At 47.0% G+C, this 69,936-nt stretch overlaps 4 protein-coding genes and 1 long non-coding RNA gene across 11 annotated transcripts in view; 1 reads left to right on the forward strand and 4 right to left on the reverse strand.

Moving 5' to 3' along the window:
• Positions 1–4,606: 4,606 nt before the first annotated feature.
• acss2 (acyl-CoA synthetase short chain family member 2) lies at positions 4,607–26,035 on the reverse strand. Of its 2 annotated transcripts, XM_004567576.4 has the most exons (19): positions 25,345–26,035; positions 22,682–22,877; positions 16,890–16,981; positions 16,652–16,755; positions 16,506–16,578; positions 15,062–15,137; positions 14,003–14,111; positions 13,483–13,530; positions 10,375–10,512; positions 9,443–9,613; positions 9,124–9,257; positions 8,923–9,055; positions 8,667–8,723; positions 7,529–7,609; positions 7,324–7,432; positions 6,947–7,015; positions 6,435–6,611; positions 6,256–6,330; positions 4,607–6,108 (listed from the first exon to the last, which is right to left on the reverse strand). In XM_004567576.4, exons 1-19 carry the CDS (start codon positions 25,466–25,468, stop codon positions 5,981–5,983), a joined length of 2,094 nt encoding a protein of 697 aa, XP_004567633.1. In that variant the 5' UTR covers positions 25,469–26,035; the 3' UTR covers positions 4,607–5,980. The 2 variants fall into 2 exon arrangements, with proteins under 2 accessions (XP_004567633.1, XP_004567635.1); XM_004567578.4 differs by lacking the exon at positions 13,483–13,530.
• A 2,204-nt stretch (positions 26,036–28,239) lies between these two features.
• Positions 28,240–36,802, reverse strand: mapre1b (microtubule-associated protein, RP/EB family, member 1b). Of its 2 annotated transcripts, none has more exons than XM_004567580.5 (7): positions 36,650–36,802; positions 34,700–34,830; positions 34,160–34,305; positions 32,227–32,428; positions 32,007–32,116; positions 31,773–31,925; positions 28,240–31,225 (listed from the first exon to the last, which is right to left on the reverse strand). In XM_004567580.5, exons 2-7 carry the CDS (start codon positions 34,818–34,820, stop codon positions 31,181–31,183), a joined length of 777 nt encoding a protein of 258 aa, XP_004567637.1. In that variant the 5' UTR covers positions 34,821–34,830; positions 36,650–36,802; the 3' UTR covers positions 28,240–31,180. The 2 variants fall into 2 exon arrangements, with proteins under 2 accessions (XP_004567637.1, XP_004567636.1); XM_004567579.6 differs by having other exon boundaries at positions 36,566–36,743.
• Positions 34,840–35,981, forward strand: LOC143414244 (uncharacterized). The gene is made up of 3 exons (XR_013094744.1): positions 34,840–35,416; positions 35,509–35,616; positions 35,723–35,981. It is a non-coding gene; the product is annotated as an uncharacterized LOC143414244 (long non-coding RNA).
• A 6,363-nt stretch (positions 36,803–43,165) lies between the features above and the next one.
• Positions 43,166–66,561, reverse strand: LOC101473965 (uncharacterized). Of its 5 annotated transcripts, none has more exons than XM_076878570.1 (26): positions 65,937–66,561; positions 60,019–60,146; positions 59,125–59,270; positions 58,834–58,987; positions 54,860–56,241; positions 54,197–54,343; positions 53,993–54,091; positions 53,639–53,900; positions 53,482–53,544; positions 53,285–53,388; positions 52,699–52,827; positions 51,699–51,806; positions 51,373–51,514; positions 50,702–51,181; positions 50,554–50,598; positions 50,400–50,479; positions 50,021–50,133; positions 49,760–49,943; positions 48,041–48,125; positions 47,806–47,951; positions 47,467–47,557; positions 47,232–47,380; positions 47,035–47,120; positions 44,946–45,015; positions 44,745–44,866; positions 43,166–44,588 (listed from the first exon to the last, which is right to left on the reverse strand). In XM_076878570.1, exons 1-26 carry the CDS (start codon positions 66,008–66,010, stop codon positions 44,357–44,359), a joined length of 4,821 nt encoding a protein of 1,606 aa, XP_076734685.1. In that variant the 5' UTR covers positions 66,011–66,561; the 3' UTR covers positions 43,166–44,356. The 5 variants fall into 5 exon arrangements, with proteins under 5 accessions (XP_076734685.1, XP_076734687.1, XP_076734689.1 ...); XM_076878572.1 differs by lacking the exon at positions 65,937–66,561 and adding an exon at positions 65,505–65,637; XM_076878574.1 differs by lacking the exon at positions 65,937–66,561 and adding an exon at positions 62,718–62,831.
• Positions 66,562–69,235: 2,674 nt separating this feature from the next.
• Positions 69,236–69,936, reverse strand: part of dnmt3bb.1 (DNA (cytosine-5-)-methyltransferase 3 beta, duplicate b.1) — a 42,176-nt gene continuing 41,475 nt past the window's right edge. Inside the window, exon 22 of the mRNA XM_012923683.4 lies at positions 69,236–69,936. This exon is cut by the window's right edge and continues 1,974 nt beyond it. The gene's annotated coding sequence lies outside the window, so the exon portion shown is untranslated.

The raw sequence follows: 69,936 nt of genomic DNA on the forward strand, positions 1-69,936 counted from the left end.
ACAATGATCATTCCACGCACTGTTATACACACACAGTATGAAAGAAAAGGTACAATTCAACACAATAATTGCAATAATCCAGGTCTAAGGATTCAATTTCAGACTCAGATGCTGCAGTCAGATCCATTAAAATTAGACGATGACAGTTGTTGTAGTTTTACCTCTGTACACCACCACAGTAAATGTGACATCAAACAAAAAAGTTAAAGTGCAGTTTTTTACTTCTAAAATGAGTAATTCTGTACAAAAATGACACATATTTATAAACAGTTAATCCAAAACTTTTGTTACGTTTGTTGAATTCAACCTGAGAACTGTAATCACATCATCACTGTCTGATTAAAACCTTGAGGTTGATTTAACGAGTTTGAGTTAGTGACCTGTAACTGGGTGTCATTACTGCCGACGTGAATTATGATTTTACTGTATTTACGTTTACCCTTAGCCAGCAGTTTTAAATTTCCCTCAGTGTCGCCTGCTCTGGCCCCTGGAAGACACTTGACTATGCTTGCCGGTGTCTCTAGCTTCACATGTCTGAGAACAGAATCACCAATTACCAGAGTTTGGGGAAAACAGTTAGACACATGAACAGGTTGGTGGTGTACATGCTAATGGATACCCGCCATAACTACGCAGTTACTGCGGTGACACTCACATTAGCTGTAGAGGAAATGGATGAGCTCACGCCTCTCCCTGTTACACCTTTTAAATCACCAGCTCCGAAGAAGGTGATGTACGAACTAGGGCCGGGTATCGTCACTGATTTCTAGAATCGATTCGATCCACGATTCGTTTCGATTTGAATCGGGGAAATTTTGCCTCAGACAGTCAGAAATATTATAACTTTGATCACTTATCAGTACATATCTATATTTTTATATCTATAAAAAGAAAGCTGACACTTGCCAGACTTAATCAAAGGTGTGAGCAGCACAGCAGACGCCTTTGTGTCAAAGTAACTGAGGATAAAACAGAAAAACATGAAGGTGATTTTCCTGGTCTGTGTTTTTATAGCAGATGACCTTAAAAATATTGTCAAAAACGAAGTGAAGCAGAGCAAAGTTACAGAGGTTTGATTAGAGACAAAGCTCAGCGTTTTGCAGTTTTGCAAAATTTAAAAAGTTTCAATTTGTTCAGTATCGAACAGCAGAAATGAGGCTTTCTGTCGGAAGTAAGTAAAAAACAAAAAAAACAGCAGCCAACAATGTGGACTGGTGGGTAATAAGCAGTGTTGGCCAAGTTACTTTGAAAAAGTAATTAATTATAGTTACTAGTTACTTCTTCAAAAAAGTAACTGAGTTAGTAACTGAGTTACAAGATTCAAAAAGTAATTAATTACTTGAAAAGTAACTATTGCGTTACTTTAAAAAACATTTTAACCCTCTGGGGTCCAGGGTGTAATCGGCCATTTTTAACTACTTCTGATGTTTCCTCCACATTTCACCTTTAAAAACGATTTACTTTGTCTTGTTTGGTCTCATCAGCACAACCTCACGTGTCTGAATCTGCAGTCATGCTTTCATTTTGACTACTGTAGTAACACAACTGATCTAAAATCAGACAAAAAACATAAAATCAGAGTAGATAATGTTATATTTTTACTGTAACAACCACAAACATGTTTATTGAATCATATGTCATAACCTTAAATGTAAATATAAATTGTCAATTTTAAAATCCTATGCACAAGTTTTGCAAACAACAAGTTATTTGCAGCCATTTACCTTTGACCTTGATCTTTTAAATAACCATTTCAAACTGTTTACACAACAATCAGCTGTTCTTCAATAAGATGCCACAAATTATTTGTGCCACTGCAAATATTTCTGTCCACTATAAAGGAAACATCACAGCCTGATACCTGCAGGTCTGACAGCAGCAGGTGTGTCACTCCTGTTTCTACCTGGAGACAGCAGTCGCCTCATTGTTCTGACACACAACACAACACTATCCACAACACTACACACTAACTACACAACACATTAACTACACACTCCAAACACGCTGAACGTCACAAATCTCTCACATCTCAAAACTCCACAGCTCCTGAAACTTCCACTGTTTTAGGAGCTGTGTTGTTGTTTTTGCTCATAAGCAGAGAGCGTCGCTGCTGTCCTTAGACAGACGTGACGAAACTATTGAGGAAGAACACGCGTATATCTTGTTTATCATCACTCTGGTTTTACTGGCCTATCAGTTTATAAACTGGTATATGTCACCTTGTTGCTTTGTCTGTAAGTGGTCATGTGATTGACCACGACTACTTTACTCTTCCTCAGTCAAACAGCAGCACTCGTGCGATTGTTTTGCCCCCTGAGCTCCAGCTGTTGTGGCAGACAGAGATCGTCATCACCGTCGGCGGGAGCACAGCTGCTCAAATCTCCTGCCTCCGTTTTTACTGCTTGCTTTCATAGAGAGTATCGAGAATAACACCCTCCATCCTGCTCTTACTCAAGGTCTCATAACACTTATTCCAAAACCAACCAAAGACTTACTTTTGTGATAATTGGAGACCCATCTGTCTGCTCAATAATGAGTATAAGATTATGCCTTTAATATTTGCTAACAGAACTAAAGAGGTCCCGGACACAATTATCGATGAGACACAGTCAGACTTTATGAGAAACAGACACCTTTCTAATAACATTACACTGATTAACCCTTGGTAGCACCTAAAAAACGTACCCCTTATGAGGTCCTAGAGCCAAAAATCGACCACGCCATAAAAAGTGCTATAAAAAGATTATACATTAATATTTTATTCCACTTTAAATTAGCCAATCTTTCAGACCTACTTCTCCTTGAAATATTCATGTCAAGTTTTAATTACATTTCGCGGATTTTAACCCTTTATATCCCGGTTTTGTCACATGAGCGCACGGCCGTTTTTGGCGAAAAAAATGAAAAAATGAAATATTTTCCATAAAATACATTTGAAAGTTATATTTTATTGTACTTTTAATTAGGCCTTTGGGTGGACCAAAGATTGATACCAACAGTCATTTCGATCGCCTTTTATTTTTTTTGCAGGAGCGCATTTCATAAAATGCACACACTATCGGTCCCAATCGACCACGCCCAAAAAAGTGCTATAAAAAATTTATATATTAATATTTTATTCCACTTTAAATTAGCCAATCTTTTAGACCTACTTCTCCTTGAAATATTCATGTCAAGTTTTAATTACATTTCGCGGATTTTAACCCTTTATATCCCGGTTTCGTCACATGAGCGCACTGCTTTTTTGCCCCAAAAAACATAAAACTTGAATATTTTCCAAAAAAAACATTTGAGGTAATATTCAATTGTTATTATAATTAGGCCTTTAGATGGACTAAAGATCAGCACCAAAATTAATTTCGATCAACTTACAATTTTCTTTTCCGAAGCGAATTATGTCCTCCAGGCGGTCCCTCGTCGTTGTCTAACCCGGGATCCATGCCTCCTCCCGGGTAACGTGCAGACGATTTCTCCGGTCATGTTTCGTCGGACGCCTTTCACCAGCACACACGTCGATACCACGTGACAACAAATACGTCATTTCCGGTTGAGTCAAAAAAAAAATTCCCGCTTGAGTGACCCTGGGACTGAGACATCGCTCCAGACGATCGGCGGGGGAATCCTGTTTTCCAAGCCGCGATCGAATCCTGATTTCCGGGTAGTGTTTTACGGCGGCTCGCTGATTTCGAGCCCCGGGTCAAATGTGAAGCAAGGGAGCCACCCGGTGGCCAAATAAAAAAATTACAATTCTAAGGCCTTGAGTCCAGAATGAAAACGAAACCTAAGCCATCACACAGATATTAACGGTAATAATTGTGCAGTGAAAAATAGCGAAAAATAGCGTTTATAAAGGGTTTCAATGGGGCGATTTATGGCTCTAGGACCTCATGTGGATGGCGGTTTTTAGCTTAGCCACCTTAAGCTAATCGAATAAACGGAGACGGCAATTCTAAAGAAAAATGAAAAAAAAAAGGGTTGGAAGGTTTGGCTATATTCTATTCAACACAGTGAAAATGGCCTAATATTAAAAAACGCTGTGGATGATAAATGGCCGTAGGTACTACCAAGGGTTAATTAATAATAGTAAAGATCAATCAAGTGGACCAATAATGATCCACTTGGAAAAATAAATCCACTGGACAATAACTCTGCCTGCAACAGTGGCGAAGGCGAAGAAGAAGAACTTTTCATTTGTGTGCATTTTGTGCCAAATACATTTCCTTCTGTACGATGAGGTCAGCGCACAATGTTTTGTCCTCTTGGCTCATGTGTCGTCTGATGAAAATATCATGGATGTTTAAACACGCGACACCTGGAATAACAGAAGCAATAATACTTGAAGCTGACTTTACTACCAACTTAAAAATTATAAAGACAAATAATTTATCGAATGAAGGAGTGATGTGGCTGAAGATAAACGGCATCACGTGGAAACTGCACAGAATCAGCTGATAAACAGCAGCTTTGATTGGTCCTTATGGGCTAAAATGGTGCATCAACGATTTGTTGTTGTTGAGTCTGAACTTTAACTGGTGTCATCAGAGTTATCCTTGATTTTGCAGTATGAAACATTTGTGCAGGAACAAAGAGGTGAGAGGAGCAGAGGCAGTAGTCATGTTCATTTACTGTCATTGCAAACACTTTGACACAAACAGGGAAACAAACAAAACGCCAAACTGCAAATCAGCTGCGTTCTTTCCTCCACCCGAGTCAGACAGACAGGAAGAGCTTCTCGAGTTTGTAACCCAGCTCACTGCTGCACATGTGGTTGGCACACTGATACAAACAACAGAATTAAAAAATAAAGGACAATAAAAGCTGAAATCGAACCGGCCTTTAAATCACAATCAGACGTCTGTCGAGCACACAGAGAAAGCTTTCAGGGCTCCAACAACCTGCTTCAAAGTGTTCTCACTTTAATCCACAGACCTAGTGTTCATGTTTTCACTCCCACCTCAAATTAAACCACATCGTTCACAATTCAGGTTTTTAGTCTGAACCCCAAACAGAGCACAAACTCTGCTGGTTCGGTCTTTTTATAGAGTAAAGTCAGCAGGTCGATGAGTTATGAGTCACTGAAGGTTTTCTCTGGTTCCTCCAGACTGACACACGAGCCGATCGCTGCTCAGCTGTTACAAACAAAACAAAAACAGCAGGACAGAAGACCCGAGGTGCGATCGCAAAAGTCTGAGAAGAAATCATGTTCAGAGGCGGCTCGTCCCCGTGCGCCTCTTCCAGCATCGCTCTGGTTTATAGACCGCTCCTCAGGAAGTCCCGCTCTCCGTCGTGTTGACTTCCTGCAGCAGCGCTGAGAGGTCCGGAGGTACCCGAGGAGACGGACTGAAGGGGAGATCGAACGCTCAATCCCGGATCATTGGTGGATGCAGATTCCTGGAAGCTTTGATCATAAATCAGAAGCATGCAGACACACAAACCTAAAAGATTCCTACATAAAAAAGGGACTACGTTAAAAGTAAAGCCGAGCGTTTTCATGGTTAGCTAATCGTCAGCATACAAAACGGTACTGTGGCACGACGGGAGGGGAGGAGTCAGCGTGGGAGAGGGGTAGCGCTTCACATCGGCCTTAAACCAGGAGACCGACACCCGACATCGGTCAGGTGCCTCTTAGCTCATCTTTGGCTAAAAAACTGGGAGAAGACCAACATGAAGTGTTACCCTGATCCTCAACCGCTCAGCTCGACTGCAGGGCGGTTAGAGCAGCAGCGTCAACATCTGGAAACATCTGCAGGTGGACGTGCAGACAGATGTGACGGTTTGAGGAGTTACTGCACATGTGGACACGCCTACGATCTACCTGCAGCCAAGCCTTCTCACATCATCACCATCAGGAGCTAAAGGTTGTTTGCTGTACAAGTTTATGGGCTCCTTCCTCCTCCTCCTCCTCCTCCTCGGCTGGTTCGCAGCAGCTGTTCCTGCGTGTGGCTGCAGTCGGCGTCTCCCTCCGAGGATCCCGGAGGCGTCACACCGCCGTGCAGCATCTGTTCTGGAAGAGCTGCTCGACCACCGTGGAGTCCGCCAGCGTGGAGACGTCGCCCAGCTCCCGCTCGTCACAGGCGATCTTACGGAGCAGCCGCCTCATGATCTTCCCTGCAGACGGAGAGAAGGCAGAGCTCGGCTTCAGCAGAGCGACTACAGGTGCGACCGCGTCAGCCGCAGGTAAAAACGACACACCTGAGCGTCGAGGAGGAACCCTCACACGTCTCTAACGTGAAACAGAGCAGCTAGCTTCGTTACCAGATCTGGTTTTGGGCAGTCCGGGCGCGTTCTGGATGTAGTCGGGTGTGGCGATGGCGCCGATCTTCTCCCTCACTGTGAACACGAAGTATAACTCGCGTCAGATGATGAGAGCTCACAGATCAACAAGCCTGACAGGAACGAAGCTTCGGAGGAGACTTACAGTCCCCTTCACCCACCTTGCTTTTTTAGCTCCGCCTCCAACTCGCTGTTGTACATCACGCCATCATTGAGCGTTACGAAGCAGTAGAGGCTCTCTCCTTTGACCGGATGAGGTCTGCCCACCACGGCGGCCTCGGCGACGGCCTCGTGCTCCACCAGAGACGACTCCACCTCAGCTGTGCTCAACAAGTGACCTGGAGGGCAGACGGGTCACCGTTACACCAGAAATCACCCTCGGGTGTCAGACACGAAGACGAGCGCATAAAACACGCAGGAACGCGCTGAGACGTAAAAAAGCTCAGAACAGACGAGAAGGTGCAAAACAAAATCTATTAAAAGTTTTTAAAAATGATCATTTAATAAAAGAAACTTAATAAAATCAAATAAGAATTAGTTTTGGATTTTATACACTTACAGATCAGAATCCCTGCGTATGAAACAAGTTTACAGAGCAACAGCTCCCTCTGCTGGTCAGACAGGTGTTTAACAGCTGGGTTTCACAGGCAGTCACTGGGTGGTCGCGTCTTACCTGAGACGTTCAACATGTCGTCTATCCTTCCTGTGACCCAGAAGTACCCGTCCTTGTCTCTACGGCAACCTGCGAGAAAATGAAGGGGCGGGATTAAAAAGTTTAGTGCAGCCGAGACGCCGAGTCGTGTTTTAGATCCACAGCAGCTGTGAAAGCCACACAGACCTGTGGCCACGCCCCTTTAGAAACGCCTGGTTAATAATAAATATTACAGGTTACTTCATAAATGAGAAACTTCTGATGTGCTAAGGTTTCAAACGGTCGCTGCAGAGGCCTCAGTCTGACGCAAATACGAGCGAACACGTGAAAAGTTTGTGTAAAAGTCGCCGAGTTCTTTGACGCTTGCAGAGTCGAGTCAAACATGACGCGCTGCTCACCGTCTCCTGTGACGTAGTATCCTGGAAACTTCTTGAAGTAGGTGCTTTCAAACCTCTCGTGGCTTCCGTAAACGGTGCGCATCACGCCGGGCCACGGCTGCTTGAACACCTGTGTGAGAGGGCGGAGACAAACGGCAGGTGTGACGCGCTCGCAGACGCGCATGAAGCACGAAGACAAATAAAGGCTCATTTACTCAAGGCTGACCAGGTATCCTTCGCTGGGCCCCTCCAGCTCCTCCCCAGACTCGTTCAGGATGGCCGGCACCACGCCGAAGAACGGGAGCGTCTGTGGGGACACGCGGGGGAGGGGGGAACCGAAAGCAACGAAATGAAAAAGAAAACATTTTTAAAAAGACGATAAATGGTGAGAAAACCTGATTGACTTGTTTCTGCGTTTAATGTCTTTTTACTTCACTTCTATCACCAGCTTTCCTCGCTTCCCTTTTTCCTTCATGAATTTATCTTTAAATGTTTTTGTTTTCAGATTTACAGGTTTCCTTTGTCTTGTTTGTGGTGACAGAAGCATAAAGGCGGGTCTCACCTGGACCCAAACGCATCGTCAGCACTTTCTTAGATGTAAAGTTTTGAACCTTTTAAACCCAAAGTCTGCCAGAGCTCCTCTTCATGCCCATAGTAACTACACAAGCTGTGGAATAAACTACAAACAATAGAAAATCATTTGTGATTCTGTTTTTGTTTGTTTTCAAACACATTTCAGAGGTTTATCCCTCAAAACTGTAAATGCAAAAAAAAATTGCAAATATCCAAGCACGGGAAATTTTTGAGCATCTTCATAGTTTCATTTTTGAGATGCAATAATTTTTATAAACTGCAGGAAAAACAAAATAAATATCATTGTGCACAGTTTTCAAAGAAAACAGCATAAACCTGTTTTCTTTCGAGCCTCTCAGGAACCACACAGGAGTCAAACGTGACGTTCAAACACAGCAGGAAACCTCTGAAAGGCCCTGCAGGGAAAAAACTACGTTTCCACCAAAAATGACGTCACAGATCAGCAACGCTCGTGTCTGGATTATGATGATTTTGTTGTTGTCAGTGCTTTTACAGCATTTTTGCAAGAAGCCGTTTGTGGAAGGAAACTGTGAGCGGAGACTAGATATAAGCAAGGACGACTCGTCCAGTTTCACATGCAAAGAAAATGATTGTGCTAGCCTACGTGGGTGTAATTCTACTGGAATTTAAAAACAGTTGTGCACAGCTGCAAAGGGCTTAAAAGGGTTAAAAGCCTCGATCACTGTTTTATCTTATTGTCTTCATTTAACCTTTTAACGTTTCTCCCAAACACACGTTTGAACCTAAACGTCATGTTCAGCCTTACTCACAGCAGATCCAGGCTTCATGGGCGTGGCCGCGGGCAGAGGAGTCAGGACATGTCCTCCCTGAAAACAGAAAGCAACTTTAATCTCAGGCAGCCGCCCAGCAGGGGGCAGCACAGCCCACAGTCTGAGGTAAAAGCTCAGCAGAGAAACAGCAGGTGCACAAAGAAGCAGAAAGGCAGGTTGGAAATGGAGACCGATCTGTTCTACATAAAGACGTTTGGAAGCGGCGGTGCTGAAGCTGCAGGAAACCATCACTCACCGTTTCCGTCTGCCAGAAGGTGTCGACTATCGGGCACCTCTTCTCGCCGACCACGTTGTAGTACCACTGCCAGGCCTCGGGGTTGATGGGCTCTCCGACCGTCCCCAGAACCTTCAGAGAGCTTCGCTTGTACCTGCACACAAAGGCACAGGTGAGTTACCCCGCAGGCTCCTCGTGGAGGGAGGAGGGGCCTCGGCTCACCTCTGCACCGGCTCGTTTCCAAACTTCATCAGCAGCCTGATGGCGGTGGGAGCCGTGTAGAACTTGGTGACGTTATATTTGTCCACGATCTCCCACATACGGCTCACGTCGGGGTAGGTGGGCAGACCCTCGAACTGACGCACACAAAAGATTCATGTACAAAAATAACTGCAGGAAGTTTGGAGGAAGTTCCAGCCTCTGATCATCAGACAGCTTTGGACTCATCTATCCGGGTTAAACCGTCGCAGACACATCAGTGTTACATCACACGTCAGCCCACACCTGTAAACAGGAAGTCTGAGCGCGCTCGCACACTCACCAGGACGCTGGTGGCCCCGTTGGCCAGCGGGCCGTAAGTGATGTAAGAGTGCCCGGTGATCCACCCGATGTCCGCCGTGCACCAGTACACGTCGTCGGGCTGGTGGTCGAACACCACTTTGAAGGTGGTGGCGGTGTAGAGCATGTAGCCGCTGACGGTGTGGAGAACTCCCTGCAGGCGAGACGAGAGGAGCGAGGAGGAGCGTTCATATGCAGAAATGTGAGCAGGCTCAACGTGATCAAAACAGGAAGTCATCAAATGACCCCACAGTTATTCCACTTCCTGTTACTCCAAATATGAGCTGCAGTGTGGGTACCACCCGTTTCCAGCAGATCTTAGTAGTTAAATGTGTGGAAGAAGCAGCTGGTGGAGGTGGGTGGAGGTGACGCTCGATGAAAGTTAGGGACAAATGCAATCGCATCTGTTATGTAAATTTGTAATTTATTTTATTTTTGGAAAGTGATTGGTTTATGAGCTTATGGACCCTCCCATTAATCAAGGGCTTGCGAGCACCCTGGAGGCGTGTGGTAAAGATGTTTGTTTGTCAGATGATTTGGCAAACAATGATTTTTTGACCACTTTTTGAACTTGTTAAAGCAGATTAACTTTCGTTTCATTTTAAGCTGTAAGAAGTTATTTGGTTGATTTCTGTTCATAATTTTCCACGAAATAAACATCATTTAGTTTTAAACGATGAAGTCAGAAGTTCTAAAACAAACCTGTCACCACCCACGTTTGGAAAATAAAGGCCGTGACAGTTATAACATTCATGTCTCACTCTCCGGCTCACAGACACCCTGAACGAGTTACTGAAGCTCCGCCTGCTGCGGTGAGCAGGTGATGATGAAGGTGGGCTTTCCTCAGACACAGAGTATCTGAGCAGGACGCCTCATTAAGTGAGACGCAGGTGACCCACAGGTGTGTTTCCTCACCTTCGGCTTGCCGGTCGAGCCGCTGGTGTAGAGGATGAAGAGTGGGTCTTCAGAGTCGCACCACTCTGGTTCACACTCGTCTGAGACGCCACGCAGCAGAGCGTGCCAACACAGGTCCACCTCGGGGTTCCACGGCACCTGAACACGCGCATGCACGCGCACACACACACACACACACACACACACACACACACGTGAAACTGCCAAAGTCGTGCCTGAAACCCGGTCGATCGGCCTGTAAACATTCAGACCTGTAAAATCTAAGACACCAAACAGTTAGTCTGACACTCACACCTTCAAACTACTGAAGACAGTGAAGAAGAAGCAGCAGCTGTGAATCTGAGAGAACAGAGCCACAGAGAGTTAGAGAGGCCACGCCCACTGGTTTCCTGCGTGTCCATCAGACCCCGGGCGACGCCAGCGTTTTTAAAAACCACACAAAGGAACCTGAAGCCGAGATATTAAAATATGTCCAACGATGAATTTAATGTCAGCGGCACGTTTCAGACGAATCATCTGGGAGATTATCCGATAACTAACGAGGATCCGGAATAAAACGCTCCTCCCACGGAGGAGCAAAGGCTGCAGCTGTCTGGGGCAGGGGCGCGCTCCACCCGGGCACACGCGGCGGTTCAAACTACAGGGTCTCCATCTGGGAATGCCGAAGAAGAAAGCCGTGAACACCGAGCGGGTGGATTTTACATACGTACCAATGTTTGATTCTCAAAGTTACATTTACAAAATAAATAAATATAAATTTTATTGTGTACGTTTCGTAAACTCAGTAAAAACCCAGCTCACTGACAGCACACCTGACGGAGCCAACACCACCTTCAGGTGACGTCTTCTATTCCAGCACCAAACACTGACCTGTGTTAAAGGTCCAGATGTGACTGCAAAAACATCTGGACTATGTAAATGCTTTAAAGCGGACGTGAAGGACGAGTCGGCAACAATCTCCCATTACTCCCAGTGCGTTGGCTGCGTGGCCGCTTGGCTCCATCTCGTTTGCCTTTTTGAGCCAAGAACAATCCGCTGACGAGCCGCGTTCACACAGGAAATCGACGAGTGGGCGGGGCCTCGGGTGGGTTCCAGCTAAAATAAATCTGCTCAGGTTTACATGCAGAGGAAAGAAGAGCAATTACCACCCTGGGACCTGAATCTTACCTGGCTGTCGCACAGGTAAGCTCTGGTGGGCAGGTACGTAGCGTGAAAACACGAGGCCCCGCCCGCATCTTGGTTAGCGAGGAAGAATCAGAGCTCTGTTTGTATCCAGAACTGGACCTGGTGCACCTCAAGGCTCTAGTTTGGGTCCTGCCTTGGTTGCAGTCTACATGTTGCCACTGGCTCCATGTTCTCACGCTACAACCTCTCATTTCAGGTTGCAGAGGACTTGCATCGATCTGCCTTTGAAAGCAGGGACAGACTCACTGCAGCTGTTATGCAGCTGATGTCAAACAGTGGATGGCTTCAGTTTTTAAATGAAACAAAACAGAAGTTGTCATTATTGGTAACTGGACCAGGCCTCTCTTCATCGTCTCCAGCTGCTCCACAATGCAGCTGCTCGTCTGCTGACTGGCACTAAACTGAACCCAGTGTCGGCCTCTCACTGGCTCCCGGTTCCTCACAGGGTCCAAATCTTACTTTTTGTTTTTAAATCACAAACCGGGCGAGCCCCTTCTCACCCGTCTGAGCTCCTGTTGGTTTATGCTCCAGGAAGAACCGTGAGGTCCAGGTCAGAACTAAGCTTAACTACTCCTGGACTGAAGTGTGGTGGTGACAGAGGCTTCTCTGTGGCAGGACCCAGACTCTGCAACAGTCTTCCTCTTAATATTAGACCTGCACAAACACTAACACTTTAAATCATCACTAGAGACACATTTTATGGTCTGGCTTTTCACACACGTTGAACATTTTGGTTTTAACAGCCTTATTTGTTGTTGTTTTTATTGACTTGTTTTCCTATATTTTACTGCATCATTGTTGTGCATCTTATTGACTTTACACTGTTAAGCACTTAGTGCAGCATGAGCTGTTGGTGATGTGCTATACAAATCAACCCGACCGTCACCGTTTCAACGTCACGTGTGTCAAAGTGCGAAACATCTGCACCAGATGTGTGATGACATCAGAGCAGCGATGCGGTTTATAACCCAGCCCACCTGATTACCCTGGGAAACAACAAGGGGCGGAGTCCTCTGACATCTACCTGTGGTTCATGTATGTGTCGGCGACACCACCCATAGCTTACCACCGTCAGGCACTGCTGACTCGAGTCATCAATCGAGCGGTGCGAACAGCTTGGTGGGCTCACCTGAACCGAGTAAAAACCAAAGTCCTCCGTCTGTCACTTCATCGTAGCGAGCGCCTCGTTCAGCGTGCACTCTCACTGAGGGATGGCTGAGTCATCGATTAGTCTTCATCCGTGTCTCCGGATTTTATTTTCCGGACAAACGGAGCTCTGATTCTTCCCGACTGGCAGCGTTTAGAGGAGAGAAGCGTTACAGCAGGTTTATCAGACACCGAGTCGTCTCAGGGCGTGGACAACGCCCACAGGCGAGCGCTCGCCTCCGTCAGGACTCACAGGTGAAAGTGCACAACACGAGGAGTGTTTGCACAACAAAGAGAAAGTGTTAGTGTTAATCCACACTCAGAATTCACTTTTTATTCCAGCGAGTTTCAACAGTTCAGACAAAGATGCGACAGAAAGCAGCAGCACTTCCATCTTTGAAGGTTTCCTCTAAACGCAGCGCTGAATGATGTCATTATTTAATGTTCTCCAAATATTTAAAACTCATTTCAGATCTAAAGAAAATCTGTTTTTATTGGTTTAATCTGAACTGTCAAAAATCAGAGGAACAAACTGCTGCTGCAGGTAAAACAATAAATCAGCAACGAGAGCTTTTAAATCTTATCAGAGCTTTTGAAAGGACGATGCCAAAAATGACTGAAAGCTTCCAAACACTCAGTGAGACTTGAAGCTTTCGCTCTTATCACGTTTATTGTTTCCGCTCCGCAGCAGATTCTGCAAATTCTTCTCAGAGTGAAACTCCCTCTAAAACAAAGAGTCGAAGCAAAGATGTTATCGAGGGTCAGCTGTGAAAATACCTTTGGTACGGGACGCGTTTTCTTTACTCTGCCCGCCTGTTTTTCCTGCTGGATGGGGGGAAGATGGAGGAGGAGGAGGAAGAGGAAGGAGAAGTAATGAGGGAGAAGGATTATTGAAAAGGAAGACCACAAAGATAAAAATCAAGATCCCCAAAATCAAATCGTGACAGTGATGAAGTTTGAAATTTCAGATTTAACAGAACAAAACAGAAAAAGAAAGAAAAGTCAGCATCCTGCAGTTCCTCTAGTGTCCAGCAGAGGCAGTGAGTCACTCCCACTCACTTCCTGGTTTGGTTTCCCCTTTATAAAATTTTCAGAGCCAATTTATAACCAGGAATTTCCACAAAACTCAAACTCTGAACGACTACAACGGAGGTCCAATCAGACGGCTCAGTGGCTACCTCCATCTGCAACAGGAAACACTGCCTCCATCAGGTCAGAAGTTACAGGCAGACCTGATGGTGGCGGCGCTCGCAGTGACTCAGGTGAGGAAGACAAAACCTTCAGGTGTGTGGTTTACCTGCAGATCGGGGCACGGCCGTTTGGCGGGAGGCGACTGCGAGCCCAGAATCCCCTCCGGTTCTTTGGACAGGTGCTTCAGCATGATACAGCGCCCGACCGGAAACCCTCTGCACAGACAGACAGACACACATGCGTACGCGTCACTGTGACCTCACAAAGGTACGCAGCACCACCTAAACTCAAGGCAGGGGTGAGTAGATCCCACACTCTGCACTGCAATAGGAGCTCCCACCCATCAGTGTGTGCAGGCTCGATCATTCTCATGCAAACAACAAAAAGCACATTCATGCTGGAACAGCGATCACACACGTGAATCTATGGTGAAAAATCTACGTCACACCGAGCAGCAAGGTCTCACAGCACCAATCGGAGCACGAGGACCGGCTCCACACCGCGATGGTGGAAGACAGACTACAGGTGATAGCAGCAGCGATGACGTGCAGATACATAACCAGCCCAACACGGCTCGCTCTGCTGCAAGGAGCCGATAAGGAAAGCACAGGTATCAGCGGCGTGCTGCACGGCGCCGCTTTAACACAGAACGAGAGGGCAGCAACGTTACAGGTCACATGATTCCTGCCTTCATTTGTACTCAGTTCATAACAAAAAAAAAGACTCCTCCCACCTGACTGTCTCAGATTTGCCTAAATGAGAACCTTTATTATGTGTGACATCATCAAACTGAGACAGAGTCGAACAGCTCCAATAACGACGAGCTCTTCCTGCAGCTGCTACAATAAAGTTTAACACGCAGCAGGAAGTCGAGTCTGGAGGATCTGTGACACACTACGTCACGCCGCTCTGCTGGGACCAACAGCAGCCACGGTTGGAGGGGGTGAAGTCGCTCTGATAGGCTAACACACCTGAGCGTGTACTTGTTTACATATCTTTGTGGGGACCAACAGCCCGTCCCCACAAGCTTGAAGACATTCTTGAGACTCAAAATGTGGCTTTAGCATCAGGGTTACAGTTAGGTCATGGTTAGGCGTTCATGTCAATGACATGTCCTCACTAAGATATGACAACGTGTGTGTGTGTGTGTGTGTGTGTGTCTTACTTGTCTCTGCATTTCTGCAGCGCTTCATCAGCTAAGAGCTTCAGGTTGATCAGCTTATCTCCTCGATAGAAACCATCTACACACAAAAGGAAAGATGATTTATCCTGCCGTCAGACACACACACAGACGCACAGACACAGACACGCACACACAGACACGCACACAGACACGCACACACAGACACACACAGACACACACAGACACGCACACACAGACACGCACACACAGACACGCACACACAGACACAGAAACAAACACACACACACACACACACACACACACACACACACACACACGCACAGACACACACACACACTCCATTAGCTGGATTACAACCGTTGCTGGTTTCAGTAATCGGGGTTCAGACTGGGGACTCCTTCAGCTCAATGTCAGTAATAAATCTGCGTTAGTGCAGCAAAGAGCTGAAGTCAGCATCCTCCATTAATCAGTCGAACCTCCTCCGTGTCGGTCCGTCAGCTGATCAGATATGCTCTGCGTGGTTTCTGTACGCTGCTGCGTCACTCGAGCACACGGACCCCGACAGCCGAAACTGTGACATCAGACTGGTGGAGCTCAGCTTTCACTGCAGCTCCATCAGCGAGTCACTCCCCATGTGCTCCACCTTCAGTCTGATCCTCGTCACTACAGCCAATCGCTCTCCCTTCCAGCAGAGCTGATGGGAAATGCTTTGCTTTACGCAGCAGCACCTGTGATGGTCACAGGTTAACTTTAGCTTTACTGTAAGATCCCAGCTTTAAAAATCCTCAGCGCCTAGTTTAAGGACGGATGCTTCCTCGCGATAACGTGCACACGGATTAACAAAGCATCAACTCTGCAGCTACGCCTGCACCAGTTTACCGAACCTCCACCTGTGCTGGTCACAGTTAACGGCAGCCACAGAGGCACCGGGCCTCATGATCTGCTTACAGGATGAATGAGTGTGTGGCCAATAACGCAGCAGATTAACTGGATTATATCACCACCCTCTAATCCAGCTAATAAGACTGATTATTGGCCCCAACTCAGCACCTCGGCCAGCGCCTCTCTTCACCGCCACGTCCAGCTTGGTGGGTGAAACGCGTGTGCACGCTGCATAAAAGGTGAAAGCGTGAACTCAAAGGTGCGCGTTTGGTATGAGATCATCAGGACGAATAAACGAGCAACATAAACGCTCCACCCTGACGCCGCGAGCGTCCCGGCTCCACCTCTGGGTGAAGACAGAGATCAATAAAGATGGAATGATTGGCGTGAGCAGCTTTTCGTGGGTCTGGATCTCGCTCCCCAGTTAACTCGGCCATTTCACCTTTTTTACAACCCACGAGTAGCTTATTGTCCAACCAAAGGAGGTCAGAGGTCAAGGTGAGACTCAACACTGCTACCACCCCCTGCAGGATTAAGGATATCTTTAATGAGCGGGAACTTGTTGCAGGTGCGTGAGGCTGACCTGCAGTGATGAGCAGGCAGCACTGAGAGTCCACGATCCTCTCACACAGAGACTCTGCAGAGAAACCTGCAAACTGAGAGCAGCAGACCAGCGTTAGCCTCCATCTTTAACTCAAACCACCGTGTTCACGGGCGTCTGCAGCTCACCACGATGGAGTGGACCGCTCCGATGCGTACGCACGCCAACATGGCGACCACCAGTTCGACCACCATGGGCATGTATATGGACACGCGGTCGCCCTTCTTCACGCCTGGAGACAAAAAAGAGAAGCGAGCAGGATTTACGACTCGATCCAAATATCTGAGCACATAAAACCATCGTGAACGAAACCTTTCACTTCATAGAGCGCTGAGAGGGGGCGGTGCCAGCGAGCGGATAACTCACCCTGAGCTTTCAGGACGTTGGCGAACTGACAGACTCTCTGCAGCAGCTCCCTGTAGGTCACCGTCAGCTCGTCGCCGGGGTCGTTGCCCTCCCTGAAATCAGCATTCAACACATGCATTAAAAACAAACAACAAGATGTAAGGTTTCCTCACATCTCGATGCTTTCGTCCTCCGAGAGCCGATGACCTTCAGATCAGGAAACACATCACTAACACGCGACACCGGGCCTGTCACACGAGCTGATGAGCTCGACGGTCACTTTCCTGATTAAAGCCTCTGCTCTTTGTGCTCGCCAACGTCCGTCACATCGATTTCTGTGCTTGCGACCAAAATCTGTGTTTCTGGTTTGTGTTGCACTGTTTTAAGCTCAGATCAGTGACTGCGTACACACAACTTCCACACAAACATAGGGCGTAATTGTTAGCATTCAGCCTCTGCGATGCGTTCCTGAGGCCACAAAGCTGAGAGGAAGTTACAGTGAGCGTCGGCGGGAGGCTCCATGATGCACAGGAGTCGTTCAGGATCAAATCAAACCCTGAGCAGTCTCTCCTCTAGCTAATGTTAGCCAATGCTAGCTCGGCTAAGCTGGCTGCTGGTTTCACATCATTTTAAATCAGCCAAAGTTAAAAACCGTCACTGGATTCACGCAGCGCGGCGCCAAAGAGCAGCAGAGGCGTGATACTCAGAACAGTCAGGCTGATAACGGCACTGCTGGTACTACGTGACAGAAATCTGCACTTTGATTCAGTTTTCCACTGAACGGTCCCAGAGGTTAAAGTAACTGAGGGCCATCAACGACTTCATCAGGCCTCTGTGCAGGAAAACACTGATGTTCATGCTCTCTCAGAACAGGAGGTCACGTCCATCCAGCAGCACACTCGTGTAATAAGGTCAGCCTCCATGTAACGACCAACGACCAACCAGAGCAGAAATTTGGGCAATTTCTCATATTTATAGATCCTGAAGGAGCCACACTGTGTTTGGGTGAAACTAATGATTGAATGACCTTTTACCCCAGACTGGACAAACAGGTTTTGGTGTTCCTTTAAGAACAACAACTCACAAACCAACCAGAGCAGAAACTCCAAGTCTTGGCACAGACTTGGTCTTGAGCAATCTTCACATTGTTGAAGTTGCCTCATGAAAACTTTCTGCTTTTTCACAACACGGCGTCATTCTGGCCGTTTCGGGAACTTGCAACAGCGACACTCGAGGGCACATCCTCCCTCCCTCTCCTGCACACGCGTGCAGTTTGCAGGGATGAGATGAAGCCTTTACAGCAGACAGAGGCAGACGAGCTGCGACAGCTCTGCCTCTGCAGATGATTGAAGCCCGGGCAGCTCGCCGGGCAGCTCGCCGGGCAGCTCGCCGGGCAGCTCGCCGGGCAGCTCGCCGGGCAGCTCGCCGGGCAGCTCGCCTCGCAGTGTTGCAGGCTGCAGACAGAATAATGTGGCTCAGATCCCACGTGGACAAACTCGACTACAAACAGCACCGAAAAACTGCAACTACAACCTCACACGCCTGCAGATTCACACACAGGCGCCCCCCTCACCCTCCTGTTAGATACACCGACATCGCCTCATTTAATTCAATTCAATTCAATTCTTTATTTATTTGTCACATGTAGTTATAGCTGGTACAACATACAGTGAAATGTTTTTTCTGGCTAAAAAAGTACTCCCCCCGACTGTGCAAACATGCTAAAAAGGATTTTACATAAGCTAAGAAAAAAAGGAAAAGAAACAAAAGTTAAAAGTAAAAAAATATATAAAAAAACAATGTAAAAGTCCATATGTTTGTGCTTATAAATATATATCCATGACGTGCAAGATATTGCACTGTAATGAGTTGAATGAGAAGACTATAAAAATATACATATTTACATAGTACAGATGTATATAATAAGGTACGGATAAGGTTCAGAGAAGAAAGATAAAGTGCAAATTATGTACTGTGTGTGAGATTGTCCATCATGTTGTCCGGTTTGTGTTTTGGTTGAGGAGTCTCACAGTTTGTGGGTAAAAACTCCTCCTGAACCTTTCTGTTCTTGTTTTCAGGCTACAGAGGCGCTTCCCTGACCTCAGTGGCCTGAACAGTTTGTGGGCGGGATGGCTAGAATCCCTAATGATCCTGATGGCCCGGGATCTGCACCTTTCAGCATAGATGTCCTGCAGTGCTGGTAGAGATGTTCCCATAGTGCGTTCAGCTGTGCGCACAACCCTCTGCAGGGCTTTCTGTTGCTGTACTGTGCAGTTCCCGTACCACACCATGATGTTGTTGCACAGGATGCTCTCAATGACACCAGTGTAGAATCTCCTCTGTATATTCTTGGAGATCTTAAACCTCTTTAGACGCCTCAGGTGATAGAGGCGCTGTCTGCCTTTACTAATGAGGAAGTCCGTGTGTGTACTCCAAGTGAGGTCCTCGTTGATGTGGACACCGAGGTATTTGAAGTTGGAGACTCTCTCCACAGGGGTTCCATAGATCTGAATTGGGGTGTGAGTTTTCTCACCTCTCTGTTTTCTGAAGTCAATCACCATCTCCTTTGTTTACACACCTGCTGTCCACGCTGCCTGGACGCCGGTGAATCATCTCTCAGCTAGTTGAGTTCACCAACTCCAAACTGGAACCAGCCCAGAACGTGACTCTGTTCAGTGTAGTGCAGCTGCTCATTACACCTGAAACTGTTTGACTGCTGTTCGGAGCGCAGATGAAATTTGGCACAAACCAGGATTGAGGTTTATTTTTAAAAATTCATACATCTAAAAATAAGTTGCATACATTTCAGATCAAAGGCTGATTTTACAGTGAGCTGTGAAAACTTGTCAGTTGAACTTTCATAGTGTTGAACTTACAAACTTGCTAAAGAAAGAAAACGTTTCTTTCACAACAGGAAACTAACACCAAACACATTTCAGCTGCTTTCTAGAGCTTCGTGTTTGCCGTAAGAATGACGTTACGCTCGGCGGGGAAAAGCTGCATAAATTTGACACGTTTCAGGTGTAAAGTGCTTCTTCTGGCTCTCGCTCGTTTGTCGTCCAGTACGGACTGGTATCAGCTGCACAACCAGAACCTCAGCAGCAGCTGGGATCCCAATCTGCCTCTGTCTGCAGCAGCGAGGGGCGTTTCAACACTGCTGTGTGCACGTGCACGAGCGTGCATGAGCGTGTGATGGTGGGAGGGCCGCTCACATATCTGAGCGGTCTCTGTGACCCGCCTGCTGCTCTCAGCTGATTGGGACTCACAGCATGCAGCTGTGCTGAGGTCCCGACCTGTGCAGGCACTTCCAGGCTGATATCCGAGCTGCCGGGTCCGCGTGCCCGCCGTCGGGCTCACGCCCCTCTGGCGTGACTGATTGTGTGGAGGTGCTGGGCCATTTATAGCACCACCACATTAACACTTTCAGAGCTGCACACGTGTCTGTTTGTGCATTTTACAGGAGTCTCAGCAAGCAGTTACAGCACGACCAGAAAACACCTCTGACATCATTTGTTTTAAATTTGAGCCACATCGTTTAATTAGATCGTTAAACGGGACTGCGCACGTTCTCGAGCAGCAGCAGCTAATCTGGTGTTAACTTCTTCAGTGTTTAACAAGCTAACGCACACACTCTGGAAGCAAACACTCCAACAAAAGGTCACGGCGCTTCTTAGCCCAGTCATCACAGCAGCCTGTGTTAGAGGAACACACACACGCACCTATAAATACACAACAGTGTTGGATTTATTTTCAACACTTGGCTCAAACGTCACTGAGACTCCAGGAGCTGTGAGGAGGTTTTTCACTGTCTCACAAAGATCAGACTCAGTCGCTCTGGGTCCTCTCCCCACTCAGAGGGGACCTGCTCAGGGTCTCACGCTCTGAGGAAAGAAGGTCAATACAGGAAAAGGCCAAAAACCCTTAAAATCAGCGGAGCTTCGACTCCATAACCAGCACTGAAACGACCCTGATAAAAACATTAAAATATATTATATTAGCTCCGCCTTGTTAAAGCAAGCTTCCTTCTAGTTGGCTGCCCCACACAAACAGGTGGGTGGAGCCTCTGACATCAACCTTCTCTCACCCCAACCAATCACAGCAGATGGCCCCGCCCCTCCCTGAGCCTGACCCGGAGGTTTCTTCCTGTTAAAAGGGAGTTTTTCCTCCCCACTGTCACCAAAGTGCTCATAGGGGTCATATGATTGTTGGGTTTTCTCGGTATCACCTTGAGGCGACTGTTGTTGGATAAATAAAACTAAATTGAATGAAACTGTGAAGTCAAACCTGGAGTTTTAAAAACATGACATGTTAGACTCGCTTCTCTCTGCTTTGTTATTAATGCCTGAGCATTTTCAGTTTAAATCCTCTAAAACAAACTGAGGTCAGTGATTTATGTGACAGGTTTAATGCTTCCTGCAGGGATTTCTCTCTGCTGCAGGCAGCCCACAGGTAATTCAGCTCTGACACGGGAACAGAGACGTCGAGTCTTAAAGGTGATCAGCTGCACTCGTGTGGAAACATTTTATTACTTCGAGCATTAATCAATAACCAGATTAATCTGCTGGATGACGCTCAGCAAACTTTGGACTGAACCTTCTGGATGCTTTCCAGAGATTGGTGGATAAAAGCCCTCCAGGCCTCTCCAGTGACCTGCTGCTGCTTTCAGAAGCTCTGCTCGCAGCATCCACTCCTCTGTGACCACAGGACAGTGACGCAACGATGAAAGGAAGCCTGAGAGGGCAGAGCTGGCTTATCTAAAATGCCATTTATGTTCAAGTCTCTCAGACTTAAATCATTTTTATTCTGACGTGAAAATGAAACATTTTCTTCCTCCTCAGGCTGTGAGCTTCAGTGACATCACTCGTTTCAGATTCATGGTTGATAAACCCAACCACACAATCTGTTTGAGAGACGGAGACAAAGGAGAGGACGGCGGTGTACCATGTGCCCGTGCTCGGTCCTGCTACTGTTAGTGTTGTATCAGCCCCAAGAACGAACGGCTGGCTTGGACATGACAGCCAAAGTTCAAAGGTCGTGAGAACAAGATGCAGCTACTCAGAGGCCAAAAGCATTTTTAATTTTTTATATATTTGAGCCTGTTGTTTATATTTTTCCAGAATCTCGTTTTTTTTTTTCTTTTTTTTTTTTCTTTTAAAATATGAGCTTTTACATATCATTTCTATGTAAGTGTTATTTTATTCGTCGAGTTCCTGCATTATCATCATTTTTAACTCATTGCTCTGATTAAGCTATTCCACTTGCATTTAATGTTTTGGCGTCTGTAACACAAACATCTGGGATAAGGTCGCTCCTCATTGGTCGAAGCGCCTGTGTGCTGGCTCACTGTAGCAACCAAACAGCAGTCACACCTTTGCTTTGTGCCAGTGCAGGTAAGACTGATGGAGAAACTCGCGTCTGTTTGGCTTTATTCACACCTGAGATTCACGATGTCGCCCCCACCCATGAACCAGCCCCCGCCTGCACGTGTCTGCCGGGGTCAGGGACTGGAGTCGTGCCTCTCTGTCCTCAGGGCGGACGAGCAGACTCAGCTGAGACGCCGAGTGAGTTCAGAGGGAGAGTCCTGCTGGCCCGACAACCGTCATGAGATGAAACTGTTTTTTGTTCTCCAGCTGTTTACAGGACCCAGTGATAAGAACACAGCTAACAGTGCTAATTTTATTTTAGTTATTTATTGGGGGGGGGGGGGTCTCTTGATCAGAGTACACACACACACACACACACACACACACACACACACACACGCCTGCATAACCGTGCGCTCATAGATCTGCTGAAATCACAGACACACTGACCAGAAGAAGGCGACTTTATCGGCGAGCTTCTTCTCGTGGACGTTGCGGTCGAGCAGGTTGTAGCAGATGTTGGTGGACGCTCCCTCCATGCACTTGATGTAGATTTCTCCTTTGGTCACATCAAAGTTGTAGTCGAGGAACTGACCCGTGTGCTTGGTCTTCCAGAAGAAGTCCTTAGCAACGTCGCCCCAGAACTCTGCGGGACAGGAAGAGCGATCAGAGGGAGACGCATCAGTTTGCACATGAACTGTACGACTATTACAACAACAACAAACAGTAAATAAACATGGGGTTGCGGTTCCTTCAGTTACACACCCCGACGCATCTTCCATCACCACGGGCATCACTCCGTCTGTGACATCATCGTTAGCGTGGAAATACCAATGTACCCTTACACTGTATTATTACTGCAGTAACATCCTGGTACCATTTATTATTCTCTTTGTTGTATCACATAATTGCGTGGTTACATTATAACCGCCGTGTTACAGTATTTTACGCCCTGTTGTTCTTCCTGAGGACAGTTTATGTTCCAAGTACAGAGTTTATGCTCGTTACAAATACAGTTCATATTAAATATGTCTGCCCTCCTGACGCACTGCTCTGATGTGTTTACAGTTTGTTTTTAACACTAACACACACACACACACCTGAAAAGGTGTCGCTTACAGCAGAGCCTATAAACAGCCGGCTTTAATCACTGTTAATAATCAACCAGCTCAGGTTAAACTGTTTAACAGCTGCTGCTGCAGCCAGACGCCGCTTTGCAACGTTTTCCTCTAAAAACTGTCATCTGTGCATGAAGCCTGCAGCACAGACCGGCTGATATCATGCTTTACACACCTCCCTCCAGGAAACCACCTGAGCAGGTAAAACTACTTCCTTACTGCCACCAAACTAAAATAATCTCAAAGTTCATGTCTATGGGTTACACTAAACTACACTTATTACAAACAGAACAGCAAAACTTTCTTTCAAGTCATAAAGAGAAGTTTCATGTTATTTTTGCCCAAGCGGTCATTTAGCTTCTGAAACAGAACAAAGATGACATGAGTCCAGAAATATTCAGTCTGATGAAAAAAGAAAAAGGTCCTGAAAACTGGAGTATTTCATCCAGAGAACTGTGGATTTTTAAAATGCTGCTCATTTCCAGCTCGCTGGTTTTATTCTTGGACTCAGCTGAGCAGCTTTGCATGGTTTTATGTGACACTCTGCTACATGTTTAATTTTATAGATGCTGAATCTTTTCAGCTTCTTCGGCCTATTGGTATCAAAGTTGTTTCCCATTACAATAAATGGATTACATAAATGCTTGGATCATTCATTGTCACCCTCACTAAACTTTGATGGCTTTAACAGCAGCCTGCGTAGCCACGATGCCAACACGCCGTTGTGTTTCCAGAGGTGACCACATGTGGATGAGAGGGTGGAGTCAAAGGTATCACCAAATGCTGTGCGGTCACCAAGCTGCATCCTTGGACCGTATTAGTGCATCAACCCGGAGCACCGCCTTCTCAGATGATTAGTGCAGTGACCTCACAGCAGACATTACTGGTCACATGATGTCATCACAAAGCTCCAAAAGGCTCCAACAGCACAAACACGATCCAGAGGTCCAGTTCTGGGACTCTATGGGTACCGACTCAGTGCTGGCGCCTCCGCTGGTCACTAGAGGAACTGCAGCTTTCACACCCAAAATCTTGTGTTTCTTTTTGTATTTAATCCATTTCATCTTTTTGGATTTGTGGTTTTCAGCTAACTGGTAAGACTAAATTGGTCTCCATGGTCTCTGGCTATGATGTCACTGCACCTGCCTGATCGCTTGAATCCAAACCAAAGAGCGGAAAATGTCACAGATCAAAGGAGAGCACAGAGGGCACGCGCAGGGAGCGGTGCATCTGTACATGAAGACAGGTCTACACTCCACCCCCGTGCGCGTGCATTCCGGTGTTGTGCCAAAAAGTGATTGTCTGCCAAAAACTGATTTCCGGTATTTGCCAAAAAGCGATTGCTCATATTTAAAGTGCTATAAGTAACTTGTTGGGCTATAATATGTTAAACATATGTCAAATGCATCCCTTATGGATGACATAAAGTCATCTTGAGCCACAAACAACATTCGTGTAGCAAGATACAAGCCGCAATCAGTTTTTGGCAGCGACTTTTATATAACCTTTATTTATGCAGTAAAAAAAATCTCATTAACATTAAAAATGTCTTTTGTAAGAGTAAGTTGCCCAACAGGACAGCAGAAATGGCAGCAAATATTACAATAGTTCTGTAAAAATATTTTAAGTGGGGATAAAGGACCGGATTGGTTATAATGTAAGTACAAGTTGTAAAGATACTTAAAAAACAGATAATGTTTTAATTCTTTATGTAACCCCTTTGTATCCCCTGTTCACCGAAGTCTATTTACGAACATACGTAAAGATATTACACATAAAAAATACACAGAAACACTGGAAATCAGTTTTTGGCAGACAATCACTTTTTGGCACAACACCGGGACTATCTGCACCTGCCCATTCACACTTTATAAGTTTAGCTGACTGTACGATGACGTTTCTGCACTTCTGCTTTAACCCTGACCCATCACCTGTGTCACCTGGGGTCGCAGGTGTCGTCTTTGCTACCTGAGCTACCGTTTTGAGGAGACTCACCGTCCGGGTTGTCCACGGACTTCATGTAGAGCTCTCTGTACTTGTCGAAACTCGGGACGTGAGCCTCCTTCAGCTCCTCGGAGCCGTGGAACACGTTCTCCTGCGGGGGTTTCTCAGGGATCATGTCTGAAACTCGAGCCGTGAGCTCAGCTTCCAGAAGAAACAACGGATCTAGCGGGCAGGTGTCCTTCAGCTGCAATTAATGAATGGTGGCTACGAGGCTAGCAGGGTGCCAGCTAACGGCTAGCAGCAAAGTTCATTTAGACTTCCTTGTTCTGCAGGAGCTTTTTTGTTGAGCTTCCGCTCAGACTTTGTGTGCAGAAGCCGAGCTTGGACCGTAAACTCGCAGGTGCGTCTGTAAACCGGATCCCAGGTGAGTGTGGGTGTAGCTCCCGTGGACTCTGTCCGCTCCTCTCGAGGAAAGTCCTGCAGATCGGACACGGAGCAGCTAACAGGCTAACGCGCTGAGCTAACAGCCTTCAGGAGAAAGAGAATTCACACGCGTGCGCAGAAGATTCCTCCCGCTTCAGCGTGTAAAGTGTGTTCTGGATAAATGTGGGCAGCAGTTGGACCTCTGGCCGAGCAGAGCCTGTGTGGACTCTCCGAAGGAGCCGCTGAGAGGGTTTCGTCTCTGAGCTGACAGGTCGCAGCTCCTTCTTTTTCTTCTTCTGCTCCAGGAAAGCGTGTGGCGCTGAGCGCTGTTTGGCTCCAGGGGCAGCCAATCAGAGATCACCGCTGATTCGCGGACTCACGGAACTGTAAGAATTTACAGTACTAACAATAATAAACAGGGCTGGTGCTGCATTCAAGTGCTTCTCACACAGGGTTTAAGATAGTAAAAGTTTTGTTTATTCAATTTTGGCTCAGTCTCGGTACTGTGCAAAAGTCTTGAACTTACATTGTGCTGGGAAAATGAGAAATAGGTAAAGCGATGAATGGAAATCCAGTTTAGAAGCCAAAAACAGAATTTATGTGATTCTAATGACCTTCAAGTCGGACAGATGGTGTTGCACGGTGAATCCAACTCTTATAGAACTTTTTTGTGTTCAATCCATGCGTTTTAAGTTTACCTGTGACAGAGCTTCATCCTTAGAATTACTCAAATATATTTTGTAATTCCAGAAGCGGAAGTGAATGGAAGGGTGGTGTTTTGAGGCTAGTTTCATTTTTCCTTAGATTATTGATAACGGTCCAATGCTGCACCCTTGTGGGCACAGCTGTGTATTACAGCAGTCCCTCATATCATATTTTTATCTATTTATTTTTTAAGTATTTGAGTCAATCCGGCAGCATTTCTCTGAGACAGGAGAGCGGTCTCAGAAGCTCATGACCCGTTATTGATCCTCGTGAAAGAGAAAAATCTTTAATTATACATTTATCACTCAGTCTCCTCCTAATCAGTTTTTATTCTGTAGGATGAGCGGTGGCTCGACAGAGCTCTGACTGTTTGTCAGCCTGGCTACAGAGCTGAAGAGAAACCTGGGGTTGTTCTTATTTTCTTCAATCAGTGATGAATAGTAAGATGTTCTGGCTTTGCGGAGGGCTTTCTTATAAAGCAGCAAACTATTTCTCCAGGCTAAATGATGATCCTCTAAATTTGTGACACGCCATTTCCTCTCCAGATTACGAGTCATCAGCTTTAGGGTACGTGTTTGAGAATTATACCACGGAGTCAGGTACTTCTGATTAGAGACCTTAGTTTTCACAGGAGCTACAGTATCCAGAGTCGTATGTAGTGAGGAGGAGAAATTATTAACAAGATAATCGACCTCTGTTGGAGCAGCGTTCAGATAGCTGCTCCGCTCTGTGTTGGTACAGGGCATTGGAGATGATAACAGTGGGTGGATTATAGTCTTAAACTTAGTTACAGCACTTTCAGAAAGACATCTACTGTGATAAAGTCTACTCTTCACCGCTGTGTAATCAATTATTGTAAATGTAAATGTTATCAGGAAATCAGGATATTATACTGTAATCGGCTCACCAGCCACTTTATTAGGTACACCTTGGTAGTACTGGGCTGGACCCCCTTTAATACTTCTTGGCTCAGATTCAACAATATATTCTGGTGACATGACATCATCATGACATCATACAGCTGCAGCACCCATAATGAGAATCTCCTGAACATCCCGAAGCTGCTCTGCTGGACTGAGATCTGTGACTGCGGATGTCGTCCGAGGACAGCGAACTAATCGTCATGGTGAGGAAACCAGTTTGGTCTTAGCTTTGAGATGTCGGAAATCTGGGATTCATAGAGTATTCCTCTGACGCCGTCACAAGCCATCAGCAGCCACCCCTGGGTAGGCTTAAACGATGCTCGGCTGGTCCTGAAACCCCCCAGCAGCAACCTGAACACGGACGCTCTCGTGACGTTCACACCACAGATGCGCTTCACACACCAGTGCATAAACACTACAAAGCTTTCCTCCAGTTAAAACAAGGCCAGCTTCAGGTGGTGGCTGTGGAGACCTTTACAAACACATGTGCATTTTTGGCCTTTAAGGATTCAAGATCTTTGTGATTATCAGCGTTAACTGAGAATCGAACCTGAAACATATCTGTAGCTCATCATCATCCACTCACAGACAGAGCAGAAAGAGCCTCGTCGTCTCAGAGCTCACATCAGCAGCTGGAAGCTTAGAGGCACATCTGGGAAGAGCAGAGGAGTGAGCTCAGCTCCTGCTGTGACTCACACCATCGCTGCTTCAGGAGAACATCTGGACCTCCTGCAGATGTTAGACTCAAAACCCAGCAGACCAAAAAAACCCATCATACTCTCAGCTTTGCTGCCTCTCTGAGTGGGAGTGGTTTTTAACAAACACCTGAAGGATTGTTTTCCTGTCATCGCCAAGTTGGAGCGCGATTCTGTGGAAAGGAGGAAAAACAGCCGACTCAGGCGTGGAAATACTGTTTTATTGTCTGTACGAAACTTTATTAAAGAAGTATAACAAACACAGAGAGAAGCCCGGACAGAGAAGACTCGGGTGGCGCTTGGCCCGCGGCGTGCACGCTTATCGGCACAGAGCGTTAAAAGGGGAGAGAGGTCAGAGGTCAGTCAAGCATCATTACCTTTAAAGCGAGTATTTCCCTTCGCTCAGACACGTTCTGTACCAGTCAGACATGAAACACCACCACAGTCCTTCTAACACTTACAGTGACACACTTATCGTTCAAGCAGACCGCAGTCCGCGTTCGGACGTGAAAAAAACTCTCAGCACAAAGACAGAAGCGCCGTTAACCTGGTCACCTGATGTTGGCAGTGCGGAGGAAGTAACGCCGCTCTTCCACCAGCGTGATGCTGGGACCTCGCCCTCAGAGGTTCTCCAAGAACAGAGCAGCTGTGTCCAGGTGAAGATGCTCCGTACCAGCTCTGGAGTGGCTACTGGGACCACAGGGGTGGAAGAATAGAACCATTACCTCTTTTCTACCAACTCTGTGCTGCTGAGAGCCCAACATGGCGGAGGGTCAGCGGCTGAAGAAGACGTTTATGCTACTGAAGACAGCGGTAAGTGTGGACGCAGCAATGCCGCCATGCTGTTGCTGTTTTGGTTCAACATCAAATACCTCCGAGCACAGACGAGCATTCTTTAGACCAAACCCAAGCTCACTTCCTGCTCCTCTAATCCCCTCAAAAAAAGATTTAGACAGAAAGTCACAGTTCCACGCCGACGTGTTTTTTTCCTAACAGTTCAGAGCTTCGTGTGAATTTTACTGAAGGTTTTTCCTGGTTTGGAGGGGCGGGCCTTAATGGGGTCAGTCTCTAGGGAAGCTCCGCCTCCAGTTCCTCACGCCACCAGCTTTAACGTGACGCCAGCAAAAGTTTCAACAAATTCATTCGGACAAACGTGCCAAAATACAGTTCACGTAAAGTTTAATGTTTAATTGTCTTCACCCCCACCCATCTCCACCACCTCTGCCCGGCCGCCAGGGCTTCTGATCCGCCTGTTTTAACTCCGCCCACTCGTCACTATGACGGAGCTAAACGGCACACGCAAAAATAAAATTAGAAAAAAAGAAACGCAAACAAATAAAACATTTAAAAAAAGTTCTTTGATTTTTTTCAAGAATGCAGAAATGTCTCTTTCCAGAAAGAAACCCAAATCCACACTCGGGTCCCTCCGCCCGTGAGAGAGCTGTAACCGGCGGATGGAGACGGCAGAGGGAAATAGTTCCTGCATAAAACGGATCACGAGTGCCTTTTCTTTTGCGTGGTTCACATTCTTCTGGAAAGAGAGATCCCTGCAGAGCTTTCAAACCTGCTTTTGTGCCTTTATGAACTTTCACATCAGTCGCATTAATCAGAAGCCAGACTACAACTTAAACTAGGAGACTACTTCAGTTTTCCTCCTCGGGTCCGAAAGCAACATGTGCTGCAGCACAGACCAAAAAACTAGCCGGCAACCCCACCCCGAGGCTCCGCCCGCTCTTCCAGAAAATACATTCTGAAAAAGATGGAGAAACGAAAAGATCGGAGACGCTGAAGGCAACAAGCAGGAGAGCGGACCGAGCCTCAGCCGGACACTTTTGGGAGCGTTTGATGGAAGACGGACGCCGAGCGTTTCCCCACAACGACCTCCATACTGACAGTAAACGCACAAACAGTGCACACACACACACACACACACAGTAAAGAAAGATTAAGGCCATCGATGGAACATTTCAGAAACTGGGCTCCAGTCAGACCCACGACAGCGCTGCAGGGACGTGTATGCAGACTCACAGTGATTCCCACGCGCTTCCTTCAGCACGCTAAGCAATACGCTTAAACCCCGACGCAGGACACGCCGAACTCTAACAGGAAGCGTCCGCAGACAGACCCAATCGGCCGCGAGCCCGAAAGAGCCGGACAGGCTTTTAACCCGCGCGCGCAGATTGAAGACGAGCTGACTGCTGTGCAAACCAAAGAGGGGTTACAGCGAGTGCATCAGAGGGGCGGAGTCAGTGACAGCACAGCCTGAGGGTGGAGGTACCCCCACCCTCTGCCCCCAGCTGCTCAGTCGGGTTTCGGCTGGAGCGCACAGCATTTGGGTTTTCCGTGATGTGTAAGGGCCGCTGCAGGAAACAGACAAAACAATCTGGTTTGGTTCTTTTTTACTAAACATTGTCGTGTTGATCAGAAGGCTGCCAAACGCAAACACGTCCTGCAGTTTGTTAGGAAGCCTGACATGTCCGATGTGCTACCAGGAACATTTTCAGTGTGAGGGAAAAATCTCTGCGCTGACGTGGCTGCGATCAGAAAGGTGAACAACACGTGCCAAACACAAAAACACAACCAGTGGAGAGAGGTGGGAGGCGTGAAGAACAGGAGCATCAATTTACAAAAGCTCAGCACAAATAAAGATGGTGGAAGAAGGCCAGCAGACGAGCCGGCGGCGCCGCGTCCCAGACTAAACCTGCACAAACCCTCAGCGGGTTCGCTCGGAATGTGTCGGGATTAGTTTGGGAAGTCGGCCGGGTCTGCGGAGGAGGATCTCCACGTTTCATTTCAAACACACACAGACAGACACACACACACACAGAGAACATCATCACCGTGTTTTCAAATCAAAGTTCGTTACAAACACCAGATATGTTTGTTGGCACCATCCGGTTTTGGGAAAGATGGAGTAACAGGGGGAGGCGGGGCCGAGGCTTCGCGGTAAAGGATGTTTGTCGAAGGTGAGACGAAGGAGAAGTCCAGCAGGTACTTTTGGGGGAGGGGGGGAGGGGGGGGGGTCAAGCTGAGACCGGGTTCGGCGCTGGATATAAAAACCAAAGGCTCGGCTTGATCGGGGTGTGGAGGCGGGTTGGTGGGCGAGGACGTCTACGAGAAACGTTGCTGCAGTCTTGAATATTAAAACTCCTCCTGATCCTCAGCGTCCGGTATGACGAAGCCCTCCTGGAGACAAACGCAGACGGGACACAGTTTTAGGCTCAGCACGAAATGTCACTTCCCGTTTGCACTACAAACCAATCATGTGCCGTGCTGCATTATATCAAATGAAAGTGTGTATGTGTCCAGTGAAGAAGCACTTTGACTGTAAACACATTTAAAAAGTGCCGACGTGTGTTTAGGATCCTTCCCGAGGAGCTTTTGGAAGTTTTGGCATCGCCTGCGGCCGAGAGCCACAAACCACACCAACGAGTTCAAGAGCGCATTTAAAAAAACAACATTAATCTGCATAAACACAATAATGATACATGTGTGTAAATGAAGCAGCAGTGTGGGAGGCTGGCACAGTGAGCTGCATGCCTCTGCAAGAATCCACAGCAGCTGTTCACACTGCAACAAATGGCACTTCCTGTGAGGAACACGGAGCGCATTTCAGCCAATCAGGTGTGAGGGATGTCTGGTGTGTCATATCTGAGCTGCAGAGTAAAAATGGATCCTCCGGTTCTGTAATTTAGCCACGTGATTCATGAATTATTGAAAGCTAATCACTCACGTCTGTGGCGTAGAGGATGTCGACGATCCTCTGCAGCGTCGGGTCGCCCTCGCCTTCCTTCTCCTGGCAGATCAGCTCGATGTTCCTCAGCTTTCCAAAATAAAAGTCTCTCTCCTTCTCCATGTCCTGGATGGTGGATTTCAGCATCTCCATCTGTGGACGAAGATAAAGACACCTGATCAGCACTCCTCGCCTCGCCGTCGTCCTTACAGAGGCGACAGTCTGCCCTCTGACCTCATTGATGAGCTCAGCCACCTCCTCGTCGTTTCCTCCCGTCCCCGCCTTCTTCGCACTGACCGGAGCCACCTTGGGCGCCACCTTAGCCACGGGGGGCCTCTGAGGAGCTGAGGAGAAATTAGAAGGTCAGCGACACGATCAAAACTTCAGCACTTCTAAACCCGTCTGTAACCGTCACCCATCTGAAATCTGACCAATCAGACGAGTCGGCTCTTACCTTGATTGAGGGCCTTTTTGGGTGGTTTGTTGAGGGCTGACGTGGCGGGGTTGGGCGTGGGCATGGCGTCCTGCCCCTGTCTCGCCTCCACGGGGTCGTACTCCTTTCCGTCGTAGTTGGCGTCGAAGAACTTCTTGAACCACTGTACGAACTCGAAGTTATCCTGGAACTTCCCCTTCACCAGTTTGTCCACCGGAATGATCTGGAAGAGACGGAGAAATGGCGCCAGGCTGTTAGCGGCGCTCTGACTGCAGGGTTTACATAAAAACTCAAGTTTCATCACTTGTCTCTTTGACATTTAAAGTTCGACGGACATCATGTTAGTCCCACCCTGGACCGACACAGAGTCCCGTTAAACCATCTACAGCAGCGGAGTCCAACTCCAGGCCTCGGGCGCCGGTGTCCTGCTGGTTTTAGATCTCACCCTGGGTCAGCACACCTGAATCAGATGATTAGTTCACGACCAGACCTCTGGTGGACATTATTTAGCCATTTACATCAGCTGATAACGCCGCCCTCGAGTCCCCCCACCTGACATGTTCATTCTTTCCGTTTTGTCATTTGCTAGAATGAAATTAACCGTTCAGAACAATCAGACCTCAGGTTTGTTTCTGCACCAGCTCACCACCACCTCTCGTTCCAAACAAGCGCCTCGTCACGAAGAGTCATGAATTCAACGTTCTCGTCTCCGCCCGTCGAGCTGCAGCAGGATCGTCTCTGCAGCTCTTTGGACTGCACACGTCTGAAGCGCACAGAGTTAAAAACCTTCTGGAAGGAGCTCAGAGATCATCCCGAAAGAAACACGTTTGGATCCAGAGGACAAACTGAGCCGACATTAATGAAGCTCAGTTTGCTAGAAAGACCAGAGAACAGGAAGCACCAGAAACAAAGAAACTTCCACTAATGCGAATAAAAGAGACAAAGTCAAACAGAGACTTTCAAAGGTTTGAGGAGCTTTTTTCAACCCTCAAAGATGTGCAGCGAGCCGAGCACAAAGCGAGTCCGGTCTGATTCACACACTGCTGTAAGAACAGGTGTTTGGTTACAGATCACAGCTGTTGGCGAGGGAGCGCCGCGCTCCTCCGCTGCCTTTATGTTTGCACTGTCTTTAAAGCTTTTAAATAGCGTCAGTAAAAAGAAATACAAAGCAAATGTGCACGTTCAAAGCTCGCTGGGACATTTCCTGAGCCGCGCCAACATGTCCACACTCCTCTGCTGCTCTAATGGGACCATCACTTCCTGAACTTCATCCTTTATTCATTCGGACTGAGAGCATAAAGTCATCAGGTAAGCGTTTACTGAGCTCAGAGATCGGGAGGGCGCTCGTTTGCTCTCAGTTCCGAGAAAGTGGGCGTGGCTTCAGTGGTGGCGTCTTTGCAGAACAGCGCTTAGAGGCCGGGGGTCAGCCGGGATCAGCCGCAATTCCTTGCGTTCATGCTGTACGCAGGACTTGTGTCCTCGCTTCAGCTGAACGACTTCACTGTGGCAGGAACAGCGTAGCATGTAATTAGCTGTGGATTTCCCACAGAAACCAAATCCTCGCTAATCCTCAGAGTGATTCACGTCGCTCAGGCCGAACACACCCCTGCTCCAGTTACGCCAATGCTTCCTGCGGCTGCTTCACAATAAAAGACCATCACTAGGAAACCACAGGAAGGTGGTAATCCTTCATGTTTTAATATGACATCAGTTCACAGCAGCAGGCGTCTCTCTTCATGCTGCGAGGTAAAGAACCAGCGACGTGATGTACCGCGAGCAAAACGGCTTCACGACAGAGCGGTGCGGTCTGCATCCGTACGAACACGATTACAGTCGTCAAACAGAAACGTTTAAACACGTTATTATTATTGTCTGCATCTGTGAAACGGATGATCTCAACATCTGAGGATTGTGCGTCGCCGCCAACAGAAACTCATCAATGAGCCTGACTTACTTTGTCGACGCCCATCTTTTTGAAGGCCACCTGCAGAAGCTTGAAGTTGTGGATGTACTCGTGCTCGAGCTTGGCCCCGAACTTCACTTTCTTCAAAGGCACAGAGTTGGGAAACAGCATGTCCATGAACTGGCAGTAAGCAGCACCTGGACACAGGAAACACTTTGACTACAGGCGGAGAGGAAACACCGCGTCAACGGCGGCGTCACACACCACAAGAAATCAAAACTGACAAACTGCACGTTTGATTTTAGAAATAGCTTTAATCGTCTCTTTCCCGTTCGCTGTGTGATGTAACCCACACAGTGATAGAAGTCACATGCTAACGCCTCAGGATACGGAGACGAGAAGAGCGTGAGGCCACAGAAAGGTTAGTGTGACTGAATCTGTTCAACGGTGACCTGAAAGGGTCAGAATAGGGTTTGTAGACTAATCTGATCATCACCTGACGTACGTTTAGGTGTCAAATATGAAGGCGGTCCCTCGGCGAGCTGCAGATTTAAGAGAACGGCACAAAGAGTGCTGAAAGTCCTCGCTTACCTGAGCACAGCATTTCTATCTTGGTGAGGTTCATCTGTAGAGACTCGTTGATCCACACGAGCATGTCATGGCGACTTAAGTTGTCGCTGGTCACTGAGGTCGAGTACACGTTCACAGCCATCGTCGGTCACCTGACCACACAGACACACACACACACACTTACATGGTGGCCATCACACCGACAGCTCGTCGGGTTGTTACTGTCACTTTAAACCTGCTCGATCAGGACCTCGTCAATGAGGATGACCCGATTAGATAAATCCTCTACTCTGTGGAAACACTGGACTACTTTTTGAATTAATCTGCTGAAAAGTAATTGTTTTGGTTTGTCAAATTTCAGAACAAAGGACATGAAATGCAGTTTGATCACAGTAAACTCAGAATTTCTGTTTTTCAGACAAGACAAACAAAAAAAGCACGACTTCCTGTCCTTTTGTGATGGAAACGGGTGAAATGTGGATCTGAACCGACTCTTTGGCGTTTGCTCGTACTTGCAGGCCCGTCTGTGGCTCTGCGTCAGATAACGAGCTGCAACCTTCGGCCAACATTTAATCTGCCGCTGAGGACGAGGCTGCAGGCACACCCAGATACAAACCTCCCAGATGAGCACAATGTAAAACTCAAAGCATTTTATCTACAGGAGCAGTCGCAGTTTTCTGAGTCAGCGGCAAAAATCACAAACTAAACAGACAGCAGTCCCGACAATGCCTGTTTCAGGTATGTCCTCTGCAGCTGGAGGTCAGTGCTACACAATGTACAGATGTGGTCAGCTGTCACATCTTAAAGGCCAAAACATGTGGTTATTGTAGGAGTCATCTGTAAGCAGCCTTCACACCAAGAGATCCTCTCAGGAGAGGAAGCTGAATGCCATCGATGACCAGCAGAAAATCTACAGCAGAGCAAATGCTCCTGGGCAGGTAGTAAACACTGACAGGTCCATCAGCTGATTTCATTTAGTGACATCACTGTGAATGTTGCTACAAAAACTTGTGTGATTCAGCAACAGTGTCATCATGCTTACAGCTGTTTACAGGAAGCTGAGCAGACAGTGGGCGGAGTCACGTATGGTGAGGTACCAACCAGGTCGTGAAGGTTAATAAACGGACATCTTTCCCAGCCAACAACCATCAGTTGTCAGTCTGAAAGTAACAGTGACGCATTTGTTGGGTTTTTTTGTTTTCCTTATCACAAACAAACCATCTTCCAACATTTATTCAAATATTATTCAAATATCATCTCCAGTAAATGCAGATTAGCATATTTCTCAAAGAAGAAAAGTTGGTTTTATCTTTGCTGTTAAATTCAGATTTTCGTTTTCTTTATTCAGAGGACCAAAAATAAAGTTTTAAAGGTGGGCAGTGGCCCCTGTAGCTGACCAGATGAGGCCGGGCTCCTGAGCTGTGAGGAAGTGACCGTTAGCCACACGCTGCTAACATTAGCGGTGATCAGCAACGTCAGGTCCGCGGCTCCAAGCACCGAACGGGTCAGCGTCCGGCTCCCTGGGAAGACACTGGCCGAGCTCCGCTATCTGTGTTAATATTAGAAAGCTCGGTCATCGGCTAAACGCGCCCACACCGGCCGGCTGAGTCAGTCACCTCCCGGACCTGCAGGCGGTCCCCCCCCGCCCTGAAGCACCGCCCGGTTAGCTCCCGTTAGCCTCAGCCATTATTGAGTCAAACCTCCTCGGATAAGAGCCGTTAATAGCGGTTTAAACCGTCACCGTACCGGCAGCTGCCAGAGCTGGAGCTCGGCCCCGGGGTGCCCGGTCCGAGGCTCCGGGATCGCACGGTTCTAGCTACATGCTAACACTGAAGCTAACAGAGCGCGCCGCCGTTATCCAGCCGCTCCGGCCGGCTTCAAACCTACCTGCAGCCGGTTTTCTTTCGCGGTTCTCGAACTTGGAGCTTTTACTTTTCTCAGCGGGAAATGTTTCTCATAAAAAAAAACAACCTGCGCTCGTTTCGACGTTTGTTCCTCTTCTGCTTTTTTCTTCTCTTCCTCACGTCCACTCTGCCGGCAGCGGAAGAAGCGATGCGATGACGTCAATACGTAAAGGGAAACGCCTAAACGTAAGGACGGCGGACGGAAGCGAGACGTCCGAACAAAATGGTCTATGGTGAGGTCATTATTCATAAAAAGGATTATGTTCAATAAATTCATCATTCACGACAAAAACATCCTCATATTATAGGAGCAGCGGGTCAGGTTTACGTCACTCAGTGACGTATCGACATCCCAATAACCATAGTAACATCATTTTCCTCCTGTAGTGACACAGAAACATGTGCACTCCCACCTCCTGCAGCAGCAGGCCTTCACTCTGCTATCACAGGAAGCTGAATAATGGAAGAACAGCCTAGCTTACATTTACATGGAGATTTTAGGAGCTTAACGCCAAATAAAGACCACAAGAGAGAAGAGATGAACTGATTTTACTGAAAAACGGCCACCACCTGAATCTGTTGGTATTAAAGGGCCCAAAGAACCACAGCACAGTCACCGAAATCTTCATCGTCTCAGTTTAAACTTCAGCAGGTCGTCTTCACCGTGTGTGAGCTGCTGCCACACGATTGGCCGATAAGACATTTGTGTCATGGGCAGTTGAAGAGGCGTACCTAACAAAGTGGCAGGTGAGTGTATTTATTTTTGCCCTGCTCTCACACAGCTGCTAAAATCCACCAGGACTGCACACCAAAGTTCCCTCTAATGTTTCATGTGTCTGAGGGAGCACACCAACTCCCTGAGCGTCCCTTGGACCACTGTGAGCGACAGCAGACGTGTGCACTGTGGTCACGCCAGCATCCAATCCATGCAAGTTACAGCTTATTAAAATAATCAAATTACAGCATTTACATTTATGTTAGACGACTTTTAATTAACTGCTTTAGCCCACTGACAATGAAAATAAAAAAAAAATCTTGTTCATGACCTGTGCAGCATGTTAACACTTGGAAGTAAAAATAACTTGAACTCCAATTTTGAAAACACAACTTTCTTTATTTCTTTCTTTCAATAAAGCTCTGACTTGTATTATGAGTCTGTGGTCTGGGAGAGAGTCTGTAACTCTGTCTGCAAAATACAGTAAATAATGACCAATGTTGGGCAGTTAATTATATAGTTACTTCTTCAAAAAAGTAACTGAGTTATGCAAACAACAAAGTTTTTTGCAGCTGTTTACCTAAAAATGCAGCCAAGGCGTTTTTAAACAAACATTTCAAACTATTTACAGAACAATCAGCTGTTCTGCATCAAATCTGATGCCACACAAATTATTTTTGCCTCATTGTTTTGACACACACAACAAAACTATTGACTACACTACACACTAACTACACAAGATTTGCGCTGAACGTCGCAAATCTCTCACATCTCAAAACACTCCGTCACTCCTAAAACTTCCTCCAGTATCTTAACAACTAAATGCCATGTTTTGATTGGTCGACATGGTACATTTTTCCACCAATAGGAAAGGGCGGGGTGTTTTGTTTTTGTTCACAGGCTTTCCAGCGTTTTCTTCCCGCAGTAAATATAAACAACGACAGTATTCAGGAAGAAAAACAAACATTGCAGATATTTTATCATAACTCTGGTTTTACGTGGCCGATCAACACAATTTAAAAACTGCTATAAAGTCCACACTTTGTCCGTCAGTTGTTCCGTCTGTCCTGCTCACATCTCCAATGGTTGTACACAATGGCGTGTCCAGCGGGGTGGCCTGGATGTTGCGCTAAACAACAGCAGCACGTTTAAGCTTGATCAGCTGTTGTTAGAATGTATTTAATATTAATTTCTAGTATCAGCTGATGTTTGCTGGAGCCACAGCTGTAAAGCTGCTGGTCATGATGTCTGTTTGTATATGTGGTGAGAGGGAAACATGAAGATGAAACCAGGAGATGTCCTTACTGGATCATCAGAGCTGAACAGGTGATGGAGAAACAGGTTTACCTTTTAGGTGACATGAATGAGTTGAAGGGAAGTTATGAACTGTTTCTGAGAGACAAATAGCACCAGGATCCTTTTCTAAGTAGCTGACAGCTGGTAACTGTGCAGGGGCGGGTCTAGCAAAGTGTTGCCAGGGGGCCAGGTAGGGCATTAACAGGGAGAGGGGGGCACAAAGAAATACTTTTCTTTCTTATTCTCATTTAAAATGTCTCGCTTTTATTAAATAATTATCTAAATCTTACAACCAAAGTTTTTAGTATGACATAAAATGTATAGAAATCATACATATACCAACAAGACTGTACATCACTGTCACAACAGCATCTGTTTTCATTCAAAGTCTTTATGGCTTTAATACCTGGTGGGTCGGTCTGTAGTCAAAATGCCCGATTTTCTGTCCCAGTCCAGCCCTGCAGGTTAATACTGGCAGTGTCACCATGCCAGCTGACTGTATTTCATCATCAGCCAGTGTTGTTCTTTATCAATATTACCACAGTTTACCATAAGGCAGCATATAAAGTATTTACTTGCTTTCAGGTTTTATTCAAATGTTAGTCTTTTCAGTTGTTTCTCCACTTTTTTCCTGTTTCAAAATCAAACACCACTTTGTGAGAAGATTATCTTCTTTTTTTAACAGGCAGAGAAAGTTTTACATTGGCATTGGCTAATTTGTCAATTGTTTGTTACAAATGTTCGTATTTTAATATTCAAAAATGTTTTTGCCCAAAACATATGTGCACTATATGTCAGTAAAAATGCTATGCAAATATTGATGTCCTTGAATGCTGAGTAAATACTGACAGAGCACTGATTGTATCTCTTGTACTTTATCAACGCAGTATCTAAAAACTTTGCACCGTAGTGGTTAAAATCTCATTCTAATAAGAGTTAAAAGCGCATTCGGTTATTAGGTTTATAGGATTATTGAATTATGGTTAACGGTTTGTAGAATTTTTTTTTTAAAACATTATCTGCCAATTAAATCTGCCACCCTTCTCCAAATCTGTGCCCCTACCTGGCCCCCCCAACAAAAATTTTCTAGACACGCCACTGGTTGTACACGTTGTCGTTAACGTGGCTTCACTCCACATCAGCCGCTTTGCTAAAACACCCGCACATAGCCTGTCAACCCTTAGCTGCGTATATACGAATGTGAATCGCATCATTGGCTGGACTAGGTGCAGAGAAGTACACACCCCCATCACCATCAACGGCGCTGCTGTGGAGAGAGTGAGCAGCTTCCGGTTCCTTGGAGTACACCTGGCTGAGGATCTTACGTGGTCAGTACACACAAACAAAACAGTGAAGAAGGCGCAGCAGCGCCTCTTCTTTCTCAGGAGACTGAAAAGATTCAGCATGAGCCCCCGCATCCTCAGGACCTTCTATCACTGTGCCATTGAGAGCATCCTCACTGGATGCATCACCACCTGGTATGGCAACAGCACCGCCTACAACTGCAAAGCTCTCCAGCGAGTAGTGCGGTGCTCTGAACGGATAATTGGAGGTGAGCTTCCCTCCCTCCAAGACATCTACAGGAAGCGCTGCCTGAGGAAAGCGGGGAGGATCATCAAGGACTCCAGTCACCCCAGCCATAAACTGTTCAGACTGCTTCCATCAGGAAGGAGGTTCTGCAGCATCCGGTCCCGAACCAGCAGACTGAGAGACAGCTTTTTCCATCAGGCCATCAGGCTGCTGAACACGTCATAGACACCTCAGCTTCACTACTGGAACTTCAACATTATGCACTCCACACTGTATATAAATGCCACTTGTTTTGCACATATTCAACTCTGTATATTTTATATATTTTATTATTATTATTATTATTATTATTTATTTATTTTTATTTTTATTTTTTTACTATTTAATTTGTAAAAATGTGTATACACACACACACACACACACACACACGTAGGAAAATATTTAGTATACACATCCAGAAATGCATACACTATTATATATTGTACATATATTTATTAGTTTCAGGTTGGCCATTCTTGTATTTTGCTCGTTTGTGTTGTTGTGTTTGCACATCTCTGTTGCTTGTGGGGCTCGCACACAAGAATTTCACTCGCATGTGCTGTGCCAGTGTGCCTGCACATGTGATGTGACAATAAAAGTGATTTGATTTTGATTTGATTTGATTTGACTATGTGATAAGGTGGCATCGTTCTGATCCCATACAGGAGCAGCCAGTCACTGACTCACACTGCAGAACAGAATTGTTAACATATTTACTTTAATTTCAGTTTAGGTTAGAATTTTTTTTTGTGCACAGAGACCGTGCCATCAGTGCGCAATTGCGCACGCGCGCAGCTTAGAGGGAACATTGCTGCTCACAGGTGTGTCCTTCATTAGTGTAAAAGAGGCGTGGCTACACCTGGAACATCAGACTGTAGCTGTGTCCCAGCGACCGCACACTTCGTAGTACCCGCACTTCACGGGCTACGTGAAGTGCGGGTACTACGAAGTGTGCGGTCGCTGAATTGGGACACATCTTGTGTCCTCCACTGTGTGTGGCACTCAATGGCTGTGTCCCAATTCAGCGACCGCACGCTTCGAGTACGCATTTTGAGACCTATTACGTCACAGCGACGCGAGGACGGCTGTCCCAATCCGAAGCGTACTCCAAATGCGCCGTCGATTTCCCCAAATATCAAGCGTGGTCCGGTACACGCTTCGTGGTCCCACAATTCATAGCGTGGCAGTGGGTGTGGATAATTTTGCCGCAAAATACGGCAGAAGGGAGCGGCCAAGAGTGAACTGTCAAAGTACTGAATATGACGTCACTTATTTATGTGCGAATGTTTAATAATGAAGAACATTAAAACATTCCTGTTGGCCACATGTCGGCAAAGTTATGTGACATTAGTGACGTTTGTGCTAACTTGGTTTTAAAGCCTTTACTTAAAAATATCCACCATTCAATAGTCGACCTTAATCTTACAGAGAATGTGGTGATTTGATGGATAATTAAAGTCCGTCATATATCCACAAACACAACAAGCTGAAAGTCAGTGATGCTGCTCGGTTTGCAGTCCTGAACATCACGGCACAAGCAGGATTCTCTCTGATTGTGGAATAAAAGTATGAACGTGTGTTTATAAGTTACACTTGTGTTTGAATCCTGCAGCTTATCACACATTTGATGTCCATGTGTGACGACTGCAAGTGTCCAGAGTGAGGACAGACTGAGGGACCCACTGCTGCACATCATCTGTGAGGCTTTGCAGCCCTGATGATCCACCAGGACAAACTCAGCAGTGTGTGAGGAAGAGGAGGAGGAAGAGCCAGCAGCAGCTGACAGATGGAGAGAATAGACAGACTGTTCCCTGTTTGTGAAGGACTGCTAGGAAAGTTTAACATAACTGTCTGTGCTGAATCAGTCTTATTAGGTAATGTTCAAATAATGTGATCATCCCAGTGTTTCCAGTGTGGGAGAAAGTACTCAGAGTACTCAGGGCCTTCAAGCTACACACTATGAAAGGCAGCAACAAGTTTAATGTTCAGAAACCTAAAGTCTGTATCAGCAGCAGGATGGAGCTAAAATAAATGTTGGTTTCAGTTCTATGAAGCTTTGAGTATTTTGGATCAGTAGCTGCTGTGTTTGTTGCATCATATTGCTGTAACTGTTTATATGCTTTATATATTCTGAGCTAAGTTGATCTATAGTGTTACATCATATTCTATAAGGATGTTATGTGTTTGTAGACTTTCTGCCCAGTTTGACCCATTTAGCAGACGTCAGCCTGTTTAAAGCTCTGATGTCTATTCTGTGTGACTTACAGCAGTTATGACATGGTCTGATTTTCTCACCCAATAAAGGAATATTTCATGTATCAGTCGACTCTTCATTCTATCAGACACAGTTATCACAGCTCCTACATTTGCTTTTACACATGTATGTAAGCATTGAGCCACATTTAGTACCAACATATTAAAAGAATAATATGTCTCTTATGTATAACACATCTGTATATGCACTGTCACAGATACTTGTGTTTGAGTGAAGATTTAAGGTGACAGGAAACACAAATAACTGCAACTTGAATCTTTGACCCAGAGTTCAAGCTCACTGCTGTAATATATCCTGTAAAATCTCTCTCATAATAATCTGACAATAAATATAATATTGTCCATATTATATTTACATTACCAAAGTGAGATGATTTTAGTCTCATGAACATCATCAGCTGTTCTGCGCGTACTCTGAAGCGTGCGGTCGCTAAATTGGGACACAGGCACTGAAGCCGTCACACTGAAGCATTCTGGGAGTTTCGTGAATGTGGAAATAAGCACAACAGCTGTTATACCTGAGAACATAAAACGCAGCAAACTAAGTTATTGATAACGCTGCTGATTACATCACCGGCCTCTGAGGCAAGGACGCCCGCTGCCTCACCTGCCCTTGTTTCACAGGTGGGAGGGACTAAGACGCCAGGAGTCGAGGACGGGCACTTGAGCGTGGCGCCACCTCCAGGCTGTAAGCTCCACTGCTGACAAAGACACAGACGCTTCTTCAGAGTGAGATTTGATTTATGTTCTTTCATTGAAAATTAACAATTTTAAATAAAGTTACTTTAACATTTCATTAATCAAACGAAGAAAAAAACGGAGGTGATGATGTGTAACTGTGATTTAAACGCTCGAGCAACATTTGAACAGTTTGTCACGTCGGCTCGGTCTGGTTTTCCTCGCTCGCCTCAAATCCCTGAGACTGAAGTCAGAGCCGAGCTGAAAAACTGCAAACCAAACAGTAATACAGATGTAGTCAACATCCACAGATCAGTCCTGTGTGAAATATTAAGAACATACAGTGACGTGTGTCACGGTCGCACTCATAGTTTAACTGATTTACATCAACAACAGTAGAATTGAGGATTGAGGCATAATTTAAGGAAAGCACCTGGTTACAGCTTCATTGCAGAAGCACACAGTTCATCAACGAGCACCACAGTAACAAAGGACCTCAGCCTTTAGGTCGTCACAATTTTATTGGAGGTAGAGTCTAAACACAGCTGAGCACACAGCTGAGCACACACTGGGTTCCCGGCCTGTGTTTGAGTTTGAAATGCATGACTTCATAGTTTTTAAAAAAGGAGTAAAAAAGGTGATAAATAAAGAGCTGACATGTCCTCAGCTCTGCTGATGCCAGAGTGTCTGACACAGGTAACCTTAGACGCAGGTGTCAGATTCCTGCTCCCAGACACTGTTCAAGTGTCGCTGAATTTATTCAGCAACTTTCTTTTGCTCTGATTTATGTTTAAGTAAAAAAAAATAATCTGTTTTTCTCCTGGAAACAAGAAACATGATTAAAAATAGTTTTTCTAATTATCCTTCGCCACCAGGGGGCAGCGTGCTGACACTTTCAGTACTTCCTTTCAGCCCGTCCTCATGGCCTTTTTCACTCAATAAAGCTTACGCTTACTCACTGCACCATCTTGTGGTATGAAGTGGTATTACCTGAAAGTACACCTGGAATTAATTGAACCCAAATTTTAAAATGAATGAACCTGCAGAGGGCTCATTTGAACTGTATTAAAAGGTTTAAATTAGTTTGAAAAACATTGTTGTGCTGCTGAATCTCTCCAGCAGTGAAAGGTTCATCCATCAGCGTCGTCCTCAGGTGAGAAACCGCAGATACCTGCGCACAGACTGACACGTCAGCACTGTGTCGCTGATCAAATGACCACATCTGAACGGTAGCGCCTCCTCCTAACTCGACAGCTGCTGCTCTGCAGGGGCACTGGAGGACTGTGAGGAGGGGGAGGAGGAGGTGGTGGCAGCTGTGGTTAGAGGAGATAAGTCCTCACAGGTGAAGTAGTCCTTCAGGGGGGCCAAGAGGTGACGGACGACGGGGACACACCACGCCTTCCCGAGCACCTTCTGCCGCTGCTGCCGGTTCATGTCCCGCACATCGGTGTAATGTTTAGGGAACCCGAAGACTCTGCAGGGAGGAAGGAGGACACCTTTAATAATCCACCCATCTAACAGGACAACACTGCTCGTGGCTCAGATAAAAACTCAGTGGATCCACAGAAATCAGCCCACAGGCTGTTAGAGACGAGTGGACGAGAGACGTTACAACCCTTCAGCCTGCTACCTTTCCAGCTCCGTGATCCACAGTTTGTCCTCTTTGCCGTTGTAGAGGACGGGAAGCTTGTTGACATTTTTTCCTTGTTTCAGGGAGTTCGCATTGGTGGTGATCGTCCTCACCTTACACATCTGGAACACAAGCATGAGAAGATCATGTGGCCGAGCAGCTGTGGACGGATCACAGCGAGGAGAAGATTCAGTCACTCACCGTGGCCTTTCTGCCCAGCTCCAAGCACTCCTGCAGGTCCAGCTTGTCGCTCTGGGTGGCTACGATGGGCCTGCGGGTGAAAAATAAAACTTTATTTAAAGCGCTTATCCGGCAACGCATTTGAACTTTTTTCCCCTTTTGGCCTTGGAGAATCTCAGTACCGTATTTTCACGACCATAAGGCGCACTTAAAAGTCTTAGATTTTCTTCAAAAAGTGCGGCGCGCCCTATAGCGCGGTGCGCCCTGTGTGTTGTAAGGAGGACGTAGTAGAGAACACCATGAGAACGCTAAAGGGTGAAGTGTGGGCGTTGATCGTATATACCGGGACAATCGCACATACCTGTATAAAAGAACAGGTATGTGCATTATGCAGGACATCGTTGTTTTAACAACCATGAAAATGGCAAAGAGACACGCTTACGAAGCACAGTTTAAACTGAAGGCCATCAGCTACGCGGAGGAACATGGAAATCGAGCAGCGGCGAGAGAATTTAAGATAAACGAATCGATGGTTCGCAAATGGAGGAAGCTGGAAAACAAGCTCCGGCAGGTCAAGAAAACGCAGCTGAGTTTCCGCGGACATAAGGCGAGGTGGCCCGAGTTGGAGGAAAGACTCGAGCAGTGGATCATCGAGCAAAGAACGAGTGGGAGAAGCGTTTCGACTTCACCATTCGGCTAAAAGCAGTTTCACTAGCTGAAGAGATGAACATTGAACATTTCCGAGGAGGTCCGTCTTGGTGCTTTCGTTTCATGAAACGGTGCCATTTTTCCATCCGGACCAGGACTACGGTAGCGCAGCAACTTCCAGCGGATTATAAGGAAAAGCTGGCCATCTTCCGCTCCTACTGCAGCAAACACATCGCCGACAAACACATCCAGCCCAGCCACATCACAAACATGGACGAGGTCCCGCTCACTTTTGACATCCCGGTGAGTCACACTGTGGAGAAGAAGGGGACCAGCACGGTAGCGATACGCACAACGGGGCACGAAAAGTCTTCTTTTACTGTTGTGCTTGGCTGCCATGCTAATGGACAGAAACTGCCGCCTATGGTGATTTTTAAGCGAAAGACTTTGCCTAAAGAGAAGTTTCCAGCAGGAATCATCATTAAGGCAAATGAAAAGGGCTGGATGGATGAGGAAATGATGAAAGAGTGGCTGAGGGAGGTGTATGTAAGGAGACCAGGTGGTTTTTTCCACGCAGTTTCACTAAGAGTGGAAGGCAGCGCCGGGCGAGTTACGCCACAATTTGCCAATGGATTGTAGATGCTTGGGCTAACATGTCTGCTGGCACTGTTGTTCGAGCTTTCGCAAAAGCCGGCATCGTTTCCGAGGAGCCGCACGGCACGGAAAGTGACTCTGACAGTGAAGACAGTGAACCTGGCATGTTTGATGGAGATTTAGCGCAGCTGTTCAGACACAGAGGATGAGGACTTCGATGGGTTTGATTGATGATAAAAATGTGAGTACCAAACTTCGTTTTGCTCCTGCTTTATTTTTAAATACGCACACTTGTATGCTTGTGTGTTGTTGATGATGACGATTACTGGTAATAAAAATGTGAGTAAGGTACCGAACTCAGGTTTGCTCCCGCTTTATTTTTAAATACTCATACGGTACTTGTATGCGCCCTATGGTCCAGTGCGCCTTATGTGTGTGTTAAATACAGTAAGGGGACACATAACTGAGACTGCGCCTTTTAGCACAGTGCGTCTTATGGTCGTGAAAATACGGTATTTGCTCTTATTTTGAAAGTTTCGTTGCTGCTAACCGCCACAGCCCTTCCTGTCTGCTTGGGTCGCTGTGGCCGTCCCAGAGCCGGCGTCGCTCGCAAAAGACAAACTTTTCCATCGGAAAACTTTTGTCTTCCTGGAATGAGGAAACGTGCACTCACAGAGCTCACCGGGCGTTTCCCTCTAACGATCTTTGCTTCAGATTTAATCACAGCGATTCATTAAAAGCTGCCGTCCTCTGCAGCTCCAGCTCAGCACAAACCCCACAATTCATGGAGGCCGCACTTCCAAAGAGGAAACTCCACGAAAACATGAAATATCCGACTAATATTAAAAAGATGCTAAAGCTCACGTACCTCCTCATTCCCGGGATGTTTCCCCAGAAGTAGCGAGCTCTGCGGGCCGGAGTTACGTGCATGGCGTCCACCATCACCGGGTTACACTGACGGGAAAACAAGACACAGTTTACACCTCGTCAGTTTAACTAAGGAAGCACACAGGAAGAGGAAGAGCAGAGGGTTATGGATCCAAACGGAAGTGAGTGCGTGCAGACCTCCAGGAAGCGGCAGATGCTGATTTTGTTGCAGGTGTTCATGGCGACCGTGTTCTCGTACAGCCAGAAGAACGGCCGCGGGTCGTCCTCTTTGGGCTTCAGCCACTGAAGGATGCGGTAGTAATCAAAGAAAAGCCTCCCGGTGCCCTCTGCAGGAGGGAAGTGACACAGGAACACCAACAATAACCTTTAGACCACTGACACCTGTGTGACCGGACGAGCTGCAGAAACCTACCGTAGAGGCCTTTCCTTAACGGGTTGACGATGGAGAGGTCGTTACAGGGGCTGCCGCCGATGAGCAGGTCAAAAGGTCCCCACTGCTTGAGCTGGAGGAGCAAAGAAGACGTGGTGAGAAAAGGGGGCGGGGCTTCACCGCAGCACTTTCTATATTCTGACCCGTCAAACACACTCAGTCAAATCTTCTGTCTCAGCTCAGAAAAACAAACTGGAGACGCCCTCTCAGTCTGTCCGCCACGTTGGTCTCCTGCTCGCACGGATACGTACCGCTGTGGAGACGCCAAAATAAAACAGAGCGCGTCCTCATTTGTGGAAAGAGGAATTACGAAGGACATACGCGTTCCTGAGTGATGTGCCGCACGTCTCCGATGTGGACGATCTTCCCGTCGTGGTTGACGGTGGCAACGGCGACCGAATCCTCGCAAACCTCAGAGGCGACGTATTTGTCTATTTTGATGCCCAGGACCTTGAGCACGTAGAAACCTGTCGGGACGCGGAGAAAAGAAGGGGCTGTGTGGAAAAGCAGGAGCGTATGGCCGTTTCACAGGAGCAGAAGGGCAGGTAAAGCTCACCTGTGCCGATGCCGTCGAACAGCGACAGGACTCTGACGGGTCGGCGGAGGTTTGCAGGGATGGACGGGTAGACGCGGTGAGGCTCCTGCAACAAGAAAAACAGCATCACACAAGAGCCGGCGTGATTTCTGACGAGACAACAGGAAGTCACACCTGACGCACAACACGGGGTGCTCCGATGTAAAAAAGTGTAAGTGAGTGGATCTGATGCCGACACCAACATTTTATTTCTAATTTCTATTTATCTTGAAGAGAATTAAAGTAAATGCGTCACCAACATAGTTTAAACCTCTACACAAACACACATAAAACCACAGAAGCACAGAACTCCTGATCCTGCTGCCACTGATGACTGCAGTTCACCACGTGGCCACAGGGGTCACTAGCTGTGACAGAGGGCTGCAAGGAGCTGTGTGCCGCTGCTGGCACGTCCTCTCATTTTAGTGTTCAAGTAGAAAACAAAGCTGTTTTGTTTTTTTATTTCAAAACTGCAGACATGAGCACGTTTCCCTCTGAACTCACTGAACTACCAAATAGCCCGTCCTCTGTCCTGCATTTTGTTCGTATGTAAAACACAAACGCACACTTTAGTGTTCACGTGAGTTTGTGACGCTAACACAGCCGATCCCTCAGCATGTTTGTGCTCATGTTGCCTTCATATTCAATCATTTTTGAAGATTTTAATATTGCACAACAAACAAATCGTCCCTAACAGAAACGTCACCTCAAGGGACAGACGGCGTTATATTTCTACGGGCTGCGAGTTCGGCCCGCTGCGCTAAGCAAGCATTACTTTGACAACTGTCGGGAATAAAAATGAACTTTCTGCCACGATATGGACGAAAGAATCTGCTGTGCGAGTACCTGAGAAAACCTTTGTGTGGGAGCTACAGTTACAAAAAGGGTTACGCAACACTCTTACTTTGCAGGTTCCCTTCACACAACTAAAAGAAAGTCATGAGTAAAACTGCTTGTAGGTCTTGTAGCTTATTTGTGAGAATCAGAGTCTAACCCAGCGTATGCAATAATGTGGATATTTAAAGATGCCTGCAAATTTACACTTATGGATAATTTGCAGGGGGCAAGAAGGTCCTGAGTTCAGTTCCTCCATCGGGGTCTTTCTGGGTGGAGTTCGCATGTTCTCCCCGTGTTTGTGTGGGTTCTCTCCAGCTTCCTCCCACAGTCCACAGACATGCAGTTAGTTGGGATAGGTGGAAACACTAAATCACACCGTAGGTGTGAATGTGAGCGCGAACGGTTGTCTGTGTGCCCTGCCACGGACAGGAGGCGTGTCCAGGGTGTACCCCGCCTCCTGCCTTAAGACAGCTGGGATAGCCTGCAGCGCACGCCGCAACCCTGAGAAGGTTACGTGGAAGCAAATGGACGGATAATTTTTTAGTAACGCTGTTAGTCTCCAAGCAACTGCAATGATCAGATACCCTGGGGGAGTTTAAGTCCATGTTAAAGGAAGTTCTTTTGTTTTCAATGTCGCTCTTAATTTGATGTGTTGTCAGATTTTCACGTGTTCGTACAGGATATTTTATTTGTTTTAATGTTATATACTTATGTGCTACATGTATTTGACTTTTGTTGCCATGGTGGCAGGAAATTAGATCTCAATGAGATTTTACCTGGATAATTGAATAAAGGACTAATAGAATCAGCACCTTTGAGGGCTTCCTGCACACAGATCTTTACCAAGGCTGGTTTTCCACTCACAAACTCCATGCCGCTGTCATTGGTGAAAAACTCCTGCACGCGGATGCTCCAGTCCTCTCTGGGGATCAGCGCTCTGTGGGGTCTGTGAGCCTGACACAGGTAGCAGATCCACGGGTCCTCCAGCTTCAGCGAATCAAACGTTCCTGGCCCGACGAGGATGTTCAGACAGTCCTCGCAGTAAGACCTGAGGACGGAGAACAGAGGTTAAGAACGGAGAACGTGCTGGCACATGCGGCCGAAACACTGAAAGAAGCTGAGAACCTGCAGCAGCCATCGTTGCCACACAGCAGGACGTCCATCCCGTAGCAGCAGATGGTGCAGTAGGACTGATATCCATCGCCGTCGTAACGATATAAGGTTTCTGTGAAGTTATCCTGCAGGCACACAGACACCATCACAGCCAGCTGCTCAGGAGGAGCTTGGACGTTTCGAACAACACACAGAAACAAAGGAAAACATCTGCTCAGTTCTTTAAAAGCTCTGCAGGATTCCTGTTTCTGCGTTAGGTCTACGCTGCAACCCGACACCACAAACTGCAGCAGCGTCCATGCAGCTTTAAACTGCGCGTGCTGATGGATGCACGGGTCCTTCCTCACGACTATCAGGGAGTCGAGCACCAAGCCTGAGAGCAGCTCCTCACCTTACACTTCAGGCACAGGCCGCCTTTAAACAGAGGGTGGAAGATCTCAATGTTGTCCGTCCCACAGCACAGACAGTACCCTGCAAACAGCACACGATCAAACACACGAGCGTATACACGCAAAGATTCCAGGCATGCAGCGCTGCACACTCACCCTCGATGTCCAGCTTCATGTCCACGATCGTGCTGATGATCGTCTCTGAAAGGAGCAGTGAGAGAGAGTGAGCCACGTTCACACCTGCTCAGGTGAGAGCTGACAGCGGAGGCTAACAGCTGCATCGCTAACAGCCGCCGAGCGTTACCTCTGTGCTTCTGGTCGGGCTGTGCGTAGGAGGCGGTCGGCTTGTTGACCTTGTTGTGGAGTTTGGTGTAGATCTTCTTCTTGCTCGGCATCCAATCAGACGACACGTCATCGTTCAGCTCGCCTCGCTTCTTATGAGCCTTCCTTCCTCTCCATCCCGTCTTACTCTTCCCCTTTCCTCGCCACTCCTCCTCCTCCTCCTCCTCCTCTTCTTCCTCCTCCTCCTCCTCTTCCTCCTTCTTCCCCTGTCTCCCCATCTTTGACCCTCCTCCTCGAGCTTCCTTCTCCTTCCGTGCTTTGGGGCCGTGCTCCGCAGGATGACCTTCCTTTTTGTTTGCCGTTGCTGGCTTTGAGGCCTTCCTGATGGAGCTGCAGGACAGCCTCTTCAGGCACACCTCCACATCTTTCAGGTTGATGCTGGAGGAGTCAGGAGAAGAGGAGGCTTTATGGGGGAGCTTCTTCATCACCCTCGACCACCAGTCTGCAGAGGGAAATCAAACATGTGATCAAAATACATCATAAATAAGACGGAGCACGTCAAGTCTGTCCTACTCTGAGCTCCTCCTGTACGACCCCTGACCCCGCCTCCACGACTGACACAGAAACAGGCGTTCACAGGTGAGCCACACCGTGACTCCGACTCAGTCAGGCAGGTAGTATCAATGTTCTTACCGTTCTTTGGAGCGTTGGGCTGAAATCCTTCAGGCCCCGACGGCTGGAAGCCTCCCGACGCCCAGTCCAACATCTGCTTCAGCAGCTCCTCTCTGCCCTTTGGAGGAGGAGCGAACTGCTTCTTACAGCGCCGAGCCGCCTCCTGGTGCAGAGGAAGGAGGACGTGTCACATACGAGCACACAGACTTTAGTTTAGCAAAACATATTTAAAAGAACATAGTAAGAACTCAGAATAATCTCAGGTTCCGTGAAGTTTTGACCTGTTCTTTACAAAACGAGTCCAGGACTCTTCAACTCCAGTATTTCTCCTGTTTGAACAAACACACCTGCAGGGACAGGTACACGGCCTCCTGGTAGGTGTTCAGGATGTTGAAGGAGTCGGCACAAAAGTTCTGGGTGAACGCAGCGAAAGGTTTGAGATCCTGCAAACTGACCTGGGATCAGAGAGAAGGAAAACATCCATCCACCGCGGGCCGATCGGCACAGGAGAAAAGCACAAATACAGATTTTACTAATAATTTAAAGCAGAAGACAAAGAAACGACCGTCTGATCACGTCTGCAGAGGAAAGGACTCAAACTCAGGGCATGCACGCACAAACGCACACACACAACCCCGTTCAGCTATCTTAGTGAGGACCTTCATTGACATAATGCTTTCTCTAGCCGCTTATCAAACCTGACCATAGCCTAACTGTACCCCTGACACTAAAACCACATTTTGAGCCTCAAAAAGGCTTCAAACTTGTGACGACCGTGTGTGTGTGTGTGTGTGTGTGTGTCCCCACAAAGATAGCTAGACAGGAACACACACACACACACACCCCTCATATTTGACAGGAGGGGCTCTCTAACAGCAAATCATTTCTCTTCTTAATCAAACATAATGAGTCTAACGTGACTGAGAAAACTCAGGAGAGAGAGAGAGAGAGAGAGAGGAGGTGAAGCGGGACGTCAGGTGACTGTGTGTCAACAGCTGTGATTGGATGTCCCGAGAGGACGAGCGAGGGACTCAAATGAGTATAGAAAGGGGCCCAGGAAGCTCCAGGTTGGTACTTCCACTGTGATTGGCTCTGGGGGCACCAGAGGAGATGCTGACACTGAACTCTGGTTGGATCTATGACCAGCTTTGTTCTGCTTGAATTTACAGTATCAATTCAGCAGGATTTGTCTCCCTGTTTCTTTATCAGAGGAGGACCGTCGGACGTCTTCATCAGTCAAGCTCTGCCCTGCGCTCTGGGTACGACTCACTGGATCAGAGCCTGGACTAAACAGAGAGCTGATCCACACTTCCTGGTTCCACAGGTCGACAGCATGGTGCGACTCACCTGTGAGGACGTCTTTTGTCCGTACCACTCCACCAGCGTCTTCCCTGGCGGTGGAGTTTCTCCTCTGCACGGCAGGACGACGGCCGGCCACAGCGCCGAGCTCCCAGCGTAACCCCAGACCAGCTCCCCCTTCAGGACAAAACACACACAGATGTGTTCACGCGAAACACTAAGTTTCTGTTGCCATAGCGACCAATGTGTGAGCAGGTGATTTCACAGTAAGCTAAACTGAGTCGACACCAGCAAACACACTTTGCCATCGCTGCCTTCAACAAACGCACGCCGAGTTTCACATTTTTGTACAAGACGCTGCAAAATAAGAAACTGCCACGGTGTGAAAGCGCTGAAACTTTCTGATGTCCTTAAACGCATCGTTTCATGTGACCGCCGCCTCCAAACTCAGCTTTCTGTTATTTGTTACCAACAAACTCAAACTGTCCCTGATTGAGAAGAAAAGTTTGGTGCTTGGCTGTTCAGCTGAAATGTTGTGCAGATGCGTCACACGACGGCTGCAGTGACACATCACTCATGAACACAGTAAACACAGACAGTGCTGCTAGTTAGCAGCTGGTGTGAAATGCCTTACAGGTGATTGTTCCCGCGCCGATGCTACTCGGGTCGGCGTGGCTGCCGAATCCTCGTCATCGCTGCTCATGACAAAATCAGACTTGGCCTGACGATTTCTGTGACCTGCAAACGAGACGAGAAGCGGCTGAAGCAGCTCAGCGAACAAATACAAACAGAAACGGCCCTTTCTTATTGCACCGGTGTGACATTTCTTACTGTGCAGCTGCCTCAGTCTGTCAGCCCGACACATTCTGGAAGCTTCTGTAACATCCACCACATCTGGATAAAAACAGGACACGCAGTCACTGATTAACATCAACGAGGCGTCACATCAACTTCGTGTCAGAGCTGCAAACTCCGGCGTCAGTCCTACCGGAGGAGTTTTCTGTGTCGCCCGACTCCTCCGTGCTGCTGTATTCCCTGGAACGCACAGGTGGTCTGGATTTGGTCCAGTCGCTGTCCTCCGATGAGCTCAGTTTGTCCACTTCCTGTTTCCTCTCATTATCGTGAGCTGTCTGGTGACGGACGGGTATCTTCCTCCTGCGGTTGTTGGGTCTTCTCGCCCACATCCCCGGTTCAGGCAAAGCTTTGGAGGCTTCTCCGCTGTCAGGAAAAGTCTTGGGGATGTTCGACACCTTGGGATTAAAGCAAAGACAGAAAAAAGGGAAATTATTTATCCCTTCCCACCTGGGTCGTGTGGGCCACTCACATGGCTTTGACCTCTCACCTTAGCAAACACCTGGGTCCGGTGCAGCGAGCTCGGCAGGGCCAGGAGGGTCAAAATGAGCCTGCGCAGCGTCGAGCCGGGGCTGACTTCGCTCACCATCTGCAAACAGACACGCGTCGTCTCGGCTCACGCACAGAGCTTTTATCCATGTATTTACTGCAGTAACCAGACGTGTGGACGTTCAGGCCACGCTGGTGCTCTCACCTTTGCCCAGGAAGTAGCTTCTCCACTTCTCGTCGCGTGAGTCAAACTGAGGTAGTCGTCCTGAAGTTGATCGGCTTCTGAAGAGGCGGGGTCACACAGACGCAGCTCTACCGCCATCTCTGACAGCACGCTGCTGGATAGCTTATTCTGAGGACAGGATGTTGCATTGCAGAGTCATTAGCAGCAGGTACAGACGGCATCTTATGAACACAGCGTAACAAAGTGACCTTTAAAGTGCACAAATCCTGCAGCCTGACAGCAGCTCACAGGAGCAGCCAGGACCGTGTGTGGGTCAGAGCATCTGGCTAATCTACCTACAGCACACATGTACTGGAAGCTCTCTCTCTTTGGGGAGCTGGCGCCCTGGTTATCGTCGCCGCCCTCAGGTCTAAACGTCATTTGAATCGACTACTCAGGAAATCAGAGACAAATACCATGTGCAGAATAATTTGGTGTATATCAAAGCAGCTTTGATTTCACACACTCGAAGGTGATTCATGATAAAGTAAAATGCAGATTTGAGGAGGGAATCCGACTACGAGCCAGGAAAATCCTGCTGCAGCCGCTTTTCTTAGACTACAAGTCGGCCGGGAATCAAACCAGCGACCTTCAGTGTACCAGCCCTGCTCTGCCTCCAGCAGCACACAAACAAAGGCGTCTTACGCTGACTCTGTGAGGGTCTTTCTGGACGAGGGTGATGTTCCTCAGCGCCGAGTCTCCGAGCTGCTCGGGAACGCTCTCGACCACGCTCCGCAGCGCCGCCTGGTAAAACACCCGCGCGTCCTTCATGAAGTCGGCCCTGTCCTCGTCGTCCAGATCCACGGCCGGGGTGGCCCGCAGGAGGTTTTTGACTCGAGCGCCCACTTTCACCTCGGCTGCGGGCAGCAGCTTCGCCTCGCTGCTGAGCAGCTTCACGTCTCGCCTCCTGAGAAAGTCGTCGAGGGCGGCCGGCTGCAGGACCCTCGCCGCGTACGAGTGAAGCAGCACGAGCGTGAGCTGCAGCTCCACTCCGACATTCGCAGAGCCATACTGCTGCAGCTCCTGGAGCGCCCGGAGCGGCTCCAGCGCGTAGGCGAGGAACAGGAAGTGTAGCTCAACTTTCGGATCGGTCAGCCGGACGGTGATTCGCTGGGTGCTGATGCGCTCGGCGTCCACGGCCAGCGCCTCAAGTTTAAAATACTCCACCAAATCCGTCCAGCAGCCCGCCATCTTCTGCACGGCGTGGATGAAGAACAAGCACTGCGAGGAGACGGGGCGGGACAGGTTGTGGTGCTCCACGTCCGCAAACAGCTCCTTCAGGCTGTCGTTGATGGAGGCGCAGGTGGAGTAGTGACGGTGGATGTCTTTCACCAGGTCGACCACGTGACTGAAGGATGTGAGGAGTCCGGCCTGGCACGCTCGTCCCGCCATCCCAGGAAGGCCGCAGAGCGATACCAAGCTGGAGCTGAAAAGCCGGAGCTGGGCTTCAAACCTCCGGCTCACCTGTGGGGGCGGAGCATCACAGTAAAACACAGCCAGGTTGGAGAGAGGAAGGCCAGCCTCCGTCAGCGCCTTCATCAGAAGGTCTGGATCTGACTCCGGGGCTCCGACTGCCGAATCCACGCTGAGCTGCACCGCGAGCAGCGCCCTCACCACGCTCGCACCCGAGCAGCCGTCGAAGTAGCCAATCAGGACGATGCTCGTCCTCCGGCCCCCGCCCAGCTCCACCCCGACGTGCAGGTACAGGCAGTACGGTGTGCTGCGGAGCGCGTTGATGATTTGGCCGGTCGGCGTCAGGTCCACGTCATCGCGGCAGTACTGTTTACTGAATCGCAGCAAAACATCGCCCTCGTCCACCAAGGAGTCTGTTGACTCCGCCTCCTTCACCTGCTCAGGCGGAACACACTCGTCTATGTTTGTTACCGACTCCATCGTCAGGTCCACCACGTCGTCCTCGTCGTCGGAGATCAGCGAGATTACATCATTTGCTTTTTCTTGCTCTATGGTTTTACTGTCCGTCGTCACGGTGACGGCGAGTTTCTGATTCGGCAGAAGAAATGCACCACCTGCGGGGGGGGGGGAGAGCGTTAGGCGACAGCTTTGAAGTGAAGGTTCACATATTAAACTTCTGGCTTTAAAACGAGCAGCGAAACATTAAAGCTTCAACGTTTCCGGTCGTGCTGACGATCTTTACCGTTTGTTAGCGTTTCTGACCCACTTTTATAAACTATTACATAAAAGATATTAAATAAATGAAATAGCCTGTGGCAAATGTTTTAGTGTTGTCTGGTCACTATACATACTCTATGCAAAGTATAAAAAATGATATTTTCACAAACAAACTTCTTGTAGTTTTGCGACATGGTGCTGCTTTACGTGCACCCGGATATGCGTCATGCTTTATGGCAAAGATGTGCGGATCGATCCTGAAATATCGATTCCTCCGATATCACTCATTTATGTTCTAGAATCGATTCTCACATTAAAATATCGATATTTTAGTAATTTAGGGTAAATTTGTAGTTTATCATTAACACAGTGGAAAGAAACTATAACATTCGGATCGTCTACACTGGAAGGAACTACTTCCTCTTCCGCCTTTCATAGTCATGTGCAAAATACGGCTGTGTGGCAGCCCCTGGCGTGCGCACTCACAACAACGGCTGAGCGTAAATGGAGTCATGTGTGGACGTGTTTTACCTCCACAAACAGCCAAGACGCAGTTTGCGATGTGGCAAGACAGTGAGGTTTCGTGGCAGCTCCACTGACCTCATCAAACACCTCAGAATAAATCATATCACAGAATATGACGAGCTTATGTTGAGGCGAACTGAAGAGGAGGAGAGGGACAGGTGCTGCTAGGGCGAGACAGACGTCTGTGGCAGAGTCCTTTAGTGCTGAACATGCTCAAATGGCAGGTTTTTTATAAGTATACAAGTTATACAAGTAATCTGATGTCCTGTAATCATTATGAAGCTATATTATTACAATTACATAATACAATGATATATTGTATTATGTAATACAATGAAACATCAAGTTTTTGTATCGGTATCGGATCAGTATCGTCGATACCACCCTGAATTTTACTTGGTATGAGATCGGAAAGGAAATCAGTGGTAAATGGCCTGGATTCGAATACACTACATCCAGTCATCCACACACTGGTGATGGCAGCTACATTGTAGCCACAGCCACCCTGGGGCGCACTGACAGAGGCGAAGCTGCCGGACACTGGCGCCACCGGGCCCTCTGACCACCACCAGTAGGCAACGGGTGAAGTGTCTTGCCCAAGGACACAACGACCGAGACTGTCCAAGCCGGGGCTCGAACCAGCAACCTTCCGATTACAAGACGAACTCCCAACTCTTGAGCCACGATCGCCCCTGGTATCGCACATCACTGCTTTACGGTAACTCAAAAACGATGGACGCTTGACAGGTTGCAGCTTCATGCCCGGACATGCACCAGGCAGAGACGGCTGCACAGGCAGCCCAAGAAGAAGCACTTTTACCAAAACGGGGTACGTCTGTGATTTGGTTACTTGTTGGGTTCAACAGCACCAACACGGAGCAGAAGACGCCCATTTGTAAGCTATGCTATAAAACTATTCCTGCGCCCGATGGCAACACAACAAATCTCTTGTATCACCTACAGAAGGCCCACGAAGAAGAATCCAGAGAACCCGAGCTAAACCAAGCTGTGGAACGACGGGAGCAAGTTGGGAAAGAAAAACTATACCAGCTGAAGATGCAGCAGCCTTTCACACGAGGCCCGTATGAGAAAACGTCCCAGCGCCATAAACAAATCACAGGCGCCGTCTCGCGTTGCATTTGTAAAGGCATGGCCCTGTTTATGTAGTTGAGAAGGACGGCTTTCGTGACCTCGTCAAAGTCCTTGATCCGAGGTACGTTATGCCCGGTCGTAAGCACTTCAGTAAAGTCGAGTTGCCTCGCTTATACGAAGCATGGCGGCCAAAGTAGAGCAGGATGTTTGCAGTGTCGTGCATTAAGCCTTGGCTGCTGACCTGTGGACGAGCAGAGATACGCAGCCCTGCATGAGCGTAACCATCCGCTTCATTAACGAAGACGCCGCGCTCGCTGTTGACAGACTGCGGACTTCCCACATGACCACACTGGAGTCATGTTAGCCCAAGGTATGAGTCTGCCGTCGCTACGTATTTACCGTGCATAAAGTACATTATGTGCGTATATACGTGCACGTAGTACTAGTATACATACACACATTAGTTTTACTAGCATATATGATATGCATGTTAGTAAAACAAATATTTTGGGCAGAAAACCTTGAAACTGTTGTGCACTTTAAAAAGTTCATTTTAAATGTATGATTTTGAAAATAAAGAAGGCCACAGCTGTTTTCCTTTGATGCGTTTATATTGCTGCACTAAAATGCACGTTTCTCATTTGTGACAGTTCCTTTAAACCTTCAAAATAAAGTTGGAGAAAAGTGAGCAATGACATCTGTCACACTTTTCAGAGAATAAGTGGAAACATTGCGGTATATCGTGATATATATCGTTATCGTGATATAAAATAATTCACATCGTGATAAATATCTTTTCAATATCGCCCAGCACTAGTTCCCAGCATCGGTTTCCCTGAAAACACGCTGTGTGACACCTGTGCGAGACACACCTAGGTCAGCAGGAACCAGGCTCTGTCCTCCTCTAGCTTCCAAGGCGTTGTACTCCCTGCCATCATTGTTCTCGTCGAAGAAGATCTTGAACCACTGGAGGAAGGTCAGAGCCACGGCCGAGTTCCTCTTCATCAGCGACTCGATGGGGATGTGCTAGGCAGAGCAACAGAGGATCTTTAGGTGCGTGTTTCTATCAAAGAACGAGCGCCAAGTCATCCTGCTGTTTCTAACACAGGTGTGCAGCGAGCACTCGCTTTAATGTCGGGACCTGAAAGCGCTGCAACACTCACTCTGATCACTCCGGCCTTCCTGAAAGCAGCCTGCAGCAAGGTGAAGTTGTGCAGAGAGTGCATGATGGTGTCGCACTGGAACTGGACCCTGGAGAGGTCCAAGGAGCCGGGAAACAGCCAGTCCATCAGCTGGCAATAAGCCGCACCTGGATACAAACAGAGCAGGAAGTATTACACATCATTTATATTATTAACACGGCTTTATCTTTACACTGGTCAAACTGGCTTTTCCTCGTTGCCTGTCATACATGTCCTGTTCCTGTTGCAGGGACACATGACCTGAGTTTCTAATGATGAGCCCAGTGCAGGGTCAGGGAAACCCTGTAAGCCACACACTCGGGCAGCACAGGTTTTTCCTTTGCTCTCCTTCCTGCTCTGTGTAAATAGTCTTATTTATGGTTTTCTTTTCACAACATGCACCACGAGGCACACCTGCTCAGTAAGAAATGATAGCAAGAAAGCTGGGCCACCGTCCACAAACACAGTAGTCCTTTTTAAGAAATGAGTCCTCGTCAGAGGGACAGCTCAGAGTCAGAGGCTGACACGGTTTCAGCATGTGCAGAGGACGGAGGCTGAAGATGAAGCCGCCAAGCAGGAGGAAAAGAGGAAGACCTCAGGGGAGGTTCATGGATGTAGAAAAGGAGGACAGGCAGAGGGTTGGTATGACAGAGGAGGTGGAGGCAGATCCTCCACTGTGGAGACCCCTAAAGGGAGCAGCCGAAAGAAAAGAATCCAAGGAAAGGAGGAAAGAATAGGAGTGATGTGCGAGTGCCTGTTGGTTTCTGTTAGCCAACCACAGATGGGCTCAGGAGGACGGAGAACTCCACGTGAGAAGTAAGGCGGAGGCTGTTAGCAATGTACCAGCATCAGCCATGCCTGTTAAAACACACCCACCTGTGCATGCCTGCTCCACCTTGGTGAAGCTCGTCTGTAAGGTTTCGTTTAGCCACGCCAGCAGCTCGTAGCGATTATACAAAAACGTCCCGTTCAGGGTCACATGCACCGCCATCTCCGAAAGGCACCTGCACACACATCACAATGTTTTTAAAATCATACATCAATGCTGCAGCCCTGCACAGACTGGCGACCTGGCCAGGCTCTACCCCGCCTTTAGCCCCATGATAGGCTCCGGCTGGAGGGATGATACATGAGGCAAAACAAATATTACTGAGGCATGCATTACACAAGAGCCTGATGAAGTCAGAGTGACATTTACACACGTAAGAACACTCATGCAGTAATATTTTCCTGTAAGCGTCCCGAAACGAGCCCACGTGTTTGCACAAATGTCTGTCCAGAAGGTTTACTAACAGTTTGAAAGAGCCCGATCTCCCTCTGCAGACCTCCGTCACAGCGTCACGGACACCGGGGTCACACAGTGCTGCTTCAGGGGCTGACCTCTTCCTCTGTAACGACTTCTTCGTGAAAGCGTTGCATTTAGGGTCCCATTAAAATGTCGTTTACTTCACATTCAATCTATAGAATGGAAACGAACGAAATGAACACGAGCGCATTCTAGGCGAAGTTGGAATTCCCGAGTTTCCAGCCGGAATCTTCAACTGTAACCTCCCCTCAAGTCTAATTTACAACTCGGCGTAGCCCTGCCCACCCCGAGTTAACGATCACGGCTGCGTTTACGTGCAAAAACAAAAACACTTCGTTGTATTGCTAAAGACGCAATCTTGCGACAGACAAAACCTTAACACCGGGACGCACGCATCGGAAATTCCAAAGTTACCGGAACGCAGCACACATTCACAGTGGCCTCTACACCAATCAGAGCAGAGCGGGGGTTATTCTAGCCAATAGAATCAATGGAAGCGGCACCGATGCGCTCTTAAATTTGTTTCCGGAAACTAACACGTGGGGCTGCCGTCGGAATAAAAACAATCTGATCTCAGGTCAGCTGGAGTCATGGTTGCATGTGTGATAAAGTGCGGCTAACAATACAATAGCAACTACAGCATTTAACGGCAATAACACCGCTACCGTTTAGAAATTGTCTCGGAGTTTAAGCGGTCACTCGGTGGTCAGCTACTTTTGTTCACACCCCCACTTTCATTCAGCTGACTTTTACTCTGAGTTCCCAAAAAGATGATTCTGTTCATCTGGACGTTTTCAGTGGGAAAAACGTTTCGCCACACATTCAAGTGCCAGATAGTTTCCCACCTTATAAACAGCACTTTTGCACAATGCCTTAAACTAGCCCACTGAACGAACAATGGCTGTGAGGTCAGCTACATGATCATCATTTACTCAGAGACCTTAATAACACAGCGAGATATCCGCATTAGCTCGCGACGCTGACTTACAACATCAGTACAAGTTTACGGCAAAGTCACAAACGGCCTGTGCGCTCCCGACGGTTTATTCTAGAAGAAATGTACAGTTTTCGTTTAAAATCATGGTGAAACCTTTAGCGAATTCATGCAACAGGCTGCTAACAAACATGGTGGACTTACCTTCTCTGCTCAGCTCGCTCTGACCGATTCAAATACCAAAGAAGTCAGCCTCGACGACCCCCAAAACCCACCCAGCCCTCTGCCGCGGAAAAAAAGCGGGTGTTTGACCTAGTCACTCAATTTAAAAACAGCCAGAAGTGTGAATAAAATAAAGGCCCACGCCCTTTAACACCACAGGGGTCGAAATTTAACTTTAAATACCAGCTAGCCAAACTCTTTGGTTATGTTAATGTCGCTGTTACTGAAACATCCGGTTCTACAGCTGCTAGCTGCAGTTAGCTTTAGCTCCTAGCGTCACACTAGGCGACATCGGAGTTAGCAGATTTTCCGGTTGGCTGTTCCGACAGCGCTGCTCCACGAAAAAAAATAGCTTTTATTTAAGCTAACCGTTTACACTATTTAAGACAGAGTAGTACAGTTGTAGAGCTCTACGGAGAAACCCCAACAATCAGTACTTTGGCGACAGTGGGAAGAAAAACCTTTAACAGGAAGAAACCTCCAGCAGAGCCAGACTCAGGAAGGGAGGAAAAAAGACATGCTGTGGATGAGAGCCAGAGAGTGATTAATAATTCATAATTAAATGCACAGTGGTGTGTAAACACATAGTATGTTATTTTATCTTATTCTATTCTAGTGTATTTCTTCATTTTTGCTGTTTGTAACTTTGTACTGTCCAATTTCTGCTGTGACCCAACAAATTTCCCACGTGTAGGAGTAATAAAGGTTTATCTTATCTTAAAAGGGGTGAGAGAAGGATAAATACTTAGTGCATCATGGGACTCAGCCTACACTTTTGCATCATTGCTAAGGGAGGATTCAGGGTCACCTGATCCAGCCCTGACTACATGCTTTAGCCAAAAGGAAAGTTTGAAGAAAGGAAGGCAATAAAAGAAAAGGATAGGGAAGGAACAGGGAGAAGACAGGAGAAGGAAAGAGGAAAATACAATCAGTGGGTAGAGGAGAAAACAGGGAGCATGGGAAGAGTACAAGGAGTGAAATTAAAAAAGTGTGCGCTTCCTCTCAAGAGCATGGAATAATCCCCAGGCCACACTGCAAAGAAGAGTGAGTGGGAGCTAGCTCATAGTGGCTATGCCTCCCTGAGGCAGCAGAACAAGAACTGGCTCCTCTTACCAAGAGAGAGGTTCAACAGCATCACAAAATAATATTAAGGGCTTCTCACAAAAGGTTGGCTGAGTAGGATACTATTGGTTAAAAAATTTCACTAAGCACCACGCAAGGCGTGGCATACAAAACCATGAATTGCTCTCAGCTGCAAGGGCCGCACCACTGAACAAGCAGGTGGTCAGTCAGTGGTTTCCAGTTTATGACAACCTGCTCTGCACTCCCAGCCTCGAGGGCATGTCTTCCCATATGTATGGAACTGCGACGAGTCTGATCCACAAAACCAGTACTCCTTAACCAAGGTGCTTGGAGTGATTGGCCAACCATGTCTGGAGGTCTGTGCAGGTGAGAAAGGTGAAACTACCACCTGCATGGCAGCCTTCAATGCAGAATGCATTTTCAGTCAAACTGTGATTATGTTTAAAGGGAAGTGGCTACGATGTGAGTGGCTCCAACAGTGCCCTGAGAATGTTACTGTTCAGGTCTCAGATAATGGCTGGATTAATGATGTCTTCCTAGAATGGGCTCAGTTGTTTGTTCAGTCATTACCTAAGGATGATGCCAGAGATCTAGATGGACTTGCAGACCCCAGACAGCACCAGCACCAACAAGCAGACCCCAGACAGCACCAGCAATCAGATCCCAGACACCACCAGCACCAACAAGCAGACACCAGACACCACCAGCACCAACAAGCAGACCCCAGACAGCACCAGCACCAACAAGCAGACCCCAGACACCACCAGCAATCAGATCCCAGACACCACCAGACACCACCAGCTCCAGCACCAACATCCAGACCCTAAAATCCCTCAGCCCCATTCATCCCCCTGCAGCGGTATCTGAGGTGCCCTCAACCTTTACATTCGTGGATGGTTGGATCTGAAGAAATAACAGTCAACTTTGAATGTGTTCCTGAGATAGAGATGGTCTTTAACCTGTTCACACCAAAGGAAGAGCCATCAACCTGAACTTGTATTACATTCAGTGATCTGTGTGTCCAACCAAAACAACAGAGGACTGTCAGAAAGAGGGCCAAACCTCTGTCATTTGTCTTCACAAGCGATGGACACGTAGACTACGTTTCCACCAAGGCAGTGCAAACTAAAAAGATAGAAAAGACCAGAAGAAGCAAAGGTGCAAAGAAGGATGACGTGCCCTGCAAAGCATGTAAGGCAGTCTATGGAGACAAAAGTGACCCAAAGGCCAGTGGGGAGTGGATCAGCTGTGGGAACCGCAGCGCCTGGTTCCATGAGACGTGTGGAGAAGAAAGTGGCATCTATGCTGACGATGGATTCTTCTGTAAAGACTGTCTCTAAAATAGAACATACAGTTCTTATGAAAATGTTGTAATAATTAACTAATTCTAGTTATTTTTAATGCCAGTGTTTTTATTCATGAATTATTAAATCAACACTTGAATGTGTTCATATTTGTTAAAATGAGTTCAAATCAAAGCTGACTGATAAAGTGGCCCACTTTACCCTAAAACACTGCTCATCTCAAAAATGTTTCAAAAGCTATAGGACCTGAATAATTATAATTTATGAAATTAAATCAAGGTTTACATATTGAAAACAACTCATTAACAACAAAAACACAATTCAGTCTCACTTAGTGCTTATTTTGCAGTTTACCAAATTTGCCAAAAAATATGAAATTTGCCAAAAAGTGTCCCAGTTTAACTGATTTCACCCTGGAGATAGTGTCTGTCTCCCGAAACCAAACTGGAAGCTGGTTCCACAGAAGAGGGGCCTGAAAACTGAAGGCTCTGCCTCCCATTCTACTTTTAAATACTCTAGGAACAACAAGTAGGCCTGCAGAGCGAGAGCGAAGTGCTCTAATAGGGTGATATGGTACTACAAGGTCATTAAGATAAGATGGGGCCTGATTATTTAAGACCTTGTATGTGAGGAGCAGCATTTTGAATTCTGGATTAAACAGGAAGCCAATGAAGGGAAGCCAAAACAGGAGAAATATATTGCAGAATTTTGGATCAAATAAAGTTTTTTTAGGGAATTTTATAATAATAGTAATCAGTTACAGTAGTCCAGCCTAGAGTAATCAAGTCATGAACTAGTTTTTCAGTGTCACTAATTGCTTCCTTGGCGCAGTAGTTAGTCTCAGATGGTCTCACCACCTCTGACTTCTGACCTCAGCTCGGTTTTTGCCCTCGCACCGTGACCAATTTTGGCGTGGAAGATGATGTCAGCGTTTCAACCACCTTTGGTTCCTTCAGGTTCTCAGAAGTTGTGGTTTTAGTGGACTACAGACGTCAATCTTGTCTTTTTGTGAGATAAATCACGATCTCTGTCTGTTCTGTGTTGAAATTAATAGCAATCTTGTCTGTGAGATATTTCATTCTTTGCCTGTTGTCTGAGTTACCTGGTTGTGCTCAGAGGACAACACATCTACTCTGATTGGAACAGTTTTCTGATGGGGCTCCACAGGGTTATGTGTTCGGACTGCTGAGTTATTATCACAGTGAGCAAAAGCAAAATAAAGTCTTAAAATTACACATAAAATTAACCAGCTTAAGAATTTTTTTTTCTAATGGCAACTAGATGAATATTTAAGTCACAGTGCTGCTTGCTGATCATCACCTCTCTTCCTAACCTAGCTCCAACAACTCTTTCCCAAATCTTCCCGGTGTGGCTCATCAGCTTTATCCCTCTGTAGTGACTACAGCTCGGCTCGGAGATTGTGTCAAACATCTCAGAAAGAAAGCCACTGCACTTCTTTAAGTTTAGCAAAGACGAAGCTTCTTCACTTCTGAGGTGAAACGACTTCACAAACCGTAAAGCAGTCCAGCCGCTTTGGTTCCACACTCCTCAGACCACCATGACCGGATGACTGCGAGCCTACAGACCTAAGCCTGGTCACAAAGCTCTCTCTCCTACACACCTGCCTCCACCTCTGCTCTAAGGTTATGTACGATTTGTAGCCAGTGGCCTGGCTGTGTGCTGCCGTCTGTGATTGGAAGAAGAGGCTTGAAAAGGAAGTTATGAACGGCTGTGTGAAAGTGAAAGAAACTAGAAACAGACGACTTGAGCGCCCTCTGCTGGAATCAAGTTAAACAGCAGCACAGACTCGCTGTGATTAACCAACGAAATTAGTTTAATCGGGATTTTAAAGAGTTTTAAAGAGTCTACTTAGCACAGCTGTACTCTTCCGTTTGTGTGAGGTTCACTGATATCGCTGCTGGGTGGGGGCAGAGACCCTGTTTACCTGTCGGAGCTGTGGCGCTGGCTTCCTGCAGGTGTGTGGTGGGCTTCCTGCTCGCTGGGTGTGTGCTGGTCCATATCTTCTATGAGGACCCCCGCTGTTTGTTTGCCGTGCTCTGCAGAGCTGCCGTCTCAGTTTGTCCCACTTTAACCTTTTTAAAGAACAACGCCCGACGTCCAAGGGCAGAGGGAGGGGGTGCAGGGCTGGAGTCCAGGTGAGGCTGAGGATGCCCCGGAGACAGGAGTGGTGGGAAAAGCTCGCCGGCCCTGTTTGATAAGCTGCGGTTCCCTGAATGATCCGGAGAGAACAGGCCGTGGTCTCCGGCAGGACTCGCTGACTCTGTCAGGTGTTTCCGGATTCTCCTTCCTACAGGTGAGCGCAACTGATGTGCGCAGTAGAATCATACTGTCCTGCTAACCCAGAAGCAGCTTCCTGTCATGTTTGATGTCCAGATAAGTGACTCCGAGTTTCCTGCGTTTATTTTACCGAGCCTCCGCCCCGCTGCTTCCCACTTGACCTCTTCCTCTTTTTGTCTCCTCCCAGTGGAAGCTGCTGTGGATGGTTTGGCCCCTGCTGAGGGGCGAGTCTAGGTGACTCCGTCTGAACACCAGGACGGTTTCATAACTCACCACGTCTCTTTAGCTTCTGCTGCGTTTGATCGATGATGTGTTTTTAGTGATGGGCAGATGAAGCTTCATGAAGCACTGAAGCTTTTCATCCAATTGGTTCACCCCAACGCGAAGCTTCATGAAGCTTCATTTGCTCTAGCAGGACACCTACTGGACGTAAAAATAATAGCTGGCATGAATTTGAAGAGTGTGGCATTTTGCACACAGCCTGTAAATGTCAACAACAAAAGGAGTGTGTAAAACATGTATATTGTAGTGATGGCAGTATACTGTGTATATTTATAGTGGCAGTATGGGAAATGATTATTTGGAAATGCTTGAAATGGAAATGATCATTTACTGTGAGGTGAGGTGTGGTTGGGGTGTGGACAGTGGTTGTGCTTTTGTAACGTTGAGGTATGGACAGCTACACACTGAGGCTTTGAGCCTCAGTCCTGCCTGTTCACATTTTATTCTGTAAAAACTAAATTTTCACTGCTTTTATGACCTTTTTAGTGGGGAGAACATAGCTAGGATCTAATGATTTAACAAATCTTTTGAATCCTTTGTCCTCCACAATGCTAAATGGCTGGGAGTCCTCGATCACCATGCTGACCAGGTCTTCATCTATTTGAGATTGTTCTCCTGAGGAAAGACAATAAAGACAAAGCACAAATATAAATACCACACATGTAACTTATAACAGTTGTATAATATTGTTATATCATTTAGTAACATTACAGCATGCTATATTATCATTGCATTTGATGGCTCACCTGGTCTTGCTCCACAATCGGTGTTCCCCTTATTCTCATGCAAAGCTCTGTAGTGCCTAAGCATGGATGAGGTGTTGTTGTTATATCCCAGCTCCCTGGCACATAGCAAACACTTCACCTTGTACAAAAGTCAAGACAGCTCAACATAAATTGTATTGCACCATCAGTATCATGAAAATACATCTTCTGTAGAAATTTACATACCTTGTTGGGAGGAATAAGATCAAAATGTTCCCACACAGGGGAGGACATCCTCCTCTTCTTAGCTGGCTCCATTCTCTCCTGACTTTCTCTCCTCACTCTCATAAACCTCCAAACGGTCTCCAAACTCTCACTAACAACTCTCCATCAAACACCCACATTTTGAATGAAGTCTGAGGGTTTATATCGCTGTCATAGCTCGCGGCAAAGTTCAAACCACTTCATGAACCAGTCACGTGGTACAGCCGGGCAGCGAGGCTTCGGACGTCATCATTTTCAGCTCCTCCCATAAATGAAGCAAGCCTCGATACGCGCTTCGCGGAAACGCCCCCTCCATTACTCGACACACGCTCCGAAGCCTCGATACAGAACGTCCCATCACTATGTGTTTTCCCTGAACGACGCTCAAAGTTCCCCCTGATCGCTTCACTCTATCCCACCGTCAGTGTTCACACAGCCACGCACAACGCTGACGTGACATTTCAGGATAAGTAACCACTCGGCTGTGTCCTTCATATGTTAAACACGCAGTTACTAACCCGTTTAAAACACACACACACACACACACACACACACACACCGACCCCTCATTCCTCAGCATTTTAGACTGAGTTATAAGTTCACGTTTTTAGTGTTGAGACAAATGAATGCAGACAACATTTAGATGACTCCGGGTTCTCTCGTATGTACTGAAACTCTGCTCAGTTTCAAATGAAATTTTAATGGACAGATGCAGATCGTTCTCCTGAGCATGGGTCAGTTCTTGGTCGGTTCTCTTCCAGGTGAGGTGAAGGACAAAAGGAGAGTTTTGAGGTTGTGGAGGTTAACGGTTTATAAAGAAGCTTGAGAGCCACCTGTGCAAGCTGGCTTTCATGTACTTTGAGGTGTTTCTGCTGTTTCAGCTGCCAAGTCTCATTTTTTATGAAGATAAATATGAAAATAAATAAACTTATGAAGCATTGTATTGTGATTCATGTAAATAGTTAACACAGATAATTGTCAACATGATTTGAAAACCTGCAAAGACATCAAGTAAACTGAGTGGACTCTCTTACTGTAGCTTTGCATGACACAGCTCAGAATGATCAAGGTTTGCACAGCAGGTAGGCGGGGCTTCTCCCCTCTCTGTGATAAACTGAGTGTTTAGAGCGGCCTGCAGTCTGAGCTCTGGGCTCACTGTCGTCACTTCCAGAGTGTATGTTTGTTCTCTCTCCCTGAGCCTGGTTCTGTTTCCAGAGATTTCTTCCCGTCGCCAGGTGCTTGCTCTTTGCTCATGCTCTTAGCCTTAGTGTACAAAATGTGTTAAGGTGATCTTTGTTATGATTTGGTGCTATATAAATAAAACTGAATTGCTGTACATCAGCTGTGGAACACCAGCTCATGTGCTTTTTAATTGAGAGCAGCAGAGGCCAGCTGATCACCGCTTCACAAGCATCCGTACAGAAAGGCTCCGCCCAGATTTGAACCCAGGACCAAGGGGAAACCCCTGTGCTGCCCCACAGGTTCACGAAACAAGTCATCATGTCACTTATTTCTCAGTGAATCTTTTCTTCATGCTGAACTTTTGGACCTGATCCTAGGCCCCGCCCAGCAGCCAAATCCCACTTTAACCCCTGCTGGCACAGTGTGAACGGTCCCTGTGACACTGCACCAAAGAAGTCAATACAAATCATTAGTGGATGAAGCAAAAAGAAGCATAACACTGGGCACGGCCATATTTAGGTTTTTTCTGCATTTTATTGAGTAAAAATTATATATGCTGCAATAGAAAGTACACAAAAATACAGCAATGTTTTCCTCTAATAAAATAAAGTGTAAAAATGTTTTTTTTTTGGCTTTTTCATAGAAGATTTATAAAAAGGTAAAAGAAAAAATTTCAATGGGATTATAGGTCACACACAGGCGTCCTCACTTTTCATAAAAAAAACATCAATAACTTCTTATTAATACGAGCTACTCTGCACTAGAACATTAGAAAGCGAGCTTTATACTGTGTTAATATAAACTATCATATAAAATGTTTAAAAAAACCTTTTTTTTTGTTTTCCAGCAAAAACATTCAACGAGTTCAGCAGTTATTAATGAAGCATGTAAACATGAAGCTTTTGGTTTGTGAAAGGCCGTTCAACTCAGGAAAAAGATCCTGGCGGCACTTGAAGTGACTTTTGAAGCACCACATCTGTAAAAGAGCCTGAAAGTCAAAAAGGGTCTTTACAAAGACTTGTGCATTTTTCAAAATAAGATGCAGTTCTTAGTCAAATGTGAGTTAAAACACTTGTAAACCTTTCTATCGATACAGTACACATGAACACTGAAAAAAACCAAAGTTCCAGTGATAAAATAGAAGCTGTTTATACAGAGAGCAGACGGCTACAGCATGTGCTCACAGACGTGATGGTGTAGGAGGTAATACCCGTT

Source organism: Maylandia zebra, linkage group LG20, assembly GCF_041146795.1.
Source record: "Maylandia zebra isolate NMK-2024a linkage group LG20, Mzebra_GT3a, whole genome shotgun sequence".
Lineage (NCBI taxonomy): Eukaryota > Metazoa > Chordata > Actinopteri > Cichliformes > Cichlidae > Maylandia > Maylandia zebra.

Coding starts and splice junctions, on each gene's coding strand:
- mapre1b (XM_004567580.5), bottom strand. CDS start 34,820: ATGGCTGTGAACGTGTACTCGACCTCAGTGACCAGCGACAACTTAAGT. Junction 32,117..32,226: donor CAAAAAGGCCCTCAATCAAG/GTAAGAGCCGAC, acceptor ATTTCTCCTCAG/CTCCTCAGAGGCCCCCCGTG. Junction 31,226..31,772: donor ACATCCTCTACGCCACAGAC/GTGAGTGATTAG, acceptor GTTTGTCTCCAG/GAGGGCTTCGTCATACCGGA.
- LOC101473965 (XM_076878570.1), bottom strand. CDS start 66,010: ATGGACCAGCACACACCCAGCGAGCAGGAAGCCCACCACACACCTGCA. Junction 47,558..47,805: donor GGCACATCACTCAGGAACGC/GTATGTCCTTCG, acceptor TTGCTCCTCCAG/CTCAAGCAGTGGGGACCTTT. Junction 47,381..47,466: donor GTTAAGGAAAGGCCTCTACG/GTAGGTTTCTGC, acceptor TCCCTCCTGCAG/AGGGCACCGGGAGGCTTTTC.
- acss2 (XM_004567576.4), bottom strand. CDS start 25,468: ATGATCCCTGAGAAACCCCCGCAGGAGAACGTGTTCCACGGCTCCGAG. Junction 9,614..10,374: donor GCTCGACCGGCAAGCCGAAG/GTGAGGAAACAC, acceptor TCTCGCCTGCAG/GGAGTTCTCCACACCGTCAG. Junction 6,612..6,946: donor CGACATGTTGAACGTCTCAG/GTAAGACGCGAC, acceptor TCTGCCCTCCAG/GTCACTTGTTGAGCACAGCT.